Raw genomic sequence first — 71,996 nt, 5'->3', positions numbered from 1 at the left:
AGGCAAGTAGGAGGAGGAATGGAATGAGGCATTGTAGCAGAGAGGACTGAATCGGGAGGTGAGGAGGTAACAACTGGAATGTAAATTAAAAATGATCAGAGGGAAAAAATGGTAGCAGGACTAAGCTCTCTCTGCAACAAAATCTGCAGAGCCTTCGGGCGCAGCTGTCCTTCAAGCAAACATTGCAGTGCAGCAGCCTGAACCCAAATCTTGTTTCTCTCTCCTCTATGGGTGATAAGCCTGATTGTCATGAGTTACAAAATGCAAGGCTACGCTTTTGTACCTATTGTTTGTGCCTGCAGCCCAAATTTTAACCAGTTTTTTATGCTTATCCTGGTGTTCCTTCCCTATGGTTGCTAGGTCATAGCAGTTTGATAAGAAATGCTGATGTTACAGGAAACACTAAATATAAAAAAAAAATCACATAATATATCAAATTTTTGTCCTAGTATATAGTTGTCCTTATAGGCTACCTTAACCTGATGGGTTTGTTAATACAAAGAAGTCTTATAAAGTAGTGATCAAGCATTGAGGTTATAAAGACAGCTAAGTTGGGTTCAAATGCAAGCTTCATCACATTAGACCTATAACCTGGGGAGAGTGGTTTTATCTTCAGTGCCTCAGTTTCCCCATCAGCATCATCAGGCTGACAGTACAGTTCCTTCTTCCCAGTGTCTCTTTTGTGTTCAATAAGATGAAAAATCTTTACCTATCCTAAATCAGATAGGGGACTAATATCCAATATATATATAAAGAACTCAAGAAGGTGGACTCCAGAAAATCAAATAACCCCATAAAAAATGGGGCTCAGAGCTAAACAAAGAATTCTCACCTGAGGAATACTGAATGGCAGAGAAGCACCTGAAAAAATGTTCAACATCCTTAATTATCAGGGAAATGCAAATCAAAACAACCCTGAGATTCCACCTCACACCAGTCAGAATGGCTAAGATCAAAAATTCAGGTGACAGCAGATGCTGTCAAGGATGTGGAGAAAGAGGAACACTCCTCCATTGTTGGTGGGATTGCAGGCTTGTACAACCACTCTGGAAATCAGTCTGGCAGTTCCTTAGAAAATTGGACATAGTACTACCGGAGGATCCAGCAATACCTCTCCTGGGCATATATCCAGAAGATGCCCCAAGTGGTAAGAAGGACACATGCTCCACTATGTTCATAGCAGCCTTATTTATAATAGCCAGAAACTGGAAAGAATCCAGATGCCCCTCAACAGAGGAACGGATACAGAAAATGTGGTACATTTACACAATGGAGTACTACTCAGCTATTAAAAAGAATGAATTTATGAAATTCCTAGCCAAATGGACGGACCTGGAGGGCATCATCCTGAGTGAGGTAACACAATCACAAAGGAACTCACACAATATGTACTCACTGATACGTGGATATTAGCCCAAAACTTAGGATACCCAAGATATAAGATACAATTTGCTAAACACATGAAACTCAAGAAGAATGAAGACTGAAGTGTGGACACCATGCCCCTCCTTAGAATTGGGAACAAAACACCCACAGAAGGAGTTACAGAGACAAAGTTTGGAGCTGTGACGAAAGGATAGACCATCTAGAGACTGCCATATCCAAGGATCCACCCCATAATCAGCTTCCAAACGTTGACACCATTGCATACACTAGCAAGAATTTGCTGAAAGGACCCAGATATAGCTGTCTCTTGTGAGACTATGCCGGGGCCTAGCAAACACAGAAGTGGATTCTCACAGTCAGCTAGTGGATGGATCATAGGGCTCCCAATGGAGGAGCTAGAGACAGTACCCAAGGAGCTAATGGAATCTGCAACCCTATAGGTGGAACAACATTATGAACTAACCAGTACCCCAGAGCTCTTGACTCTAGCTGCATATGTATCAAAAGATGGCCTAGTCAGCCATCACTGGAAAGAGAGGTCCATTGGACTTGCAAACTTTATATGCCCCAGTACAGGGGAACGCCAGGGCCAAAAAAAAAAAAAAATGGGAACGGGTGGGTAGGGAAGTGGGGGGGAGGGTATGGGGGACTTTAAGGATAGCATTGAAAATGTAATTGAGGAAAATATGTAATGAAAAATAATATTAGATTAAAAAAATAAGATGAAAAATGTGAACTATCCAGAACACACATAGAAAATGCATTGTGAGTGTTAGCTGCTATGGCTGCGATGTAGCTATGCACTTCTAGGGTATTGCTGGGTTCGGTTGCTAAACCTGGAAGTTGGTCTACAAGGAGTGGGCAAGACAAACCACTTTGTCCATCCCAAAGGAAAATGAGTTTTGACGCATGCAATGATATTCACATGTCTATTCTTAATCAGCAGAGTCAAATATAGAACATATATTTACAGTGAGTTGATAAAACATAGCCCCTCATACATTCAAGATTTACAAGTATATCTTATCCTCAGTGTCTACTTACATGAGATCCTTCACTGGATGTTGGGGTACAGTTCTGGATTCATGGTCCTCACCATCTCTTAGGGGAGGGCAGACACATAAGCAAACTGAAAAATGAACAAATGGCCCTGATAGATTTCCAGGGCTCATAGTGTATAATTGCGGACACTAGCTTGATCATGGGCTATGCATGGGAGGGGAAGAGATACAGGGTTACACTTGATCAGGGGTTTATGCTAAAAAATAATAAGATTCTGTAAATTGCAAACAAAAAATTTTTAATTTTTATTTTACTGGAAAAAATTCCAATGTAGATATGATCTAATGGGAAGGATAAAGGAACACTATTCTTAGAAAGAGTAGATTGTACAGGTGACAGTAGAATCTAAACATTCACTAATGAATACTTGGTAAAGCTTGTGATCCAGTGTCAGTTATTAGCATTAAGTACTATCTAATTTGCTAATGAATGGCAGTTCAGTTAGTGTAAATTATCTGTGCTGAATGTGTTTTCGATATTGAGTTGCTTTGAAATCAGCCTCCTATGAGCTACAGTTGGCTTTAGTAAACCAGAAAAGATATCAATCTTGTAGGAATGATATCTACAATGATGTGGTATGAGAATCAATGTCATTATTTTGAATAAAAAATAATCTTAGATTCTGAGTGAACGGTCCCACCCACTATTGCAGATCCACAAAATCACAGACCAGTTCTTTATGCTTTTGCTGTCTATGGTCTATGATTTCCTCAACCAACCAAATACTTGCTACATAAATAAAAAAAGACTCCAGAGAAGTTCTCTAGATGACCACTCGGTACAAGCTAGTATCTGCCAGTCCAATTGAACCTTCAAAAAATACTCACCTGGTATAACCCTCCCTAAGGTCCTTGGGAGGCCCAAACCCCAGTTTCCAACCCAGCTTTTCATGGATGGATCAAAACTGGACCTCAGATTCAGGAGCAAAGAGGCACATTTTATGAAGGGTTTCAACTCACAATACTATCGAGTGTCTATCAACTGTCAAGCATTATCAACTGAAGACACTGAAGTGAATACAATTCTTAAACATGCATTGCCCATTTGATCCTGGCAGAAGATAGAGAAATAACAGAAAACAAGAGCTAAGTAAGCAGGTGGTCATGGTGACTGATGGTAAGCAGGAACCATGGAGAACAAAGCAAGAAAAGAGGAAAGGATATACAAACAGGATTGAGTTATGTCAGTGCAGTCGCTTCCCTATGTGTATCTAATCTGTAAGAGCAGAAAGAATCAATTCAGGGTTGGATGCACAGCAGGAAGCCTGGTTTTCTTCTCAGTCCAGGAATCCCTTCATTTCCCCCAGGAGGCCATGATGAAAAAAGAACTTGTATTTTTGGAACATGGGTCTCTGGCTTCTACCAGAAAATGTTGCTTGGCTAAAGATCTTTACCATCTACCTTAAGAAAAGCAGTGGTGTCCAGGAACAACGGAAAGCTTGAAGGTTATAAGATTTTCATGAACGGGTGTGGCGATTGCTCAGATTCCTTGCTTCAGGCTGTGGATCTCAAACCTGCCTACGGCTGCCACCCTTTAATATAGTTCCTCACATTTCCATGACCCAAGCATGAAATTATTTTGTTGCTACTTTATAACTATAATTTTGCTACTTCTCTGAATCTTAATGTAAATATCTGGCATGCAGGATATCTGATATGCTACCTCCAAAGAGGGTCATGGCCCACAGATTGGGAACCTCTAGCTCAGGGGATCCAGTTAATATGCCAACCATCCTCCTATGAGGAAGATTTGAATGGTTGCCCTGTCCAGAGTTGCTTTCCTGTGTAGCAAATGCCATATGCCGGGCTCTGTACTGTGCTTGGAAACTCCCTACCCATGTAATTTTATGGCTGTATTAAACCCAGGGAGAGTCACGAGAAGACAACATTTTGTGAGCAAATAATCCTGTCATGCTTCATGGTCCACTTAGTTCTTATTAGGCCTATATTCATGCACCCCAAAATCAGGAAGTTTGTTTTATGGTTTTAAATTTCTCATTTACTATCTCATGTGACAGGTTTTGTTACTCAGTTATCGACTCAGTAAGCTGTAAACTGACCATTAGTTGCTACTGGCACTGTTAAACTTCAGTTCTTTCAGAATGCTACAAGAATGTTGCAAGTTCCTTAGCTTTATAAGGTGGGCTTTGCTATCCCTGTTAATGACGTTCATCCCCTTCCTTAGCACTTTAGCCTCAGTCTCATCCCACACCGCAGGCATAGTCAACAACAAAACTTATACAAATCTTCAGGCATAGTCAGCAACAAAACTTATACCAATCTTCACACAATCCTGGGTAAACACCAGACATTGGCTTTGTCACAGTTCTGGAAACTAAGAGTCTAAGATAAATCTGTTAATATCTAGTTTCTCCCTGGGGTTTCTATCCTTGGCTTCTAGGTGGATCCCATCCTCTGAAAGGATCTGTGTCTTAATCTCTCTTCTCATATGGACCTGCACAGAATTGGCTGCATCCAAATAACATCATTTTACCTTAATTAACTCTTGAAACAGCTCTCCTATAGACATACTTACAGTTTGTGTTCCTTGGGGTTGGTAAGAATTGAGGTGGGAGAGGACTCAGCTCATAAGTACTTTGTTTCCATCACACCTCATCTTCCACAGGACAGGGACTCACTCCCCTTTCTTCATATGTTCATTTCTTTTTTCCAGATCTTTTATCTTTCACCACGGCCACCCCTACAATAAAGACCACAGTCACAGAATCCACTTAAGAAGCAGAAAGGTTGCTTGGTATAATACACATTATTTTGATAAACTGTCACATGCTCTTTAAACTCCCTGAGAAGCTGGCTCTAGCAAGGAAGTAGCCTTCTGACTTCAGTCTCAAAAATGTTTATTATGTCAGGTGTCTTTCAAAAGCCTTTGTCCAGGGACTAGCTGGCTGCTCTAATGTTATAATGGAGCAGGAAGAGAACAGAGAACAGCTCAAGAGTGAAACCTTGTGTACTTGAGGACAGTTACAGAGTGTACTATTACCACCAGAGGTTACTACTGTTATATCGTGGGATCATGATTTTAAAATCCCTATGGTAGAAACAAAAGGCCAGAAGTTCAGCCAAGGCCAGCTCCATCCATGAAGGGTATCTTAGTTAAGGTTTCATTGCTATGAAGAGACACCATGACCAAGCCAACTCTTTGTTTGTTTGTTTGTTTGTTTGTTTGTTTGTTTGTTTGTTTTTCAAGACAGGGTTTCTCTGTGTAGTCTTGGCTGTCCTAGAACTCACTTTGTAGACCAGGCTGGCTTCGAACTCAGAAATCTGCCTGCCTCTGCCTTCCAAGTGCTGGGATTAAAGGCGCCAAGCCAACTCTTATAAAGGACAATGTTTAATTGGAGCTGGCTTACAGTTCAAGAGGTTCAGTCCATTATCATCATGGAGGGAAGCATGGCAGTGTGCAGGCAGACCATGGTGCTGGAGAGGCCAAAGTTATACATCTTGATCTACAGGCAGCAGAAGAGGACTCAGTCTTGACCAGGCAGCCTGGAGGAGGCTCTCTTCCACACTGGGTGGAGCTTGAGCATCAACTTTAAAGCCCACCCCCACAGTGATGAACTTGCTCCAATAAGGCCACACCTACAAGTAGTGCCACATACTAGGCATATTCAAACCACCACAGAGAGAAAGCTGGATTAAAAACAGCTCACAATGGGGAGGGAGGGAGAGACCTAAAAAAGGAAAGTGGACAGGATGGGGGAGTGGGGAGGAAAGGGAAACCTGATTTGGTGTTGGGTGAGGGAAAAGGACTGAAGCCCTGAGGGCTAGCAGAAAGAATGGAAACAGGCAACCTTGGGAGACAGGAGGTTGGGGGCACCCTCCCTAATGTACCAGAGACCTGGGAGGTGAGAGACTCTCAGGACTCAAAGGGAGAGACCTTGGATGAAATGCCTGACAGTAAGGAGAGGGAACTTATAGAGTCCACCTCCAGCAGGAATACAGGACATCAGTGAGGGATGGGGTTGCTATCCCATAGTCACAACTCTGACCATAATTATTCCTGTCTGAAAGAATTACAGGGATGAAAATGGAAAGGAGTGTGAAGAAAAGAAGGTCCAGCGACATGCCCAAAGTGGGACCCAGCTCAAAGGGAGGCCCCAAAGGCCTGACACTATTACTGAGCCTATGGAGTGCTCACAAAAAAGGTCTATCATGACTGCCCTCCAAGGGACCCAACAAGCAGCTGAAAGAGTCAGATGCAGATATTTGCATCCAACCAATGGACAGAAACAGCTGACCCCTGTTGTTGAATTACGGAAGGCTGAAAGAAGCTGAGGAGAAGGGCAACCCTGTAGGAGGACCAGCGGTCTCAATTAATCTACCCCCCCCCCCGAGATCTCTCAAACACTGGACCACCAAACAGGCAGCATACACAGCTGATATGAGGCCCCCAACACACATACAGTGGAGGACTACCAGGTCTGTGTTCATTCAAAGATGATGCACCTAACCCTCAAGAGACTGGAGGCCCCAGGGAGTTTAGAGGTCAGGTGGGGTAGGGGTGAGGACATCCATGTGGAGACAGGGGGTGGGGAGGAGGTATGGGATATGGAACAGTTGGAGGGTGGAATAAAATATGGAGTGTAAAAAATTAATTAAAAAAGAAAAAAGAAAACAGCTGACTTCCTTAATCGCCCTCCCCACCTAAATCACCCCCCCCACACACACACCCGGTTCCTCTCTGCTGATACTATTAAGCTTCTGACTGAATGAGGGCTATCTCTTCAGGCAGCTGTAAACACCTGATTGATGATGGTTGCTCTCTATCTGCTACTAGGTATTTATTCTTTTATTTGTACTGTCTTACCAAACAGGTTTAGAGCACTGTTTTTAAAAGTCTATGTGTCACGCCTTGCTAGCAGATGAGCCTGACACCTATCCAACTGAAGTGGCTTACAGGAGATTTGTAGCTAGCTAACAGAGTTAAATCTTTGACTGCAATCTAGTAAGCCATTGCTCATCCCATTTAACATTTAGCAGTTGTTGATTTTGTCTGGCCTAGTATCTTCACCAGTCTGATTGCTGAATGATAAAGAGCAACAGAATATTACTATGTTCTAGATTTCTAATGGATGATCAATATTGGGGCTATAATTTATGTAAGGCAGAAAGTTAGAAACCATAGAGTTTTTGCTTTGATACTCTGGAACAGTATCACCAGGGGATGAGCATAAATATTAAGCATCTACAAGTCTACCCTCTGAATATATAATATAACCAGAAATAAGTTTTAAAAAACAAGCATCTGGGACCAAGGTAGAAACAACCACATCTAAGCATTTCCTACCCTGGTGCATTTCCCAACCTCCACTTAATGTTTTGCTCTGAGTCTCTGCATTTGTGTCTATCAGTTGCTGAGTGAAACCTCTCTGATGACAGTTATGCTAGGCTGTAAGTATAGCAGAATAGCATTAATAATGTCAGGAGTAGGCTCCCTCTCATGGCATGGGTCTGAAATTGGGCCAGTCATTGGTTGGCCCTTCCCTCAAATTCTGCCCCATCTGTTAACCCTCCACATCTTGTAAGGAGGACAAATTGTGAGTCTGAAGTTTTGTGAGTGAGCTGGTGTCAAGACCCTTCCATGGGAAGTCTTGTCTGGTTACAGGAGATGGCCGGTTCAGGCTCCATAGCCCCCATTGCTAGGAGTTTTACCAAGGGTCACTCTCATAGACTTCTGAGAGTTTCCACTATCCTAGGTTTCTAGCTCCTCCCAGAGAAGATGTTTCCACTCACCCTCAAGTCTGGTCAAGGACACCACAAGAAAACATACAGAATCAACTAACTTGGGCCCTTAGGGGCTCATAGAGACTTAACTGCCAACCATAGAATAGACCTGGGCCCTCTACAAATATGTAACAGTTGTGCAGCTGGGACTTCATGTGGGACTCCTATAGTGGGAGCAGAGGCTGTCTTCTGACTGCGTTGCCTGCCTTTGGATCCCTTCCCCCAAGTGGGCTGCCTTGTCTAGCCTCAAAAGGAGAAGATGCTCCTAGCATCTTATTGCCACTTAATATGATAAGGCTGATTAATGTCCATTGGAGGTCTCCCCTCTTCTGAGGAGAAGGGAGGAGGGGTGGATGAGGGAGAAGGTAAAGTGAAAGGGCGGGACTGGCTACTTAATTTAAGAAAACATACCATTAATAAAATGATAACATGTTGTGATTTAATGTAATTAGGGACTTTTAATGGTATAATTTTACTAGAGTGTTTATTATTATAATAAATTCAATGTAGATTGGACTTTTAAACTACTGTGCAGAGGAGCACAAGGGGTGGGCTTCCTTCTAGGAGGGTAACTGCAAGAAAGCAGGGACAGTCCTGATCCCAGCAGGAAGAATCCCTTAATCCAAATGTAAGTGGGTCTTGATCCTCTGTCATGAGGAAGCTGTCAATTTTAGGACTAAGCAGGTTACTGAAAGTTCTGTGTATAGATTGAGTTTATGGAAAATACATCACTATTGTGTCTGCAGATAAAACCAACAAGATGGTTTTCTGGTAACTTCCAGTTTCCTGCATAAAATTCATATACATCTGCCTGTTCATCTCATTCTTTTAGTCCATACCTGTCACTTATTAGCAAGCTGGGATATTGTTTCCTCTTAGAAACAAAATGTTCTGTGCTCTGTTAGAGTCACTTCCCAAGCTTGGTTATCTCCGGAGTTAAGATGCTGTGATCATTTATTTATCTCAACAAAAGAATAAAAGAGAATGGGAAACAGGACAATGGTATTTAATGAAGTTTCTTAAATTTAAGTGGGCTTGACTGAGGACAAACAGCTAAAAATGTGTTCAGCACAGGATTGCTGACTACTGACCATAAAACAAGTCACTCAGCAAGAACCGACTGATAAACAGGACGGCATGCCAGGTGTTGAAAATCTAAGTGAAGATATAAGACGTGACTCCTCCACTCTTCAAAAACCTATTGCCTATTTTTAGGGTTGTTTATGCAGGCTTAACAATAACTAAAGTGTTGATAATGGGTAGACTGAAAATTCAGATGTCAAAAGTTAGGTCTACTCATAAGCCTGATTCCTAGGCATGAAAAACTGGAGATAATATCACAGCTTCCATCATCAGACGCTGAGTTGCATGCTGAAACATGGTGCTTTTTGTCCTCAAATAAACAGATCAAAGAACAGCTGAATTTCTTCCAGTTCCTTCAGAAGCCAAGCCAGAAAATCAAGTTTGCAAATGTACAATGTAACAGGACTTACATAAACCATTGCACTCTGTTCCTCGAGTCACCTTGATTAATCAATAGTGAAGCACGCAATAACAGCTAGCATAGCATTTTTATTCCAACACACAGAATTTTCACCAATTCTCAACATTTTAAGGTAGTTTCAAACTACTTCATCTTTTAGGTGATAGCCTGTCTACATGGTTTTGAAACTCCTTCTGAGTCAAAAAAAAAAAATGATAAATCTCCTCCCTCTGATGGCAGCCTGGGGTTGGGAGAAATAGTAAAATGGACTAACAACTCAGTTTTATGTTTGAAACATGAAATACCATTGTCAGACAATTAGGAGTAAAACTGGAAAATAATTTGGAGAGTAGACAATTATTCACTAAACTAATATATAGAAATACACTGGTGTGTGCATGCGCATGTGCCTTACAGCAACATTAAGTCTTCATGTCTGCCTTATTGGCCAGACTCTGTGCCACATCTTATAAATCTTTTTGTTCTCAGCACCTCCTTCAGTGCTTGACACATAACATGTGTTCATGAAATATCTATTGAACTAGTAGGCCACAAATTGAATAAATCAGTTAAGGTCCATTTTCTTTCTAAACATAAAAATATAGTTAACCTATAAAGAGTTCTCAGAGACAGCAAAACTTCTTTACTAGAATACTTGGAAATCAGTAGGCATAGGTGGATTGTTTGTTGTTTTTCTTAATAACAGGCAAGCAAAGTTGTCATTAATCAACAACTATATTCCAGGATGGATAAATATCTAGAAATTCCAAGAACAGGCCAGTAAGACAAACAACTTTCGAGTCCAACTTTTCTAGTAGTGTTAATACAAAATTTAATGTTTACTTTTAATTCTACAATTATATGTGTCAGGATGAAAAGTAACTTTTTAATTGTCAGTTTGACTCTCAAGCTAACATTAGCTAAAAGGGTCCAGCTTTGCTTTCTGTTAGCCTTAAGGAATGTCCCTGGCTTCACTGTTGGGTTCCATGTGTAGAATTTAGGAACAGAGCAGCCAAGTGCTCTAATACCAGTTTCAGCTCAGATGATCTGGGAAATGGAATGGAACCCAGGAGTTTATCTTGGCCCCTACTGCCACCTTCCAATGAAGACAAGAAATCACCTTCATCACAATGAAAGCCTTCTCAATGTAGGCCCTTGCTCAGAACTGCTCTGGTGATGGCTGCCGTTCTGGTGTCAGCTCAGGAACAGTTGTGGAAGCTATAGGTGAGAACTCAAAGAGTTATAGATTCCCATTTGGTTCTTGTTTGAGGGGTAATGTTTGCAGTGTGAGAACTAATGGTCATTCCCCTTGGCAAAAGATGTTGAGTGAAGGAAGCTCACAGTCCGTGTGGTTGGATCCCAGGAAAATGCAGTATTGCTCAACAGAGTACTCTATGGTCAAAACTCAGTGATTCACAGCCAGATCTTTTCTAAACCTCATGTTCAAATTTTCACTGGTATGTTAGCTCTGGAATGAAATGCTTCCATTCCATTAGTCTTATCATCTAAGTTCTAGAACATTCTGTTTTATTTTTTTCCAGTGAGAATAGTTTTGTTCCTGTTTTATGCTCTGTTTATTTAACTGTCATTCCTTCTTGGCTCATTCATTCATTCGCATACAGGTCCCCTACTCAACAGGACAAAGCATATTGTCAACTTGGTGAATACATGCATCCAAATTGTTCTCCTTCAGCAGCACACCATTTGCCATTGCTTGGTAGGAAGAGGAAGAGTGATGCACAGCTAGTCTTCCAGTCATAGGCACGGTGCACATTTTAAAACACATTTTAACAAACTATTTTAACTGAAATGAGATGTGGACATCTCTACCTTTCCATGCAATTAATCTCCCTTTGGAAGCAAGTGCTTTCTCTAAAAGTCTGGCATGTTCAGAAATGGTTATTATTCTGCATTCAGCTAATTTTTTTAACATGACCCAACACTGCCCATATGTCCATTTTTTCTATCCATGCCAACCTTTGTATAAATTCTCTGCTCACCGTCCCGGTGCTACCTCCTATCCTGGACTGTGAGGCAGTCTATGACTATGCTCACACTGGTGGCTCTTTTGGAAAGTACATATTCAACACACTAAGTCTCAATGTTTTTCAGACATCTAAATATTTGAGTAAAACAGACAATGATATGTGCATTAGATTACTGACAGAAAACAAAGCTTGTAAAGTTACTTTTTAAAAAGGCTTTGGTTAAACACTTTCAAGTGCTTGTTTGTTTTCCACTGCTTTCTGAAGGGCTGGGCTTGGCTCTGCTGGCTTCTTGGTTCCTTATGTAGAATACTCTCCTGTGGCTATAACCACATGTCCCTATCCTGCTTTATCCAAGTGTCAGGCAGCTTTGGATGCTGACACCTATGTCTGTCTGTAGACAGAGAGGTTGACCAGTGGAAATAAAAGCTCAATGATCGTCCTGAACACTGGGTACAGCCTCCTGCCAGGTCTCTTGCCTTCTGAGCAGAGGGAGACTTCCCCTGGAGGGCTATTAGGAGGGTGAATTGTGTTGGCAAGAGGCAACAAACTCTTTCCATTGGAATTCCTTTAAAATGCAGTTGCAAGCTATAACTTTAAAGCTGCTGAAGGATGTCTCACAGAAGACCCACACCACCCTCAGTGTGATGCATCTGAATAAGACAGTTTTTCTAAATTAGCAGTGAGCCCATGACCAGATCCAACCTGCTTGTTATATCTGTGACTAGCAATCCTGGGATTTTGTTTGTTTGTTTGTTTGTTTGTTTTGGCTGGTTGGTTATTGGTTTGGGGTTTCTTTTTCATAGAACAGAAATGCCATCTTTGCTACAATCAAATTGTGATTAATATACAATAGGATTTTGAAGGACACCACGGGCTACCACAAAAGACCTACAAAAAATAAACTTTAGGATTGCACAGAAAAAAATAGAAACTAGAACCTTAGCAATCTGGAGAGTCTGCCACCACTAAAGCGAGGGCCAAAGAGTGAAACTGGAGGTTACTAACTACTGCTAACAGGAAAGCAGGTCTGAGTGGCCAGAGAGGTGGCCCACAGACCAGCACATCACAGGAGCTGGGGCATGTGCTTGCTTGCTACAGGATGGAGGATTATCCCTTTAAGATAAGCTCCTCCCTGTTCCAATGACTCTCCTGCACACACAAACATATAAGGTGCACAACATTTTCCTTTTCAGAGTCCCCAGAAGACTAGGGGTTTAAACACAGAGAAGAAAGGAAGACAAAGAAAAGGTAAAATAAAAAATCTATTGTGAAGGGCTGAGGGAGGGAAAGTCTTGTGGGTGAATGGGAAAGCAACATAGAGGAGGGCCAGGTGGATGAATGGACTTGGATGGATCTACATTTAGTGTGGCTGGAATGAACATATCATGTCATTCAGCAAATTGTCAGGTTTTTCTTTTTCCTGGGAATTATACAACATGATTCGCATCATCTAAGTCTTTCCTTTGCAGAGCTAAGGAATTTTACCTAAAAAAAAGTGTAGAAAGGTAGTGGTAAAACATAAGGATAGGAAAATATTAGGAACATACTTCTCTCTAAGAATGAGGTTGAGAATGGGTAAGAGTGGGAAGGAGTTGTTTGAAGACAATGATTTGATTTTTGTTAAAGAAGGAAAAAGAGTAGCCTTCTGAAATAGTGAGATATAGATGTTACCAGTCTTGTGTTAAATAAAATAAATATAGGTATACATATATTCTATATATGTGTGTGTTACATATATGTATGTGCATGTATATACATGTGTATACATGTGTGTGTTTTACCTATGAAGATTCAAGTACCCAAGAACCAATAGTGTAGCTAGGCCTATGAAGGCTGCATCTATATTGACTACACACAGGCTTCTTTTCTTCCCCCTCTTGATACTATTCTTTAAGTGATACAGCTAAGGAAGTATTTCTACAGAATTGATAATATTATCAATTATAAGTAATGAGTTATAAATAATGCAGAGATGAATTGAAAGATACAGGGAAATTTCATGCATTTGACAAAAATACTAGACTGTTTATAGAAGGGATTTGAATGTCTGCAGATGACCATGAAACCTACCCTCTCACACAGAGAGACCATCAAACATCTATACCTATAGTTGGGTTTGCTTTATTCACATATAAACAATTGTGTGGAGGTGCGTGTGTATATCTTAACTGTGAATGTGTGTCATGGATAAGTATTTGCATACCTTAGTTGTGAATCTCTTAATTTTGGTAGCTGACTGAAAATAGAATACTTAATACACTTTGCTTTCACCTGCCCCTGCACATGTGTGGACATGCCTCCCCCCTACACAGAGACACACACCAAAAAAACAAACTTTTTAAACATGAGTTTGTGAAAGGTAGTATTTGTAATTCAGATCACAAATCTCAAAGTTGCAGGTGACTTTGTTCAACTGCTCTTCTGCCAAGTTTCAGAAAAGTGCAAACTGTGCTTTCGTGGCTAACAGGTATTCCAAACTACTCTATAAATGTTTTCTTGCATGACGAAGTAAAACTTCTTAGTAAACCAAAAGTAAATACCAAAATAAGTTCTTACAAATGATGCTGGAAGTGATCTCTGCACCTCTCCGCAGGCACCCATGAAGAAGAAAGTGGCCATCATTGGAGCTGGTGTCAGTGGCCTGGCTGCCATCAGGAGCTGTCTGGAGGAGGGGCTGGAGCCCACATGCTTTGAGAGGAGTGATGATGTTGGGGGCCTGTGGAAATTCTCAGTGAGTGAGGCAACAGTCAGAGAATGGGCAGGACATCTGTGCAACAGGCAGGAAAGGGCTGAACAGGATGGGGCGGGGGTGGGGTGCTCAGACTTGCCTAGGTAACAGTTGTGATTCCTAGCTGGTTTGGATCCCACAAAATGCAACCGTGGAAGCAAGTCAAAAATAATGTCTTTGGAGTTAGCAGAAAATCTGATAAATCAGTTGGAGATAAAAAATTCATAGTCAAATACTAGGTAAGTCTATATAATACAGATACATGCCATCCATATTTAAAAGCTGCCAGGTAGGGCTGAGAGGTGGCTCAGTGGGTGAAGTGCTTGGTCTCATAAGCAAGAGGATCTGAGTTTGGATGCCGCCCCTCCCCCCCCCCAAAAAACACATAAAAATCAGGTGCACACCTAGGATACTATGTGGTGGGACAAGCCAGACCGATAAGTATGATTACTCTCTGGCCAAACAGTTGAGCCACTGAGCTCACGTTCCATGGGAAATTCAACCTCACAAAATAAGGTGGGAAGTGAGAAAAACATCAAGTATCAACCTCTGACCTCAACATGTCCATGAACAAGTGTACCTTTGTCACAGAAAAATAATGAGGGTTTTAAATGTGAAGATGCAAAGGGCAATGTTAGCGATTTAGACCACAAACTTCAATTTCTCAAGTGATCATGGAAAAACAGCTTTGGCGAGAATCAATTGGCTACAAATGAGTGCTTGAGTGATTTCTCGGTTCTGAATTCTATTCCACTGGTCTGTGTGTCTGTTTTTGTGCCAGTACTGTGCTGTTTTGAATTCTATAACTTTGTGCTATATTTTGAAGTCAGGTAATGTGATCACTTCCAGCTTTGGTTTTTTTGTTTGCTTCTTTAGGGCTGCTTTGGTTTGGTTTGGTTTGGTTCAAGCCTCTCATGTTTATTTTTAGTCTTCTGTACTTCTGGAAGAGTTTCAGGACTTTCCCACTCACTTTTTGAAGAATATGATTTGTCATGTTGATCAATTGAATAATGTGCATTAAATATGTAAATACTGAGGGTAGTGTGGCCAACGTAACATTAACTCTCCCTATCTGGAAACATCAGAGGCTTCTCCCTTTGTTGAAGTCTTCCTCATTACCTTTCAACAGAATTTACAATTTTTATTGAGAAGTCTTTTACTGCTTTAGTTAAATTTATTCCTTTCTAGTTCTTTGGGGGTGTTTTGTTTTTTTTTTTTTTTAATTTGTTGGTTGGTTGGTTGGCTGGTTTTTTGAAACTAGGACTCTCTACATAGGCTGAACTCACACTCATAGAGAACTGCGTGCCTCTGCCTCCCAGGTGCTGGGATTAGAAGCATACAACATGCCAAGCTCCTTTGTAGTTTTGTACTGTGAATCAGGTTCCTTTTATGATATCTTTCTCTTTAATTTCATTAGTTAGAGAGGGGAAAAAAGATAACCTCTTTGGTAAATGGCACTGAAAAAACTGGATATTTACAAATAGAAGATTAAAACTTGACCTGTCTCCTCTCTCTCTCTCTCTCTCTCTCTCTCTCTCACACACACACACACACACACACACACACACACAGAGAGAGAGAGAGAGAGAGAGAGAGAGAGAGAGAGAGAGAGAGAGAGAGAAAGCAAAAATGGATGAAAGACCTAACTTTAATAATCTAGAACTACAAAACTAGAAGAAAATAGGGAAGGCACTTCAAGACATTAATACAGGTGAAAAAGAAAATAGATATGACCCCAGCAATACAGAAGATGGTAGGTGAACATCCGTATGTGTGGTTCTCCACCTTCAAAAAACTAATATCCCATTATTTTCAGTGAAACAGATGGAAATGAAAGTCACTGGGTTAAACGAAAAATTATTCTAAAGTAATTAAATGTGTAGTAGTGATTACTAAAGGCTAGGAAAGATGAGAGATGGGGAAGACACTGGAAATTTAGATAGCAGGCACGCAAGTACACGTGGATTGAAGTAATATGATCTACACTATAGTTTATTATAACCAATTACATATTTTTGAGTAACTACAAGAGACTCACCCAAGCACTGCAAACACAATGTGATAACAAAGGACATGAAAACCCAGTTTCTCAATCTGATCAATATGTATGGTACCTATGCACTAAAGTATCACAAGTGTGCCTCAAAATATGTACACTTATTCTGAGATAACATATAATTTCTAAGCATTGTACAATACATATATGTATTTAATTTCTATATGATAGCCTACAATTCAGTACAATTAAAGTAGCAATGTTGAGAGTGTGGGAGGGCACTGTGCTCAACAAAGATATGCACTCCTGAGAAAGTGCCTTCATGCAACACAATATCATCTGCTTACAAAGACTATATACAATGAAAAATGGTAACTTTTAAAACACAAAACACATTTGATATATTAACATATGCAGAAAGTAGTTACATCTATTTTAAATTGATAACAACTTAAATCACACATAAAATCTCTCCATTCTTGTTCCTCCAACACATTTTGCATTACTAATACAATATTTAATTTTTCTATATTGTGTATACATCCACAGGTCTTGGTAGCTATTGGTTTTGTGTGCTTGTTTTAACTTATTTTTGAGATTACAATATAATTACATATTTTACCTCCCTTTCACCCCTCCCATATGCTCCTCCTTGGTCTCTTTCTTTTATCCATTAGTTGTTTATATATATATATAACCTATTCAGTCAGTATAATGCTTTTGATCTTTAAAATTTTTTATTTTCAAATACTTCTTTGGTATTTATACAAGTTTGCCATTTATTAACGACAAAAATGTTTACTAAATAATAGTAATAATACTAAGAATGTCAAAAATGAGAATCTGGGAATGTGGGTCAGTTGGTAGAGTTTATAAATTGGTACAATTCAAAGTATATTCAGAAGCCTTAGATTCAATTCCTAGCACCATAAAACTGGTCACAGTGGCTCACGCATCTAATCTCAACATTCAGGGGGTTGAAGGAAGAGGATGTGGAAGTTCAAGACAGTTCTGTTGCACAATCTCAGACCAGCCTGAGATACATGAGGTCCTGTCAAGAGGAGGAGAGAAGAGGGGAGAGGAGAGATGATAACAAAGAAGGAATGTGGAAGGAAGGGATTTTTTAAAGCAATTTGAGATTTGGATATGGAATTATTTCTTACAATACCCCAAACTAATGAGGCAGCTGCAAAGGGCAGTGGAGGACACACTTTAAAGTCCCTTGGTGGCATTTGTCACTGTCTTCTTATCCTAAGAAGCCAATCAGCAGATGTGCATGTATGTGCTCATTGCATCATTTCCTAATTCCTGGGATCTATAGAACTTACTATCTAAGGGAAAACATTTGGGGCTAAGGCTATTTAAAAAATCTTAAAATGCAGAGATTATCCTGGATTATGTGGGCTGTCTGGAAATGCTGTGTTGAGTCCCCTCCTATGAGTAAAGGGAGACATACAAGAGACAGAAGAGAAAAGGTGCTACATTTTGTTTATGATCTTGAAAATGGTTGTGGAGTCCACCAGTCAGTGAAGGCAGATACGTTTGACATTGAAAAGCTGGTGTTCACTCAAAAAGGCAAAAAGTGGGCTCTCTCCATAGCCTCTGGGGGTGATCATACTCTGCTAACTGCTTGTCAGGGCTTCCGTTGTTGGCCTACAGAACTGGAAGAGAACAAGGTCATATTTCTTTAGTTGATCACATTTGTAGCAATCTGTTATAGGAGTCACAAGAAAAATATAATTGGCTCTTCAACATTTCCAGCTCTTTTACCAACATGAGATGGGTTAAGATTGCAACCAACCAGACTCCCCCCCTCCCCAGAGCTCCCAGGGACTAAACCACCAACCAAAGAGTACACATAGAGGGATCCATGACTCCAGCTGCATATGTAGCAGAGGATGGCCTTGTCGGACATCAATGGGAGGAGAGACCCTTGGTCCTGTGAAGACTGAATGCCCCAGTGTAGGGGAATGCCAGGGCAGGAAGGTGGAAGTGGGTAGGTGGGTGGGGTAACACCCTCATAGAAGCAGCAGAAGAGGGGATAGAATAGGGAAGTTTCTGGAGGGGGTGGAAACCAGGTAAGGAGATAACATTTGAAATGTAAATAAATAAAATACCCAATGAAGAAAAAAAAAGGAAAAAAGAAAATGTAAGGCCAAAAAGAAAAAAGAAAAGAAAGGAAAAGAAAAGAAAAGAAAAGAAAAGAAAAGAAAAGAAAAGAAAAGAAAAGAAAAGAAAAGAAATATGACTTGGCATCTTACCACCACTAGTGACCAGTTTTGAAAAAAAAGAAAAAGATTTCAAATGAGGCCAGGAATAGGTGTCACTCAAGCCACTAGGAGTTGGCAGCTACAGACAAAGAGTCATTTGAGGAGCTAATAACAAGAGTATAGTAATTTTGCACTGTTGTTGCTTTTGGCTTTTAAAGTCAGAATTTTACATTCTCAACACTTGTTCACCTTTCATAGGAATCTAAGCATTACTCAAGTGTAAGAAACTATACATTCAGAAAGCTTGCTGCTTTGTAACTGTTTCGCACAATACACTCTGTGCTGGTTGGTTTCTTACTCCATCCCCAATTCAAGGCTGAAGAGATCTACTGCCTCCTACTGCTTACCCACAGACCAAATAAGCTACTAACCAGGCCACAGGTTTAACTAAAACTTCTGTTTACCAGAAGTGTGCCACAAAACAATTAATCAGTAAATTGCATTGGTTTATGAGAAGTTCTGCACACTATTTTTATTAATTTTTATGATTTGAAAAAATTTATACATGTATTCAGTGTATCTTGATGTCTCATATCCACCACCAATTTCTCACTCTAATTCTCCTCTCCCCACCCCCAGACACTTTGCCTTCTCAACTTCATGCCATATGTATATGTATATGTATATGTATATGTATATGTATATGTATATGTATATGTATATGTATATGTATATGTAGTTCCAATTAGCGCTGCCTATATGCTTATGGGTGTGGGTCATCCACTGGGGCTTGGGCAATATACCAGTAGCCACATCCCATAGCAAAAGTAGTTCTAGCCTGCATGGGTCTGCGCTAAGTCCTCTGCGTGTGTGTTATGGTGTTAGCTTGGTATTTTGTGGGGCTCCTAACAGTGGAAGTGGGTGTATCTCTGACTCTTTCACCTGCTTCTGCGACCCTTTTCCTCTTACTGAGTTGCTTTTCCAAAGCTTGATGAGAGGGTTTGCATCTAGTCTTTATATCTTCTTATGTGGTGTTCAGTTGATATCCCTAGGGAGACCTTGTCTTTTCTGAAGGGAAATGTAGGATGAGTGGATCTGAGAAAGAAGGGCAGTACAAAAGTGGAGGGGTTTTTGGCAGAATGGAGGGAAGGGAAACTGAGGTTGGGGTATAATGAAAAAGAGAGGAAGGAAGGAAGGAAGGAAGGAAGGAAGGAAGGAAGGAAGGAAGGAAGGGAGGGAGGGAGGAAGGAAAGAAGGAAGGAAAAAAGGAAGGAAGGAAGGAAGAAAGAAAGAAAGAAAGAAAGAAAGAAAGAAAGAAAGAAAGAAAGAAAGAAAGAAAGGAAGGAAGAAAGAAAGGAAGAAAGAAAGAAAGTGTGTCTGTGATGATATGGAGTCTCACCAGCAAGGACACACACACAGGACACACACGGGTTCTTCTGCAGTATAGCTTTAATGCATCTCGAGAGAAAGATGATTAGCTTCTGGGAGAAGAGGCCCAGAACACAGGAAACTCGGTCCTTAAATAGACCACAAGAGGGGTTGGAGACATATTTCACCCTGACTGGCTGCTCACTATCAGCCCAGATGACACCACGGGACAGGCAGGGCACAAGGAATGGAAAAATACTCCAGCACATACGCAGACTACTCGTTTACCAGTTAGAACAACGGATATCAGCACCATCTTGAAATGGCGATTGCAAGGGCGGCTCCTCACATCTCCCCTTTTCTTTTATTTAAAAGGCAACAGGCCACCCAGTACTGAGAGTGGAGATAGAGGTCAAATCCCCAGTGTGCAAAAATAGGGGCATTACACAAAACCTTCTCCCAGGCTCGCCACCCAGAGGGGTCTTGGTCCACTCCTGTGTCGTTTTTCCTGGGGGAAGGACACTTGGACACTCAAACTTCATACAAGATGACATGTCTCCCTAGAATAGGCTCATTTTATGCCGCAGAGCCTTTCTACTGCAGTGCTTAGCTGTGCAACTCTCTCGGGCTGCTGAAGCACACTCACTCTATCCTGTGTAATGAGACTAGCCTCGTGGGGTACAAGAGCTGAGTGGCCAGCGACCTATTGCTTAAGTATAGATAACCATATATCAGGGGAGGCACCATGTTCTAATGCTGCAAGTGCTTGGGCTATCACCATCTTGTCCCTTTTTGTTTGGGCTTTAAGTTTACAGACCATCCAGAGCAAAAGCAATGCTCCGCCGCATAGGATCATGGCAAACAAGCCTACCCCCACCCACTCCTTAAAGTAGGAAATGCAGAGGAAATCCAGGTGGAGAAGCCCTTCATCAGCGAAGGGTCAAGACGTGTAGAATTCACTTGTAGAAGAGCAACTCTCAACTCTTGAAGCATTTGCTCAAATTCTATGGTCCAATTCTGTAACATATAAGGAGACAAAGTTTTTGACAAATTTGCTGCTCTTGTAGAATTTTCAAACTGAACAGAAGTAACACAAAGGCCAGGCATCTTGTATTCACAGCCCAATTGAGCCAACTGCCAAAGAATATCCACTTGCTCTTGGACTAGGTCGATGCATTGATTTATCAACATCAACCCTCCTTGTATCTGTGAGTTGGCTATGACCTGTTTATCTAAGGCCTTTGTGACCGTCATAGAAAGCTCGTTAATAGTTTGTGTTGTTTGAACAGTAGTAGATAGAGCAAGTGCCGAGGCCGTGACAGAGGCTGCAACCGCCGCTGTGGCCACCAGTCCAACTATGATAGCAGAAATACCAAAATCTCTTTTCCCTCGAAACAAAGTCAAGCTATTAGGGGCATCTACAGGAACAGGAACAAATCTAGGCATGCGGGTAACCAAAGCAAAAGGATATTTCTTAGCATCCCAGCATAAGGCATAAAAACATTTTTCTTGTGAGCAATCTATCTCTATCTGATTCTGATTTAAGCTTGTGTTACTTACCACCCACAAAAACGGGGGCCATACACATACCGGGGTGGCGGTAAAATTTACCTCTTTCTGTTTTTTATATCTAACATTGGAGGTGGTCCATTTAAAAGAATGTGGACTCAACTTATCAGACCGACCGGTCTTCAAGGTAGCTTTCTAATCAAAGGTCAATTCTTTCTCACTAGAACCTCCTCCAATCATTGCCATGGGGGTGAGATCAGTACAGCTTCCATTCACCCCACAAAGCAACCACTGATCAAAAGGGTTAGTATTAGTTTGGAGGGGGGTCCATAGTACTAAAATTATATTCAGCAAAAGTATCGTTATACTCTCTACTAATATATGGGGAAAAGGAAAAATATTTCTCTACTGCCCAAGTATATTTTTTAGCTTGGCAACCTGTCCAAGGTAACATTACATCTTCCATGGACCCTTCCTTGGAAAAGGGTGCCATTCTTGGTTGTGAAGGCGGCTTGCTTCCAGGTTTTCGGCTAGGCCACCATCCTCTACTAACTATGGTATCAGCCTTTATATCAGCCGTTATGCCCCCAAGAGCTCTTTCTTAACCAGGCTGCTGATTGATAATGCAAGAATATACATTGGCTCTTATCTTTAACGAGGAAATTAACATAAAGCACAGGCTTCCCTGTAGGAAGAAGGTTCTATTTTCTAGTAAAGCCTGAATCTGTTCATCGAAGGGTAAATAAGCAAGTTCCAGTTCTTTATCTGTAGTGAAAAAGTGTGGAAATATTTGTGCATTATGCATAACTGGCATAGGAAGAGGAAAAGTTGACATAATTCCCCATCTTAACTCTCCAGATATACTAGGAACCAGAATCTCCAGCATGAGAAGGATGATCCATTGATGTCTTGGGATCTTATTCCTGTGACTCATTGTCCAAGAGCTGGATCCTTCGAGTGAGGCGCTCCGGAATCCAAAAGGGATTATCTTCCTCCTGTGGAAAAACACATATAGCTCCCCTGGATCTTATTAAAATAGGATCCGGGCCATATCATTTATTATCAAGGACATTCTTCCACTTGACCATTTCATTGAGCAATTGAGGCCATTGTCTGTGCCTTTCAGCTGGTGATCTCCCAGCATTATCCAATTTTAAGAAATTAAGAGTAAATATTATAAGGGATAGAGCCATCTTTGGCGTCATAGCCTCTATCCCCCCTTTTTGTTTAATTAAATAGGACTTGAGAGTGCGATGGGCACGTTCCACAATGCCTTGTCCTTGAGGATTATAAGGAAGGCCAGTCAGATGAGTCACATTCATCTGATGGCAAAACTGTCATGAATGTTTTTGACTAACAAGAACAGAACATTTGTTTCTAGGGTGGCTATTTAGCCCAGTCATATATACTATTTAGATTTACAAAATAAAGAGCTAGGACTTATCTGTTTAGTCTTTCTTGCCAGTGGCTAACTTCAGCTTAGGAATTTTTCCCTTGAATAGGAGCCAGGTAATGATGTATGTACTCTAATATGTTGAATATAAAAGGGGTGCTCACACATCAAAATACAATCTTGTATTTTCATCAAAATTTTAGATACTGAACTGTTAGTCAGTTTTAATATAACCTGAACAGTGACTAATTACCTTTCAATTGTTTCTCTTTAAGAGAGATTGTAACTAGAATGCTTGAAAAGTCATTATAGTCACTTGTGTATAATTTATTTATTTATTAATCAGAAATTAGAGAAAGTCTTTAAATTGTCTCTACAAATAACTATCTTTTAAAACCCAAATAAATATAAGAATCCTGAGTTTGTATCTTTTCAGTAGCTATCTGTAATCTTTATTAGTTAAAGCTTTATGTAAACCTCTATAACACAAAAGCAAATCCTGGGGGTCTTTTCCAGGCAACTTAGGACAATTTCTTAACTGCCCCAAAACAATTTTCTTAAAGAAACAGTATTTTTTCTTATAAGTTGCATAAGCAATTGTAAGCTCTGAGATATAATATTAACTATTAATATACAACTTAAAGTTTGATTGTTCAACATTTTTAAACACCATCTTCAGCACACAATTTAATTATCTGTGCTGAAACAGGAGGAAACTCAAAAGAATATTCATGTGATCTAATTTACATATACTTTTCTCCCATAGAAGGTTTGTTTTTAAATACAGTAAATGGGATGTAAGCATGCATGAAGATACAAAAGCATGCATGAGCAATTTTTAACTTATCTTAGGATGAGTATCAATTTTATTTAAAATGATGGTATGTAATAGGTCAAATATCAATATTCTGCAATAACCAATTGCTGTTTGGAACAAGGAATTTTTAATTCTTAATTAGCACCACAGCAGCCTTATAATAGGATGTTAAAACTTTGAGGTGAAGAAGGATGATTTTACATTAATGTTTATTTTTGCCAAAAAATAGCTGTGGACACATTTAATAAAAATAACTAGAATATGTAACTAATATTTGATTACCACTAATTACAATTGATACTAATAGATTACAGACGTTTCTTCTACTTTCTGTTAAAGCCTTTTTGGTTCTCACCAGTTAATTGGAATCTCACTTGATAGCACCTAACAAAGGCTTAGGTTCTCCTGTGGCAAGTTTAAGGTGAGGTCTTAGCCAATTAACATATCCTGTAAGCTTTTGGAAATAAAATTTTGAAGTAAATTTGTACCAATTTTCCAGTATAACTGAAACCCTAATTATTAAAAAAGATATTGCCTCTGAATCTTATGAAGCAACAACTATTCTCCAGAACTTTAAACTTCTCTTTAGAGACATTAGCTAATAAAATACTTTTTACTTAGGAAACAATATATACTGAAAGACTTAAACCTTTTGCTTCTTGTATTGAAGCCGATAATAAAAATTTCTTACATATTGTTAAGCTATGTTAGCCATACCTAGGGGCAAAAACCTTTAATGGTCACCAGTTCACTAGAAGTAAACTCTTTACAAATGGAAAAAATTAAACTTTTAAATCTATGAATTATATGAAGTAGGCAAGTTATTTTGAAATGCCTTTATAAGTTTTATAGCCTGATTGACCTTTTATAAACTTTTGAATTTAAATTTTATTTAGAACAACATCTGGCTAGGTCTGTAATAAGGCTCTAAGAAGTGCCACACAAGCCAAGCTGAAGCTTCTTCCCTCTGAGCTCTGCCTCAACCCAAATGCAAACTTTTCTCAATCTGAACACTCTGCCAGAGTCTTGGCTCAAAGATTATCTCTATGTTGAAGTATCCTTAAAGACTTGTTTTCTTGTGTTTGTTCATGTTGTTTAGAAAGACTCTAACCTTGAGTTCCCAATTTTAAGCTAACTTTCTGTTACAAGCAAAAGGCTGTCTGCCCTCTGCCCCTTTAAGAGCTCCGTTTGTAATGGGCTCTCAGCAAGGCTCTTTTAGCTATACTTGGCTCCCAGCCACCGTGCAGCTAACTTACCAGCTTGTGCTGTGTAATTTTGAAACTGCTTTTTAAACAAGTTTTAACCATTTATATTTTTCAATATGAAACACGGAACAATAATCATTCAAACAACATAACAAAAACAAATATGAATTGACAGATATATGGACAATTTGTTTTGGTGCACCAAAAACGGACAATAGACAGACAGGGAATAGAACTCGGTGTCTCAAAAGGACACAGATATTTTAACCAGAGCTAAGAAAATCTCCATAGGAGCCAGAGAGAAAACAAGATGTCTCCCATTTTTCTTCTGTTCCCAGGAGAGCTCTGAAATAGCTTATTTTCATTTTCTCTCTCTCTCTCTCTCTCTCTCTTTTTTTTTTTTTTTTTTTTTTTTTGCTAAAAGATCCCAAACAGGGGATAACTGTTTTTCTAAAACTTATTTTCTCTCTCTCATGTTCAGACTCTACTTCCTTATCTCCTTCTTCTGGGAATACTGCCAGAGAAGAGAGAGGAGGTACAGTGACCCTGAGAGCTATCTTTAAGCCTTTAATGAAGGCTGCCTCTTTAGTCAAAGTCCTCGAGAGGAGGGTAAATTGACTTAATTTTAATTTTTATCCTTTGTATCTTTATAATTTATATTATCTTTTGTATCTTTATATTTTATATTATCTTTTGTTTTTCTCTTTTTTCCTTTTTCACTCCCCCTTTTTCTTTTAACTTCCAGGGAGGTCCTTTTTCCTTAGACATGTCTTTTTCTCACGAGCTCCTAATCTCTCACTCGGTTCAGTTTCTGACATGCTGTCTCACGGTCAGCCATGACTCTCCGAACTTACCTTCCACTGCAGTTCTGGACCTGCCCCGTTTCCGAGGGACCTCCTCAATGCTGGTGATGTTGTAGAATTCCCGGGATCTCGGCACCAGATGTGTCTGTGATGATATGGAGTCTCGCCAGCGAGGACACACACACAGGACACACATGGGTTCTTCTGCAGCATAGCTTTAATGCATCTCGAGAGAAAGATGATTAGCTTCTGGGGGAGGAGGCCCAGAACACAGGAAACTCGGTCCTTAAATAGACCACAAGAGGGGTTGGAGACATATTTCACCCTGACTGGCTGCTCACTATCAGCCCAGATGACGCCACGGGACAGGCAGGGCACAAAGAATGGAAAAATACTCCAGCACATACGCAGACTACTTGTTTACCAGTTAGAACACCGGATATCAGTGCCATCTTGTAATGGTGATTGCAAGGGCAGCTCCTCACAAGAAAGAAAGAAGAGAGAGAGAGAGAGAGAGAGAGAGAGAGAGAGAGAGAGAGAGAGAGAGAGAGAAAGGGAGGGAGGGAGGGAGGAAGAAAGAAAGAAAGAAAGAAAGAAAGAAAGAAAGAAAGAAAGACAGTAATTCTTCCTCCCCCAGCAGTCATTAACTGCCAATATTTTTTCAGCTTGGAGTGAGACCACAGGAGCCCCTTCCTTAGCCCAATTTTTTTTAATTAGGTATTTTCCTCATTTACATTTTCAATGCTATCCCAAAGGTCCCCCATACCCACCCCCCCAATCCCCTACCCACCCACTCCCCCTTTTTGGCCCTGGCGGTCCCCTGTACTGGGGCATATAAAGTTTGCAAGTCCAATGGGCCTCTCTTTGCAGTGATGGCCGACTAGGCCATCTTTTGATACATATGCAGCTAAAGACAAGAGCTCCGGGGTACTGGTTAGTTCATATTGTTGCTCCACCTATAGGGTTGCAGTTCCATTTAGCTCCTTGGGTAATTTCTCTAGCTCCTCCATTGGGGGCCGTGTGACCCATCCAATAGCTGACTGTGAGAATCCACTTCTGTGTTTGCTAGGCCCCGGCATAGTCTCACAAGAGAGAGCTATATCTGGGTCCTTTCAGCAAAATCTTGCTAGTGTATGCAATGGTGTCAGCATTTGGAAGCTGATTATGGAATGGATCCCTGCATATTACAATCACTAGATGGTCCATCCTTTTGTCACAGCTCCAAATTTTGTCTCTGTAACTCCTTCCATGGGTGTTTTGTTCCCATTTCTAAGAAAGGGTAAAGTGTCCACACTTTGGTCTTCGTTCTTCTTGAATTTCATGCGTTTGGCAAGTTGTATCTTATATCTTGGGTATCTTAGCCCAATTTTTAACTGGTTGATCTTGAGCACGCCCTGAGCAAGACACCACACCTACTCTGAGTCAGTGTGTCCAGCAGCCATGTCCAGAGGATATCTTTCCACAGCACCCTTCTCCATACTCTGGCCCTTATATTCTTTCTGCCCTTTTCTTTTACAATGTTCCCTGAGTCTTGTCCCACCTACAGCTGAATTTTTCTACTTACATTTCCATGTTGGTGTTCAAAATGTTTCAGGTTTGGGGTTTCAAGTTGGGAGACTCTATGTGAATTAACTTTTCCTTAATCTCTTCCTCTTTCCTAGCGATATCATTTATATCAAGCTTCCTAAACTTGTTAGAGGCTACAAATCCCTTCACCTGCTCAAATTTTCATGTGAACTAGCCAGGTGTGTGAGTCACATGAGCAACAGAAAGCTTGGGTCACCTTTCAAGGTCACATTCTTTTTGGAAGTAAACACAATCCCTAAGCTGTCACTTGACAATAAGCAAATTTCAGTCTGGCTAGTGATACTGACTGATATGATGTAATGTTCCAGCGTTTACTAAAAGGTCATAATCCAGGTGCCCATCAGCTTTGAGTTACATGAAATCTAGTGAGAACTTTCTAATGGTCTATGTGCTTCTCTACACACTTGCAAACATCCATAAAGATCTATAATTTAATCTTTCATCATAGTTTGGGGATGTTTTGTTGATGTTGTTGTTGTTGTTTGTGGTAGTTGTGGTGGTGGTGGTGTGTGTGAGAAAGATGAGGGGTCAACTATGGCTACAGATGAGAACCCCATGTCCTGATCTGCTCTCTGCTGAGCCTTTTTCCTTCCATGGCTTCCATGTCCCGTCTTCTCTCACCATCATCTAATTCCTCCTCTACTGTTCTAAGCATGATGCTGTAACTTCTCTCTTAATTTACCGGTGCAAACGTTTTTATATTTCTAAAAGTTAAAACTCCATTACCTGCATAAATGTGGGCAGGCAATGCCCATAAATTCAATATGCTTTGTTAAAAAAAAAGGTAGTAGAAATTTTACAATTAATTTTAAAAGATTAGTTTGAAAATGCTCATTTACAAATCTTGTAAATACTGCCAACCACCTATCATGGTCTTTATAATTCAAATCGACTAGTAGTTGCTGACGCAGGTGAGTTGGTGACACAACGAAATCCTGAAGAGTTGAACTATGAAGACCTCTATCAGCATAGGTAATAGAAATAAGAGTGCTGATTGCATATGGCTAAAAAGAAACAAAGAAGAGGTTTCCCTTAGAAAACAAACCATGTTGAGTATGTGCTTCCATACCCTTAATGACCTTGATAAAGTTCTGTGGTCAGCATCAATTGTTTAGGGTACGTGAGTATTTATTTATCAGCTTATCAGAGGCAATCTGTGGACAAAGGTCAACTCATCTTACTACAGTGACTTGGAACTGAGTATTTTTACCCATCTGAAACTGTCGTTCACAGGACCATATAGAAGAGGGCAGGGCCAGCATTTACCAATCGGTCTTCACCAACTCTTCCAAAGAGATGATGTGTTTTCCAGACTTCCCCTATCCCGATGACTTTCCCAACTTCATGCATCACAGCAAGCTCCAAGAATACATCACTTCATTTGCCAAGGAAAAGAACCTCCTGAAATACATACAGTTTGAGGTAAGATATTATCAGAAAAATAGCTTCAGATATGGTGATAAGGAGGCCCGAGACTGCTGCTCTATTTACTTATCTATCTATCTGTCTGTCTGTCTGTCTGTCTGTCTGTCTGTGTGTCCTGGAACTCACTTTGTAGAACATGCTGGCCTTGAACTCACAGTAATCCACCTGTGTCTGCCTCTTGAGTGCTGGGACTAAAGGTTTGTGCCACCATGCCCAGCCCCCTTTAACTTTCTCTAACTGTAGATTTCAGAACACTATCTATTTCTCAGGAATCTGTCAGAAATAGGCAATACATGGTCACTTGCTGTTCTTATATCAAAACAGCACCAACTCAGTAACAAAGAAATAGATACAAGGTATCCATGGGTTTATAAATATATTAACTCCAATTTCTAAATAATCATGTGTCCAAAAGAAATTTAATGTAAAAATACAAACCACCTAGAACTGGATATTAGTGAGAGTTCTTGTGCAAGGTTTATAAAGCCATGCTTTTGTGAGACCATAAACTTAACCATTTGCAGTAAGCAATAAAAAATATTTTAAAACAAGATGAAAAATATACACACTATATATTAATGTATACATACATGTATACATATGTAATCTAATGTTCTCATTTCTTCCAAGGGATTTTTGAATTTCATTAAGAGGTACCTTTCTAATTAAGTAATTTTATCAAGACCAATCTAATATTAGAATATTAAAGAAGGCTTTCTCTCTGCATTCCTTAGACACCTGTAACCAGTATAAATAAATGTCCTAATTTCTCAACTACTGGCAAATGGGAAGTCACCACTGAAAAGCACGGTAAAAAAGAAACAGCTGTCTTTGATGCTACAATGATTTGTTCTGGGCATCACATATTTCCCCATGTACCAAAAGACTCCTTTCCAGGTAAGGAAATATAGGAAGCCACCTACACATCTGTCAAGAATTAACAGGCTCGTGGTGTCTATTTCAGTGTGTTCTCTGATGCTAGTAATAGAATACCTGGCAATCAAGACATTGTTGAAGAACTAAGCTTATTTTCCAAATATTTACAGACACTAGAAAGTCTAAGCAGCATGGTAGCTAGGACTGTCTTCCATCGCAACATACACACACACACACACACACACACACACACACACACACACACACACACCAGTTGCATCACAGCATGGTAAAGAAAGGGAAAAAGAATAGGTCAACTCCAGCTGGTAAGGATTACTACATGAGACAGGCAGCTAGAGAGACTCAACAGCAAAGCTTGTTCTTTTTTAGAACAATAGAGCTTACTTCTCTCTCGTGTAACTAAACTCGCCCTTTCCACGGGTGATGTCCTAAATGACCAAATCACTTCCCAGCTGTCTCCACCTCTTATATCCACACCTCAGTACCACTATGCTGGGGACCAAGCTGGCAGTACCTGTACCTCTGGGCAATAAACTTAAGCCATCCCCAAACTGTGGTAATGTCTTTTTAATTAGACTACAAGCAGTCAACTTAAAACATGTTTCTGATATATATAGACATGTGTGTGTGTGTGTGTGTGTGTGTGTGTGTGTGTGTGTGTGTGTGTGTGTTAGGATTACTAAGTTGTCTTATTTCATGACCACTAAAGTTGCTTTATTTTCCTGGAAATGAAATTGATTCACATGCTTCTCACTTCTCACTCAGGACTGAACCGTTTTAAAGGCAAATGCTTCCACAGCAGGGACTATAAGGAACCAGGAATATGGAAGGGAAAACGAGTCCTGGTGATTGGCCTGGGGAACTCAGGCTGTGACATTGCTGCAGAACTCAGCCATGTAGCTCAGAAGGTACAGTAGCCCACGTGGTCCACGGACAATCTTAAAGGGACAGAAGCCATTACTTGAAAGCTGTGCTATGGAATGGGGTGGCATGTGAACGCCAGGTGATATTTCATATGCCTCAGCATTCTAGGTGACAAGTGAGATTTGAAATGGCTTTACAGGTATCACTGGCAATGCTTCCCACCCAGCTAGCTTCTTGAGACATTTGTATACCTCGTGTGTGTCTGATCGATTTCTCTAAAGTTAACGTGAACTTGAGGTGAAAGTTATGACTGAGACTCTTAGACAAGTGGTTCTAGACTTGTGGGTTTCTGGTCTCCTCGTCAATAAAACAGATAAAAACAGAACCAATTTAGAAATAAGATTGTTATGGAGTTAAACCAGGATTCAGTCAATAAAAACAGAGAGCCCCATGTTCACTGCATGCGTGCATTCGTTCAATAGTTACTTGTTGTTCCAGGCACTGGCGTGCTGGTTTGGAGAAAGAATGTTGAGCAAAGCAAACATAACCCTCACTCTTGAACTCCAAGCTATTAGGTCAATGCTCTCAGGTGTAAATTACTACTGTGAAAAGGGCTAGCAAAGAAAATACAGCACACAATCCCTGTGATTGACGGGGGCAATCTATCCACATGTGGAGGAAAAGACCCCTGGAGATGACAGCACACACGCAGAGAACCAGCATTGAGAAAAGCACGGTTTGGGAAGAGGTGTCCAGGCAGAAGGTCTCATAGTAAGACACTTTGGTCTCTCAAAAATGGACACCAGGCCTCTGAGCTGCATGTCAGTGGGTCTGGGTAAGAAGGATATGACGGGAAGCTGAAAGGAAGATGGAGAGGGGGTGATGAAGGTCCTTTAGGGGTGTGACTTTAAACAAATGTCAATCCTCACTCTAAAAGATTCATTAAGGGTTCATAAGCACAAAGACAGGAATCCAATTCCCAGATGTTATGCCTACTGGTGTAACATAAGCCCAGTACAGGTCCCTAATAAAGTTTCCGGGCATCCCCAGCAGATGTCCAGTTTTACTCCAGGATATTGCAGTCAAGACGTACAGATACCATGTCAAGACAAATGGTATAAAAATCTATTCCTAGGCCTCTATCCATGCTACACTTGATAACCAGGATGCGTACAAAGAAATTTACCACTCAGGAGGTAGTAAAATCTAGCCAACACACCTCTTTCTCTCTCTCTCTCTCTCTCTCTCTCTCTCTCTCTCTCTCTCTCACACACACACACACACACACACACTCATTCACATACACTCATTCACACTCACTCTCACAGACACTGGCACACACAAACAAGCTCAAGAACTAAGCAGAATGCATGATAACAGTATAAGAGCTACCACTGGAATGAAGAATAAAAGGATAATTCTGTCACTAAATGACTAAAAGATTGTAGAGTCTGAGGCCATACCAAGGGGATGGACCTGAACCCATTCTTGAAAACCATACCACTGAAGTGGTGTCAATAGCTATTCTTAGAAGGGGGAAAGACAGCAAAGAAAGAAAACAGGACCCAGCACTGTGTATTAGAGGGCTTCTGACTCATCTTGATGAAATGAAAGTTCTTAATAGTAACAGCAGATATACTGCATCAGGGTACTTTGGTACTCCCCATAAGTGAGTGCTTTTAACTGTTAGTACAAAGTTTTCCCATTGGAGGGAAAAAAAAAAGAAGAAGAAGATAGCTGAAGACAGAACATCAGCAAGTTCTTAGGTGACTAAGGGGAACGTAAGCTCTGAGTGGCAGAAGACCTAAGAGAAGTAAAATTCAGAGTTTCCGATTCCAAGGGCAGAGGAGCTCAGGAACTGAGAGAGGAAAAAACACAGGAGTCCTAGTAGGTGATCTTTCCAAAGGCTTCAATGGACATTGAAGAATATAGGTTCTTCATAAGTAAAAGTTTATCGCTTAAGGCTTTGAACTAAGAGGAGTGAGATGAACCATGGTTCTGAGATAGTTACGTCTGCGTGTGTGATGAAACTGAGGAAAGAGCACAAACTTCTGATGCTCTCAAGCTTCTCAGCCTCTAGCCAGCTTCTCTTTTAATAGCATTGCATAATTAAAAAAAAAAAAAACAAAATCAGAGAAGAAACCTAAAACCTACTGTGTTAGGAAGTAACAAAAGAGGAAGGAAAGTAAATTGACATTTACTAACCACATATTAGATTTGATGTCAGCCATATTGCCCAGGTTAGCATCCTCAACTGACCCTCATGCAAATCTGAATTTGTAGATGCCAATTCCTTCTGTTTTGGGAGAAGAGAGACAAGATTATTGTTAAAGCAATCTTCCCCCATTTCCTGTCATCTAGAGATCAGAGGGCCAAGATTTTTGGCTGTAGTGTCCTAGTTATAACTTGCTTTCCTTATTTTACACCAATGCCTATTTTGAGATAATAATTAGGAGAGCACTGAGATAAATAGAATGGGAATTCATATTGGTGGTCAGCTGTGCTGAGGATTGAAATAAGTCGGTTCCAGTCTGCAGAAGCAGATTGGAGATGAGGAGGTTTGTATGAAATGCTCTTAGAGTCAGTGTCTCCCAGGAAGGAAAACTAGCTTCCTTTTGCCTTATGCAACAATTTAGAAGGATCGAGAGCCAAGGGATTTCTACTTCCTCCTGGCAAAAACAAAACAAAACAAAAACAAAAACAAAAACACCCAACAGCAACCAAACCCTCAAGAGCAACAGTAACAAGTTTATCCCTAGAGATGCAGAAGGCACCCTACAATGAGCACTACACTCATTACATTTAGCATTTGTGGACCTTTTTGTTTGTTTATTCAGGTCACCATCAGCTCTAGAAGTGGTTCTTGGGTGATGAGTCGAGTCTGGGACGATGGCTACCCTTGGGACATGGTGGTGCTCACACGGTTTCAAACTTTCCTCAAAAACAACTTACCCACCGCCATCTCTGACTGGTGGTACACAAGGCAGATGAATGCCAGATTCAAGCACGAAAACTATGGTTTGGTGCCTTTAAACAGGTAACAGGGACTAAAACGTGATGGGCCTGCCAAATTTGATCTCTATGTCAGCAACCCTTGATGTGTGTTGTAATCACAAAACAAATCAAAAATATTCATGAAATAATCACACCTCATGTATCAAAGGATAAAGAACTGCAAATATTGGGACTGATTTCCACACATGTTCCTTACCAGATTTGTACATCTGGGAAGTTAGGTAATACTGAAGCAAGCAGTTCCCACAGTAACAGTAATAAAAATAAATATGTTTTATAACTTCATATGTTACCAGAGTCTTAGCTAGTCAACCTTTAAGCTCTGGCATATATTATGACATGTACCCTGACAAGCATGAAGAGGGCTCTGTTTGTTCTCCTGCATTTCAAAAAAGAAAACTGAAGTACAACAGAATTAATAATCTAACCAAGGTCCCACATCCAGGGAGTAAAAAACAACCTTCAGTACAAACTCAGATCTGCATTGTTCTTTATCCATTGACCTCATGCTTAATGTCAAAGCTGATGCTAACAAAATAACTTTGTTGTGTTGCACTCTCTTCTCAGCCCCCCAAAGAATGCTCTCACTGAGCAAAGCCCACCACAAACGAGTCCAGCATCCCCAGTTCCCACCTTAATCTTTTTTTCTACAACTCTGTTAAGCCTGCTACATAAGAAATGGCTCCAACACTGAATACAAATCTCAAGGTCCCTACAAATTAATTGACTCAGCTAATACAAATGAAATATTTACTATGGCAGATCCTAAGTTAAGTCTTTGTGGATACATGGGTATCTAGAACAAACAGAATCCCACCCTACTGGAATACACTCCTCTTAGCTGTAAAAAGACAATATGCTTAGCAGAAGGCTGTATGTTGATGGAAGCAAGGATGAAGGAAGATGCCATTAGCATAGTTTTCAATGGGGTCCTTGAATTAGGTCTCAGAGGAAAGAGGACTTTTTAAAGCAAAACCCTAAAGGAAATATGTGGAAGAACTGCAGGACTATCTAGGAAAGAGTGTTACAGAGGATACAGTTGGGGCCTCTCTTCAGGGTAGGGCTGGCATAATCAACAAACAGGGTGAGCCCCTTTTACAGGAGAGAAGAGGTGAGCATGGAAAAGAAACCAGAGATATGGAAATATCTAATTGGCATTGCATCTTATTGACCTTGTGAGAGCCTGGTTTTTACTCTAAAGGCAACAGGAAGCCGAACATCCAAAAAATATTAGGGACAATATCTAAGTTAATGCTGGGGATACTTTAGCTACACTAGTCACTGTCATTCAGTGAGAGGCAGAGCATGGTCAGTGTGACCGGTTCACATGCTTTTGTCAGAACTGGGGTAGAGTGCATACCTAGCGTGTAGGAGGCCATCAATTCAATCCTAACTACCAAAACAATGTGTCCCAAAAGTAGCTGTCAAAAACAGTATGACAGAGATTGGTGTCTAGGAGGAGGACCCATTATCAGTGTTCGTTGAAAGGAAACATACCTAGGATTTTCTTATCTTTTTTTTCCTTTTTTTTATTGGATTTTTTTAATCTACATTTCAAATGATATCCCCTTCCCCAGTTCTCCCCACCCCAGAAACCGCCTATCCCATCCCGCCCCCTGCTTCTATGAAGGTGTTCCTCCACCCGCCCAGCCGCTCCCACCTCCCCGCCCTCGATTCCCCTACACTGGGGCATCTATCCAGTCTTCACTGGACCAAGGACCCCCATTAATGCATGACAAGGCCATCATCTGCTACATATGCAGCTGGAACCATGTATATTCCTTGGTTTCTGGCTTACTCCCTGAGAGCTCTGGGGGGTCTGATTGGTTGATATTGTTGTTCTTCCTATGGGGTTGCAAACCCCTTCAGCTCCTTCGGTCCTTTCTCTAACTCCTCTATTGGGGACCCCACACTCAGTCTAATGGTTGGCTGAGAGCATCTGCCTCTGTATTTGTCAGGCTCTGGCAGGGTCTCTCAGGAGACAGCCATATCAGGCTACTGTCAGCATGTACTTCTTGACATCCACAATAGTGTTTGGGTTTAGTAACTGTATGTGGGATGAATCCCCAGGCAGAACAGTCTCTGGGTGACCTTTCCTTTGGTCTCTGCTCTACACTTTATCTCCGTATTTGCTCCTATATTTTGTATTCCTTCTAAGAAGAATCGAAGCACCCACACTTTGGTCTTCCTTCTTCTTGAGCTTCATGTGGTCTGTGAATTGTATCTTGAGTATTTGGAGCTTTGGGGCTAATATCCACTTATCATTGAATGCATACCATGTATGTTCTTTTGTGATTGGGTTACTTCACTCAGGGTGATATTTTCTAGTTCCATCCATTTGCCTAAGAATTTCATGAATTCGTTGTTATTAATAGCTGAGTAGTGCTCCATTGTGTAAATTTACCACATTTTCTGTATCCATTCCTCTGTTGAGGGGCATCTGGGTTCTTTTCAGCTTCTGGCTACTATAAATAAGACTGCTATAAACATAGTGGAGCACGTGTCCTTGTTACATGTTGGAGCATCTTCTGGGTTTATACCCAGGAGTGGTATTGCTGGGTCTTCAGGTAGTACTATGTCCAGTTTTCTGAGGAACCGCCAGACAGATTTCCAGAGTAGTTGTACCAGCTTGCAATTCCACCAGCAATGAAGGAGTGTTCCTCTTTCTCCACATCCTCGCCAGCATCTGCTGCCACCTGAGTTTTTTATTTTAGCCATTCTAATTTGTGTGAGGTGGAATCTCAGGGTTGTTTTGATTTTCATTTCACTGAAAACGAAGGATGTTGAATATTTCATTAGGTGCTTCTCGGCCATTCAGTATTCCTCAGTTGAGAATTCTTGTTTAGTTCTGTAACTTATTTTTTAATAGGGTTATTTGTTTCTCTGAAGTCTAACTTCTTGAGTTCTTTGTATATATTGGATATTAGCTCTCTATTGGATGTAGGATTGGTAAAGATCTTTTCCTAATCTGTTAGTTGCCATTTTGTCCTATTAACAGTGTCCTTTGCCTTATAGAAGCTTTGCAATTTTATGAGGTCCCATTTGTTGATTCTTGATCTTAGAGCATAAGCCATTGGTGTTCTGTTCAGGAATTTTTCCCCTGTGCCCCTGTGTTTGAGGCTCTTCCCCAACTTTCTCCTCTATAAGTTTCAGTCTATCTGGTTTTATGTAGAGGTCCTTGATCCACTTGGACTTAGCTTTGTACAAGGAAATTAGAATGGGTCAATTTTCATTTTTTGACAAGCTGACCCCAGTTGGACCAGCAGCATTTGTTTAAAATGCTGTCTTTTTTCCACTGAATGGTTTTTAGCTCCTTTGTCAAATGTCAAGTGACCATACGTGTGTGGGTTCATTTCTGGGTCTTCAGTTCTATTCCATTGATCTTCCTGCCTGTCTCTGTACCAATACCATGCAGTTTTTATCACTATTGCTTTGTAATACAGCTTAAGGTCAAGGATGGTGATTCCCCCAAAAGTTCTTTTATTGTTGAGAATAGTTTTCACTATCCTGGGTTTTTTGTTGTTGTTGTTTCAAATGAATTTGAAAATTGTTCTTTCTAACTCTGTAAAGAATTGATTTGGAATTTTGATGGGGATTACATTTAATCTGTAGATTGCTTTTGGCAAGATGGCCATTTTCTGTTACATATGATAAAGAATGTGATAGCGAGAAGAGCTTGAAAAATATCTTTAAAACTTTTGATCTGAGAGAGGACATAGCTGGTGTTTACTGAGATATAGAAGACTCTGGAAAGAACAGACCTTGAGCTTTAGCTGCATCAAGACTAAGATGCCATGATGCAGAAAAACATGTTGAATGGCTATGGAATACACAAAAGAGAGGTCCAAATTCTTACACCCTCTCGAAGGATGAATGGTGGAGTAGGGGGCAAAAAGACTGAGGGTGGAGTTCTGGGGTATAAACTATTTGCTCAGTAGTCTGGTTGGAAATGGAATATCAGCAACAGAGAGAGAGGAGGAGGAGAGACAGACAGACAGACAGACAGACAGACAGACAGAGGCAGAGACACCAAGTAGTCATATTAGGAAAGGAACTAAGAAACATGATGATCTTTGATGATCTTTTGAAATGTATTGTGGGAGGGAAGATAAGATTAATTAAGTCAATAGTTACTAATATAATAATAAGTTCAGCAAGATAAGTGAAATGGACCACTGGACCTATCAGCTCTATTCTGATGGCCTTGACAAAGTCAGTCTCAGTGAAGTTGGAATGATTGACGACTGGTGTTTAATGAGTTTAATACAAGTGTCAGGAAAGAAATACAGTTGAGTCCTTTCCACCAAGAGTTCCAACCGATCTTCCTGTCTCTGTTTCTTCTCCAGAGAAATCCTCCTCAAGTTTCTTCTCGTAACTGTCTTAGCTATATCATAACAAAGCCCTTTCCTTCCATGTCATTCAAGTTCAGAATGCTCTGCATGCATGAGGATTTTACTGTTCAAAAATAAGGATCTCTTTTCAGATCCCCAGTGCTTCAAACTCTTCCCCCTTCTTCTAGCCTTATCTGAGTTCCCAGGGGTGCCTGACTTGGCTAAAGGTGTACAATTACTTCATGTGGCTCCCATTTCACCAGCCTATGGAAGCCCTGGTGTAGCTTCCTTCCTTCCTTCCTTCCTTCCTTCCTTCCTTCCTTCCTTCCTTCCTTTCTTTCTTTCTTTCTTTCTTTCTTTCTTCCTTCCTTCCTTCCTTCCTTTCTTCCTTCCTTCCTTCCTTCCTTCCTTTCTTCCTTTCTTTCTTTCTTTCTTTTTTCTTTCACTCACCCAAGTTTATCTTACCATGGCCAGTTTGAAAAAGTAAGACTAAAGGTTAATGCTGTTAGCACTTTATCTGTGCTACAGTCAACAACATTCTTCATATTATTTAGATATCCCTGTGACCTAAGATACCTGATATTGACATTCCAGAAGAGGGAAAAAAAATGAGGCACAGGGAATTTCAGAGGACTTCATCCTCACAATGTCATGGGTAGTAAGAAGTAATGGGAAGACTTTAGGAACCAGGTACCTTACTTTCAAACTTTCCTTAACAAACGCTTTGCTAGTTGCTGGGGATGGTTGTCCATTCTGAGATTCAGAACAAGCCATATGGATGAGAAGGAGCATGCCAAAAACAATTTCTCTTACTTCCTACATGCCACGTGTCCATTTTATTCCTCTAATGCATTAATGATATTCCATACCTTGGGGAAAACTCTTTGTTTTGTTCCTTTTTTTTAACAACTTGTATAGAGACTAAGGCAGCATGCAAACATTACTGTTACAATGGCCTCATCTCTGCTGTCCTTGCAGAACACTCAGGAAAGAGCCCGTGTTCAATGATGAGCTCCCAGCCCGCATCCTGTGTGGCATGGTGACCATCAAGCCTAATGTAAAGGAGTTCACAGAGACGTCCGCTGTGTTTGAGGATGGGACCATGTTTGAGGCCATTGACTGTGTCATCTTTGCCACAGGCTATGGTTATGCCTACCCCTTCCTGGATGACTCTATTATCAAAAGCAGAAATAATGAGGTCACTTTGTACAAAGGTGTCTTCCCTCCTCAACTAGAGAAACCAACCATGGCAGTGATTGGCCTGGTCCAGTCCCTGGGTGCCACCATCCCCATAACTGACCTGCAGGCACGCTGGGCAGCACAAGTAATAAAAGGTAAGTGGCTCAAAAAATATTCACTAATGGAGTCTAATGAGAGTATTTTTCAGAGTCTAAGCAATAATCCCAATTACAGGAACCTATCAAGCTTTGAGAATCTGTAACTCTATTTCCATTGGTGCTTTATTCTATAAACAATTTAGGTTATTATATGCAATAGTAAGGAATTATTACGAGATTTTTGCTACTTGCAATTCCTGGAAACTGACTATTACCTGAGTCCCTTCATTAGACAAGAACTCCAAGAGTTCTTGGTCCTAACTGCATGACAACTTTGTTTAATTGTGATTTCAAACTGAATAGAATTACATGGCTTGAAATGGGGATAGGAAAAGATAGTTCCAGGCCAGTATCCAGCCAACCTCAGATATCTACAGCAGTGGAAGCACACTTTCTGGGAAGATGGTCGCTTTCCTGTACTCTTCTTTTCTTCTCTGCAGTGTGTTCTGTTAGTTAAGGATAAGCAGGGGTTGATTACATACAGGAAGTACTGGGTGTGAGAAATGTACAATCCCTAAGATTTGAGGGAACATGTTATTCACATTTTCAAAAAGAAAACCAAACAACATACTTGTTTGAGGTCAGACAAGGAAGGCAGCCAGCATCCTCTCATAACAGAGCTGGGATCAGAGCCATGGTAAAGTATGAAGGACATAGCTGTGGGCAACCACAGATCATAAGGCTGAGGAGAGCCATAATAATAAAAAAAAAGACAGATGTCAAAATATATTGAGCAAAGTTCAATTGAACCTTAAATTATAAAACTTCGTGATGAGGGAGTTTTAGCAAAGGGAATTCCTTTTGAAGCCATAGCTAAGGTTTCTAGTAGTACTGTGACTTGCAGGATTTACACACTCCCTGTGATGTCAAAGCCTAGAATATGCCACTGTACACCCAGCTGGGCTATCAGGCTGCCTTCCCATATTAGTGTGTTCCTACTCAGTAGTGACCCCACTGAATCTCCTCTGCCTGCTCAGACAGAGATTGGAGGTGGTCTCAGGGGTAAAAGTTGTTCCAGCAAAGCAGGAGCAGCCACTCAGACATCAGATACCATCCCCAGGAGACTGGAGCTAAGGTAAGGTCACTAATCCTCTGTAAGCACAGTAGTTGTAACTTGAGCTCTGAGAAAAGAAAATAAGGAAAAAAGCGGAAGTTGAAGGTGGTAAAATGGCTCAGTTGACATGGGTGTTTGATGCCAAGACTGATATACCTGGGATCCACGGGGTAGAAGGAAAACACTGATTCCCACAAGTTGTCCTCTGGCTGCCACACACACACACACACACACACACACACACACACACCATGATACATGCATGTATACACAGATAGAAAACAAATAATAAATAAGTAAATTTGTAAGAATAACCTTGAAGGAGAAAGCTCAAAGTGGGCATTTGACAGGAAACTGATTGACTTACAAGAGATAGGCTATTGAGAAAGCAACTTATTTGGGGAGAATCTGAGCAATGGTTAAGAATTTGGGATTTAGTTCAGTGGTGAGCACCTACCTGAGGAGCCCAGTGCCCTGGATTTGACCCCCAGCCCCTAGGAAAAAAATCAGAACCCCAAGACAAAGGGACCAGTTACAAGCAACCTGATGGTAGAAGTGACACGGTTCCCAGCTCCTAGTCTCTTCACCTGCATCTGGACAAGACAGAGGCCAAGGGCTATAATGAATTCATATTGACAAGAGATGCTAACTGCAAGGGGAGAGCAACCCCCCCTCTTATAGATAAAATTTAATCTCATTTAAAAGTAATTCAAATTGCATCTCATCACCTGGCAACCCCCTTATCCTTGGTGCATTTGGATAGTCCATTATCTCAGTCGCACTCAACAACTCTTTTTTCCCCCACCAAGAGATTTGGGGGCTCATTAAATTCTTAGAGAAAAATTTTCTCTTGAATCTTGAAAAACAATCAGACCTGAGAGATGGCTCAGTCAGTAAGCACTTATCACAAAGGCAGGACAGCCTGAGTTCAGAGCCTTAGCAGCCGTGTAAAAATCCCAGGTATGTCAGATCATGCCTTTAACTGTAGTACGAAGGACAGTGGGTAGACACAGGAGGGCTCCTAGCACTTGCCCACCTGATTGTCTAGCCAGTTGGTGAGTTCCCTGTCAAAATCAGACACTATCTCAAAAACTGAGTCAGAGAACTATAGAGGACACTTGAGCTCTGACCTCTCCTCATTCTCTGTTTCCTTCTTTCTATGTTTCTTATCTCTTGTCTATCTCTGTCTGTCTCTGCCCCTATCTATCTATCCATCTATATACCTCTATCTATCTATCTATCTATCTATCTATCTATCATCTATCTCTTCTCTCTTACACAACACACACACACACACACACACACACGTGTGCAAACAGGTACACACACATACTTCACACACACACACACAAAGAATCCTGAAAATAATTGCAATTCACTTGCAGTAGACTACAATTTGTAGAAAATATTCCTTAAAATATGATTGAAAGTTTAGAGTATAACTTTTTAATTGTCATTAAACATCTGGTATTTTTAAGAACCAAGGTACAAAGATGACTACATAATAGACTTTCATTATGCTGACAAGGATGGCTTCTGGGAAGAGTAGGACATCCACATCAGTCTAAAAATAGTCACCTATTCATTTGCTTAAGGTTTTGTTTTGCTGAACAGTAAAAGGCCAAAATGAAAACAGCCTCAGTAAGATGTCTCGGTGGCTAAGAGCGCTCGCCGCAAAAGCTAGAGTTAAGCTCCCAGGACTCAGTGGAAAGAGAGAAGTGACTCCTGAAAGTTGTCCTATGACCCCCCCTCACACCTATGACATGGCTTGCATACATCACACACATGTACATACACACACACACACACACACACACACGTACACAAATAATAAACACTTTTTAAGATGAAAATGTGTTGTGATTCCGTAATCCACTGAGAAGAAAAAAATGCCAGGCCCTTCCTTGTTTTTTCAGGAACTTGCACTTTGCCTTCTGTAAACGACATGATGGATGACATTGATGAGAAAATGGGGGAAAAGTTCAAATGGTAAGATTACTCAGGATAACGTAGCTATCAGGAGTCACATCAAGAAATCAGAATCTGTCAATATTCAAAACTGATTTGGTCTTAGATGACCCTTAATGATATCAACAGAGCCAAAGCTATGAGACACATTCTGACATCCAAGAATCATTAGCTGAGGTTTTCTCACTTGCCACTGCATTGTGTCCTACTAAGTGCAAAGTGCACTCATTACATCCTCACCCTTATCCCTGTCTTCTGCAGTATGTCTCAGAAAAGAGTGCAAATGGGATGAACCCAAAGTAATTAGGGCAATGTAGTAAAGCAGAATTCTGTTCTCTAGCCCAGAAATCTTTCATGGCATAGATGCTTTAAATGAAAATGACTACTCAGAGCAGGAGAATGAAACTAGAACCCTGGGCTCCATCCCTGGTCCTGTCACTAATCAGCTCAAGGACTATGAATGAATAACTACTTGAGCAATAGACAATTTTCCATTTGCTAATAGGGGCAAAAGTGTTCTCCACTGCTCTGTAGTATTGGGGAATTTCCAAATAAGATATGAAATATTCTTCAATAACACAAGAGAATATCAACTGGCTCTGGTGGGAAGACCTGGGTTGCTTTCCCTGTTCTTGTTCCTGCAAAGCCTGGTTGTCACAGACTGTCTCTCCTCTCCCATCTCTAGGTATGGCAATAGCACCACCATCCAGACAGATTACATTGTTTATATGGATGAACTGGCCTCCTTCATTGGTGCAAAGCCCAATCTCCTATGGCTGTTTCTCAAGGATCCCAGGTTGGCTGTAGAAGTGTTCTTTGGCCCTTGCAGCCCCTACCAGTTCCGGCTGGTAGGCCCAGGAAAGTGGTCAGGAGCCCGGAACGCCATCCTAACACAGTGGGACCGATCACTGAAGCCTATGAAGACGCGTGTCGTCAGTAAAGTTCAGAAGTCTTGCTCTCACTTCTATTCCCGTTTGCTCAGGCTCCTGGCTGTTCCCGTTCTGCTCATTGCTTTGTTCCTTGTGTTGATCTGATCGTGAGTCCCTCTAGAATTTCTGAGAGTCACTGACAACAACCAGACAAGAACTTTGCTATTTAAAAATTAAGATTTTTCACACCTCTCCCTTTCCTGTTCAAGATCTTTTGCCAGAACTCTAGACGTTAATTAGTAAGCAAGACAATGTTTTGTTCTGGCTTTGTAACTAAGCCCCTTTCAGAATCATGTTGATCTGCAGTGGGCATAAGTCCCTTTCTCTTTAAGTTCCACCAACAATTTGTAAGGAGAATGGTATTTTTATGGACAACTTGTATCATCTCTTGGAACAGTTGGACATGATTCCTTTTCTCTTTTAAACAATGCTTGAAAGATATACTTCAGATTCAGACAGTGAATAAAATAGAGTATTTAGAATATGATCTTCTTGGACTGCATCTATAAACTGTTTGTGAGGTTGAGCAGAGAATTTGACTATTACATTCTTTTTTTATTTTATTTATAATGCTCCAGCCATTGTCCCTTGCTCCCTAGCAACACAGTATACAAATCTGACTCACATTGCAAGTTAGCACAAATTGGCTCATTTCACTGATAAGAAAATCAGTAAAACAAGAAAAGAAACTCTCCGACACAGAGCAAGTAAATAATCACAGTGATGAGTAACATTTGTGCCTTTGAGTTGCTACAGAAGGCATTTTAGAAAGTGGAATTTCTTAGTGCTGGGACTTGAATCTGATAACTGTTCTCTAGGGGGGGCCCAGGGTGTACTATTGGAGATGATAATACCTTCCAGAGGTGGGGTCCAGCTGGAAATCCACAGAGCATTCGATGGAGCAAGCCCTTGGTTTCTTCTCTCTGGTCCTGGCTTGGTATGCAATGGCATTTGCTAGATTACCCTGTGCTCCCACTGCTCTGTCTACCACACAAAGGTACACAAGGAGATCAGCCAGTACCAGTGACTCACACTCTCCAACTGTGAAGTGCCTCAGGCCTTTCACCACAGCAACAAAAATCTAAGACAATTATTTTTCAGGAATCATGAGGCCAACAGATCAGGAAATGACTGTCATTCAAAGGTCAGAGGAAATGACTGCCATTCAAAAGCCAGCTTGTTGTACACGTAGATCCCCCTGGGAAAGTCTTAGAAGCTCAGAAAGATGAGGTATTCAACAGCGTGCTGCAAAAATAAATCACTGATATATCACAGAAAAAAAGAAAAGAAATAAAAGTTATCTTGACACAAACAAAGTGTATGCAATGTAACACAAGCAGTCTAGGGGTAGAAATTTATCATGCTAAATGTCTGTGTAGGATCAAGAGAGGATGATCAAAAGAATTGAAGCTCAGAACAGCAACTCATGTCTATAATCCTAGCATGGGGGGGGGGGAAGGATATGGCGGCAGTTGAGGCTAAAGGTTTTCAATTTTGACCCTGACTCAGAAACAGCAAAAATCTATGTCATACCTAAAGGAAGTAGGGAAAGGACTAAGCTTAAGGCTGTCCTGGAGGAACTAAAGGTCAGAGAAAATGCATGATAATCAGAGCAGAAAAAAATCAACAAACCAAGACTTGGTGTTTTAAAGGGATAACTCAAGCTGGGTCTGACCTTTCAGCTAGACAAACTGGGATGAAAAGGAGAGTAAGGAAACAATACGTTTAAATAAGATCAAAACTGAGAGACAATATTAAAGGTAATAGCATGCTTTTAAGAACGCTAAGAGACTACCGTGAATAATTACAGATCAACAGATGGGAGAATCTAAAAGAAATGGATAAATTCCACAGAAACATTTTTTTCTCCCATGAATAAATAGAAAGAAAATAAAAAGCACAGCAAATAACAAATAAAGAAATTAAACCAGTAATGAAAGAAAGCCCTGGACCAAAGGGAACTCATTGCTGAATTCTCCCAGATATTTGAGGAATTAATACCAACTTTTCTCGGGCTTTTCTAGAAACATCAAAGTAAAAGAAATGTTTCCAAACTGGTTTTACTGGGAGAGGAGTGTACTGGCAACAATGTTGGGCAAGACATACAAGTAAAGAAAGAAAGAAAAAAAAACTAAAACAACAAAAACACCCACAAACAATGTCACTGGCAAACACAGGTGCAAAATTTCTCAACAAAATATTAACAAACTCTGAATTCAAGAACACATTAAATAACTAAGGAGAGTGGTGAATGTCTTTAATCCCAGTTCTCTGAAGGCTGAAACAAGAATACTGAGAGCCTGTCTTAGTCAGGGTTTCTATTCCTACACAAACATCATGACCAAGAAGCAAGTTGGGGAGGAAGGGGTTTATTCGGCTTACATTTCCATACTGCTGTTGATCACCAAAGAATGCAGGACTGGAACTCAAGCAGGTCAGAAAGCAGGAGCTGACGCAGAGGCCATGGAGGGATGTTCTTTACTGGCTTGCTTCACCTGGCTTGCTCAGCCTGCTCTCTTATAAAACCCAAGACTACCAGCCCAGAGATGGTCCCACCCACAAGGGGCCTTTCCCCCTTGATCACTAATTGAGAAAATGCCTTACAGTTGGATCTCATGGAGGCATTTCCTCAACTGAAGCTCCTTTCTCTGTGATAACTCCAGCTGTATCAAGTTGACACAAAACTAGCCAGTACAATTGACCCCTTGTCAACTTGACACACAAAAACATCACTAGTAAGCCTCAACCCTTACAATCTTATTCATCCCCAAGATCTAAATAACTTTAAAAGTCCCACAGCCTTTACATATTCTTAAATTTTCAATTTCTTTAAAATATCCATCTTTTTAAAATCCAAAGTCTTTTTACAATTAAAAGTCTCTTAACTGTGGGCTCCACTAAAACAGTTTCTTCCTTCAAGAGGGAAAATATCAGGGCATAGTCACAATCAAAAGCAAAAGTCAATCTCCAACTGTCCAATGTCTGGGATCCAACTCACGATCTTCTGGGCTCCTCCAAGGGCTTGGGTCACTTATCCAGCCATGCCCTTTGTAGCACACGCATCATCCTCTAGGCTCCAGATGCCTGTACCCCACTGCTGCTGCTGCTCTTGGTGGTCATCTCATGGTACTGGCATCTCCAAAACACTGCATGACCCCTTCAGTCCTGGGCCTTCAATTGCAACTGAGGCTGCACCTTCACCAATGGCCTTCCATGGCCTCTCACAGTGCCGAGCCTCAGCTGCTTTGCATGACCCCTTCATCCCTTCAAAACCAGTACCACCTGGGTGACCCTTACATATTACCAAGTCCCACTGCAGCAGGAGTACAACCTTGGCCATCTCTGGAACACAGCCTCTTTGTGCTTTCAGAAAACACTTCCCAGAAGATGTCACCTCAATGATGCTGGTCTCTTCTTAATCACCGCTAATTTCTTAGCTCCAGCTAACCAGCATCAATAGTCCCAGTAATGCAAAGTTTTTGCTTTGGTAGTTCTGGTATCTTGTTAATCACAGCTGATTCTTCAGCCCCAGCTAATCAGAACTACAGAATCTTCACAATCAAAACATCAATGGCCCTGAAAAGAATCTAATTTTCCCTCTGAAATTTCACAAACCAGACCTCCATCTTCTGCAGTGTTCTCAACATTATCTTCCAAGCTCCTACACAACATCCGACAGAGCTCTTAACAACGGATGGATCTTCAAGCCCAAAGTTCCAAAGTCCTTCCACAGTCCTCCCCAAAACATGGTCAGATTGTCACAGGAATACCCCACTCTGCTGATACCAATTTGTCTTAGTCAGGGTTTCTATTCCTGCACAAACATCATGACCAAGAAGCAAGTTGGGGAGGAAGGGGTTTATTCGGCTTACATTTCCATACTGCTGTTGATCACCAAAGAATGCAGGACTGGAACTCAAGCAGGTCAGAAAGCAGGAGCTGACGCAGAGGCCATGGAGGGATGTTCTTTACTGGCTTGCTTCACCTGGCTTGCTCAGCCTGCTCTCTTATAAAACCCAAGACTACCAGCCCAGAGATGGTCCCACCCACAAGGGGCCTTTCCCCCTTGATCACTAATTGAGAAAATGCCTTACAGTTGGATCTCATGGAGGCATTTCCTCAACTGAAGCTCCTTTCTCTGTGATAACTCCAGCTGTGTCAAGTTGACACAAAACTAGCCAGTACAGAGCCCAAGGCTTGCCTGGACCACAGAGCCAGACCCTGGTTTTGCTGTTGCTGTTGCTATTGCTGTTTCTGCTCCTGTTGCTGTTGTTGTTTGAAGACTAGAGTTATGGGGATAAAGAGATGACTCAGCAATTAAAAGCATTTCCTATTCTTGAAGAGGACCTAAGTTCAGTTCCTAGAACATACATGGTAGCTCACAACAGAATTTCCAGGGTATCTTCTTGCCTCTGCACATATGTGGTGCACATACAAACATACAGGCAAAACAATCATATACACAAAATATAAACAAACAAAAATAAATATTTTAAAAAGAAGAATAGCGTTTATGGGCCGGTGAGATGTCTCTGTGGATAAGGGTGCCAAGTCTGGTGGCCGAAGTTCAATCACTGGATTCCAGATGATAGAAGGAAAGAATCCATTCTCTGGCCTTCACATGCATTCCACAGTACTATGAATGTGCACATACATACATACACCCAAAACAAATGCATGCAAAAATAATAAATTTAAAGTAAAAGCATAAGATTTATCCCTGTAATGCAGGGAATGTTCAGCATTTGCAAATCAATAAATATGATACATCACATTGGCAGGTTGTCATATAAAAACCATGCAACCATGTCAGATAGAAAAATACATTTGACAACATTCAATGTCTTTTCTCAATAAAAGCCTCAATATATTATGAAGGGGAAATGTACCTCAGTACAATGAAAATCACAGGTGACAAGCCCACAACTACCACACACAATGATGGGGCATAAGCCTTCCTCACATGTCAGGGGCAAGGATGGCTGCATTCAGTGCTTTTCAACATGCTAGTGTGTGTCAAAGCTGCAGCCACTAGGCAAGGAAGTGAACAGGCATGCTAACAGGGTAGGAAGACATGCAATTGTCTCTGTTTTTGCACCACATGATCTTATACATATAAAACCCTGAAGGCTCTACCAAAATAAACAGTAAGAAGTAATAAATTCAGTAAAATTGCAAAATATAAAAAGAACATATGAAAATCAGTATTATGTCTTTATTCTAACAAAGTGTTCATAAAAGAAATTAAGTGCTTTGGGGTATCAAACCAAGAAACTTTTGCAAAACAAAAGAAACTATTACAGTTATAGTCAACCTGAAGAACAGGAATAAAACCTGCGATCCACGCATCCAATAAAAAAAATAGTATCATGTGTAAAATTATAATCATAGCTTCTCCCAGCATTTAGTAAATGTTAATGTTGTGACTTGATGAAAAATTATGTTATATTACTATCCTCTTCCATATCAATATCAATATCAATATCAATAAATCAGGTAATAAATGGGAAAAAATAGTATCCAAACTCCATAAAGAACACAACTCAACAGCAAGAAAGCAAATGGCCCATTTAAAGATGGAGAGAGTCTTGCACAGACATTTCTCAAGATAAGTAAGATATTTAAATGCCCAATGATGGTGACACATAAGTGGAAGGTAATAAGAATCCCAGCATCACTGGTCATAAAGAAAAAATGTAAATATTGTGTCACCTTACACCTGTTTCAAAAAAAAAAAAGTACAATAATGTTTTGGAGAAGATGCAGTGAAATGGGAGCTGTTATCCACTGATGGGTAAAATAAGAGATTAAATTTGAAACGGCTCACAACAAAATGTGCATAAATGCAGTGATGTGCCGTTAAGTTTGATCATGTTACATTACATATGTGTGGCCAGCCATATACAGCCATACTTGGACCTACAAATGTAGACAGACAATTATGATTGATAGGTAGGAAGGGAGAGAGGGAGCAAACGAAGGAGAGAAATAAAAAGATATGCTTAATGAAACAACCAGATTTGCCACCTACGGAATGGGGCCGGAGTGGAGAAGCTGGAGTCAGATTGTGCGAGAGAAGCCGAAAGGCAAGAATCAAAGTGAGGCAGCAGAGCTCCTTGGGACCCAACCTCAGGTGGAGGCTGCCAGGCAGCAACCGCAGCTGCATGTGCAGACTCCAGGGAACATGCCAGTGCCAGATTCTTAGTTCAAATTGGCCTGACCTTAAATACAATACAATTACTTATTCTGCCCTTTCACACATGTGTAATGCTTGCACTGAGTCCATGAAGACTTACATGTTTTATTCATAAAAGTAATTTTCATCTCTGTGAATACTGTGTGTGTGTGTGTGCGTGTGTGTGTGTGTGTGTAAAACTTCTTCTAAATATTTTCAAACGTATCATTTATTTCTCACTAATTTTGTCTACTGTAAAGTGTCTTTAGCAACAAAATGTTGGGAATAGTCCAGATAGTTAAAACAAGAAATTAAAAATATTCTCTGTATCCCACTCCCCACCCCACACCCTACATCAGCTCCAGAGTATCATCCTCTGCCTGATTTTGGTTTTGCAACACTTGCTTCCTGGGCCAGAAGGAAGCCCCTGGGGGTCACACTGTGCACTTTAAATGTAATGAGAGTGCTTTTAATGCATGTATGAGACACATTTGTGAAGCTTTTTCTGAACTGAACCTTGAACTAGATGAAGGACACTTTCTGCATTTCTCCAGCTGGCCACCAGGAAGGTGAGGCCAGGCATTCAGGAGTCTGCCACTCCAATCACCTTTTTGAATGGCCCACACCTCTGGGTGATATATATTTATTTTTAATGATTATTTTATCCCTCCTCACAGATCTCTTCTGTTGGAGCCTCTGCTCCTGGGCATTATGCAAGGCTGTGAGCTTATTTTATTACAGTGCTATACCCTGGAATCTTAATGAGACGTGACACTTTTAAGTCTGTGCGCTGTTGTTCTCAGCAATATAGAACAGATGGCCAGTGGTCTGAACTTTCAGCTCCCCACTGACAGTCCCCTTAGGTTGCCCCAACAGTAACAGAGGAAATGCTGAGCACTCACTCTAATTCTGAGCTATCCCTTCAGTAGTCAAACTGTTTGTTGTAGACTGCTGTAGCAACCGTGTCTGCAGCTCCATTTCACAGGGTGAGTTGCCAGGTTTTCCTATGAATGAGGACATGTGGGGAAAGGTAAGTTGATCAGGTATTTAATCACCTGTGACTTTGGAAAGAACTAAGCTGTACTACTACTTCCTCCATGGAAATGAATAGCCTCCTGTTTGTTATGTAATCACATGGGTATTTGGTAGAGAAAGGTTTCCGTTCTGTATTGAACCTATGGCACAGGTATGTAGAGAGTCCAAAGTTCTCCCTGACACTTGCAAGTTACTACTTGCCCTTCTGGCTGGTGAAATCTTTAGAATAGTTTGCTGTCAGTGAATCTCCACTTACACTTATATCCTCTTTGCTTTCACACTAAACAAAGGATCTATAATTTATTGCCACTAATAATTACTTGTAAGAGTGAAAGTGCTTCTGTCCCTAAAGAGAACTGCTTTCAACATCTCATGAAGGTGATTAGTGCTCTAACTTTTGAGGACATATAACATTTTTGCTGGTTCCAAGGCTGATACTCCATACAGATGGCCAGTTGAACTCATAGCCATTATCAAAAAGGAAGACATGCTGGTGGAGGATAAGGCTGTAAAGTGTCTAGGTCACAGAATTCTAGACTTAAATAGCCTAAAGAAAAGTTCTAGCACCTGAGCGCAGAGACAGAAACACTGCTAAGGACCAGACATGGTCCCAGAGAACTGGAGTCTCACTAGAGTGGCTTAAGCATCAGGATGGGGCTCAAGCTCTGATAGGAAAGACCAAGGAAGCACAAGTCAAGTCAGAGAGAATAAGCTTATTCTAAGAACAGAATCCTCCAGGAAACATGCTGAGATACACTACACTACTGCTTTACTGGGAAGAAATCTGTCAATAAACGTGAGCTCGGGATGCCAGGGAGAGCTGACAGTCAGGTAGAAGAAGCCAGTCTGATACCAAATGAAAAACAAAGTGGCAAGAAACATCCTAGACTACCAAGCAATCTATGAAAGATTTGACAAAGCTGTAGAAGGAACCCTCAATCCAAAACTAGATACTAGAGAAGTCCTGGGGTACAAGGAATAGATTGGCTTACAACCCCTAACAAACCCAGCCATTGTCCAGCTGAACCCAGGACAAATGTGGCCTCAGTTCAGAAGCTTCAGGAACCTTGGGTCCTTGGCTGATTATATTTACTTTTATCAAATAGCTGTACATTCTCAAGGTCACCAGAATGGGCCAATCCATTCTGCCAGAACCTTAATAAAGGTACAGATGCAAGGTTTGCATCAAACACCAAATTAACAAAGGAGGAGGCCTTCTGGACCCTGCCTCTGCTGAGTACACACCTTCCACTTTTGAAGTATACTTGATTAGTACTTTAAGAGTAGTAAAGGTAAAAAATAAACTAAAATTACTCTGAATGAAGGTATGACTGGTGATAATAGTCATGTACTCTCAAGCTTGAGTAAACTATGGAGAGTCTCTGAACTAGAAGTAGCAGGCCCAGGTGTCCCTTCAACCTTTTCTTCATCAGCCTTTATCCTCTTCAACATTATATAGACAACTTGGTGACTTGATCTGCTTATTTCCCAGACTCTATTCTGCAGCTACACATACCTCTGTGATACCAGCTCCTAACTCCAAAATTATCACATTTCCAATTCTAAAAACTCTTGTAAAAAACAATGTTATAGAAGTCATAATTTGCACTAAGTCTTTGAGTTCATATTGTGGACCAGGACCTATTCTAGGACTAGGGAACATGGAGTGAATAAGGTAGAAATTATTCCAACTCTACAGTTATATATTCTGTTGGAGGAAAACATCATTAGGCAAACACAAGTTAATAGAGAAGAAAATATCATGTCTACGTCACAGAATTTTAAAAGGAAGATGTTAGATCTAGCTATCACTATTTATTAAATGATCATCTAACTGGCCAGCTAGACTTCAGATCCCCAGCCACAACCTAACCTGTATGGAGAGGACACATGATCCTTATGCACAGATTAACACTGAAGAAATCGGAAATGTTAACCATGCAGGAGCAGCTCCTCGATGGAGGGATAAATGCCCATTTTCCACCCAGAAAGCTGGGAATGGATATTGTTAATGACTTGGTGACTTTAGCTATCTGTAGAGCAAGACCTCACCCAAATCCCCCAGAGTCTTTATCCTAGACTCTCCCTCCCTAGACATTTATCATTAGCTCTCAGTCAATAGAACCCATCCTTAGGGAAGATGTTACATGTTCTTTATAGCCTGATGACCACTATGCTTTCCCAGTCAAACATCACACCCGATCCTAAACCCTTAAACCATAGAACCCATCTTCATGGTCACATGTACTTTGAGTTGAGTTTTGATGTAATTACACCTCCTTTTGCACCAGGGATTGTATCACACTAGGGAAGTTTTTTTTTCTCTCTCTCTCTCTCTCTCCAAAATTGTGTTTAAATATGCTTACAATAAACCATTTGGTGTCAGACTCTAGAAGTTTAAGCCAGCACTGACTAAATCTGGCTGTGATAAGTTTTCCTTCTTGCCTCTGGAGGTTCACTTCTCTGCCTGTGTTGCTTGCATGGACCCTCGCACATTTGCCTTTCTGAATTGAACCTTTAGACACATCACTCCTGCTCAGAATCATTCTCTGCTACTTATTATTACTTATTAAACCATATGTGAGGTGCCACCCAATACAGTTTAACCTGCTTTTCCAGTCTCTCTTGTAACCATGTTCCAGATCAACAGTATGGCCTACAGATTGGCTCAAGAATAAACTCGTCTCCATGTATGTGTTTATGTTTACTTGCTTGCCTTGAATCCAGGCCTCTTTGAAACCTGCTTTATAGCTACATTTCCTCCTAGATCAGAATTGAGCTTGTTCCTCGGGAGCAGGCTGAGCTCTCTTTTTGTGGTTGAGTCTCCCTTCCATCGAAGTGACTGAAGTCATCCTCAAAGAGAATCACTGTCCCTTTGAAACCAATGTCCCAGGGTGGTGGTGATGGGGGGCGGGTGCTAGCACAGAGTTATCAGACACTCGTTAGCAAGAGAAGCTCAAATTGACTGACCCAAAGGCTCAAGAGTCAAGGCTACCAAAACACTTGAGGGAGCTGGGTGTTTTCGTTGTCTTGTAATTCTGAAGACTGACAAAGTTAAAAAGTATTCTGACCTTGAGCAAACTTTGTCATGAAGCGACAGGAAATAAATTCCCTAGGTCTGACATGTGAGTGCTGTACTCTAAATGCCTACAACGTGAGCCACGTGGTCAGCTTTGCTTAAGTGAGTACTTCACAATCAAGAACAGATGGTGACCCTAAATGAGTGTCTGTTCCTGAGTTCACAATGCTTAAGGAACTCAGTACTGAATACAAGACACAGGATATGACCAAGCACTTCCCCATATGTCACGTACTAAATCTATTTTCTCGGACAACTCCTAGCACCAACCTCAGAATTATGATCCTGTCAGAAAAGAGAATTTCATTATAACAATGTCCTATGGAAAGTACTGACAGGGCATCAGAGAATCAGAGAAAACATGCCCAGAGTATCACAGAGCTGTGAACCACACTACCACTCCCAGGACAAAGAAGACAAAGAGAGCAGGTTCTGGGTTGAACAGATAATTGAGTTGGTAAAGCTTAACTCCCAGAAACTACACAAAAGTGCCAGGAATGGCAGAGTATGCTTGTAATCCCTGCTCTAGAAAAGCAAAAACAAGCAGACTCCTCAAACTCCTGAGAGGTGTTATCCAGCCAGCCTTGGATGACGTAGTGAATTCTAAGATGAAGACATCTGTCAGGCAGAGCACCTGAAGATGGGGGGAGTGGGAAAGAGACTCACATTAACAAGGGCACAGATTAGAAAGACTGAAAACTAAAGGGCTTAGAGGGAACTTGCAGAGCTGGTGCCCAGATTCTGAGGAGAGCGCCAGGTGTTTTTGGCTAGTGTCTCTGAGGCAACATGAAGAGACAGGTTCTATGGGTTGGGTACAACTGTGACTATAACTTAACTATAACTAAAGCATCAGCAAGATAGTAAAGATGACTATATTTATGGCAGAAATGTTAATAGAACCTGGAAGGAGTAGCTTCCTTCGCTTCCAGCCTTTGAGATGTCCCCAGACAAGGAGCAAGCTGGCAAATAAAAATAAGTATCTGCCATGTGGATACCAGAAACACAACTTGGGTCATGAGGCTAGGTGACAAGAGCTGCTGATACACACAGGCACAAAAGATCTCAGAAAGGTGCTAGAAAACTGCTCTATTCACAATAGCCTGATATTAAACTAAACTACTTGTCAATAGATGTAACATAATTGCAAGGGAGAAAAAATAACAAGTTATATTATACATGGAAGCTGAAAAACTTGGTAGCAAAGTGTCAAGCAATTCAAAACTGGGCATACATACCTGGATCATAAAACATGGAGAAACCCGTTGGTATCCAACTGGAAACTTTATCTCTAACTATCTAGTTTTCACTGTACTGACAGGTGCTAACAGTACCCTAAAAAATAGCTAGATAAATAAATAAATAAATAAATAACTGATCATCAATATCACTCTGTTAAATTGCCTTCTAAATGTTTCTCTTTATACCTATTGACCTGGACTGCCCTCATCTTTGCTCAGAAAATGTTTGTTTGTTTGTTCTAGTTTTGTTGTTTGCAATGGACAGCAGTCATTGGAGAGATGCATAACAGATGATTCAAAGAACTGAAAATAAGAGACTGAATGATCAGCTCAAAACAGGATATCTATATTGATACCCACTACCGCTACCGCCATCACCACCATCACCAAGGCTCAAAAAGCATCCCAGAAGAGGAGACAGAGTAAGAGACATATAATATGGAGGGGTGAGTACTGTGAAATGCTGTCTTCTGGACATTACATAGTTATCAAAATTATAATCTCTTAGCAACTGTGGTTACCTATATAAGACCCACACAAGAGCAAGCCAGGAAAATTCCATCATAGATGGGAAGATGATCTCTAGGCCCCTCCAATTTATAGTGACATTACTGGAAGTGAATAGTTGCTAAGGAGGGACAATCATTCTTTTATCCATTATTTAATGTATTTATTCATTTTACATTCTGATTACAGCCCCCCTTTTCTCCCAGTCCCCACTTCACACAGCCCATCCTCTCTCCCCTTCTCCTCTGACAAGGAGGAGACTCCCCTGGGTACCAACCCACCCTGGCACATCAAGTCACTGCAGGACAAGGTACATCCTCTCCCATTGTGGCCAGACAAAACAGCCCAGTTAGGGGAACAGGATCCACAGGCAAGCAACAGAGTCAGGGATAGCCCTTGCACCCACTCCAGTTGTTGAGGGACCAAGTTGCACATCTGCTACATATATGGAAGGGCCTAGGTCTAGCACATGTATGGCCTTTGGTTAGTGGTTCAGTCTCTGGGAGCCCCGCAAAGGGTCTGGGTTAGTTGACTCCGTTGGTCTTCTTGTTGTCGTGGATAGCTCTGGGTCTATAATTATTATATTTGATATTAATTCCATTCTCCTGTGAGTGGCTTCCAACAAGGAATGAGTCAGCACTCAGGTGATTTCCTGTAAACCTGCTTCCCACCTTAATTTGTAAATAAAGGAGAGCTGATGATTGGGCAGATAAAGGGAAGGTGGAGCAGAAGGTGGGCGGGAGAAGGAGAAAATGGAAAAGGGAGAGGACACAGAGGAGGAGGAAGAAGGAGAAAAGTGGAGCAGAAGCACATGGCCTGGAGAAACTGCAAGTTCTAAGGGGTCTCAAAAGCTGTGGAAGATGGTAGTGTAACAGTAGATCTGCCCAATCTAGGCACACAGTATGTATTCATATGAACTGTGTTTCACTGCCAAGACATATTTGGGAGGAGATTTATCCCATCCAGGTCCCTCAATCCTTCTCCCAACTCTTCCACAAGACTCTGTAAGCTCCATCTGATGCTTGGCTGTGGGTCTCTTCATCTGTTTTGGTCAGCTGCCTGGTGGAGCCTCTCAGAGGACAGTTATGCTAGGCTCCTGTCTGCAAAGCAGAGTATCATTAATAGTGTCAGGGATTGGTTCTTCCCCATGGGATGGAGAGATTGCTCAGATGTTAAAGGCTAGGCTCACAACCAAAAATACAAGAGCATCTTTCTTTTTTGAGTGTATGACAGTTGACAGATTTTCTGCACTCCAGTAGGTGGCCCCACACTCATGTGGCCCCCGACTGGACTTAGTGGGTTATAAAGAAAAAGACATGAAGTTGGGAGGGAGCATGATGGGAGAGAGTGGGGAGTATTGCATGGAGAGTTGGAGGTTAGACATGATCATAATTCATTGTATACATGTATGAATTCTCAAAAATAAAGGAAAATTAAGTTTAATAATCATGCTAATCATCAGAAAACAAATCAAAACCAAATGTAATGCTACCTCATCTCTGTTACCATTGCTGCTTCCAAATGACAAAATAAATCACAAGACTTGGGAATGTTGTGGAAGGAAAAAGAGAAACCCTGATACATTGTCCAGTGAAATGCAAAGCCGTTATGGAATGAATGAATATTCCTCAAAGAAATTAAGAATCTAACACATTGATCCCACTTATGGGTATATACCCAAATGAACTGAAATGAAACACTGCAGAGATATCTGCATTGTTATAGTCATTACTGCTTCGTTCACAACAGCCAGGATACACAATCAGCCAAAATATCCATCAAGAAAATGTGGGGTGTGTCTGCAACGGGATATTGTCGACCACATTGCACAGATGAATCAGAAGCACCTTACTGTCTGTAAAATCAACCAAGAGCAGATGGACAAATACTCCTGGCCCTCATATTATGTGAAATTTGAATCCCAGCAGCAGCAAACAGCAGGAGGGTGGTTGCTAGGACCTTGGAAGAGGGAAAGCAGAGATGATGTTGATCACAGGGAAAGTCTCAGGTAGGAGCAGAAACGGGCTGGAACATGTAATGTATAGCATGCTAACTGTAATTAACTATTACACACTTAAATTTTCTAAGGCAAGAGATGTTAAACATTCTCAACTATAGGAAAACAAGCATTGTCATGTGAAGTGATAAATGTGTTGATTAGCCTTCCTGTTTCTATTTCATGTTTCATTTTATAGCAAAAGATCATGTTATATATCTTAAAATACATATTTTATTTATCACTTATATCTCAGTAAGAAATTTGATAATATAATTGATTGATATATGTACACTATTTGATATATTTAACTTATGTGTATAATTGATATGATATATATTTGATATACATACTATAATATATAATGCCTCAAAAAAACAAAAGCCTTAATTCTTGCATCCATCTATTTAATAACAAAAAAACCTCTTTACAAAAATCTAAACAAAACATTTTAAAAGCACTGTCAAGTTAAATCAATATTTATCTATTGAGCCTCCACTGAATATTCAAACTCTCAACTTGGTGCTAAGGAAGATTTAAAAAAGAGCAAACACGTTGGTGTCTGACCAGCAATAGAAAATCTACCCACCAGGATCATAACTACACCTATGAGCCAATTAACAAAACTTTCTGAAAATATACAGCCATTAGGTAGTGTGAGACACAACATTTGGTCTATGGAAATTTAGGAATGAAACAAGTAAATGCTAAGAAACTTTCTATTGAAGAGTGAACTTTGTACATCTTAAATGAATATGAGAGAGTCCCCCCCAAGAGCCACTTTAGAGGCCTGTGTCAGGAGGGAGCCTGATCTCTTGTGAGGAGATGAGAAAGAATGTGGTTGATGACAGGTAGTACTGAATATCATGGTAGAGGGGTACATGCCAAGAAGTGGGGAGATGAGGAAGCAGGGAAGATTGTGTGTATGCTCTAATCTCTAAGGAGGAACACCATAAAATTTATCATTTAAGAAAATTAATTTCCTGAAGCCATTGGAGCTTCCAAATGATACATAGATCCTGAGGACTGAAAGATGGAAATTTACTGCCAGAGACAAAGCAGCTCCATAGAAATCGCAGAGTTGAGCCAAAGTTCATCTGCCGGGGTAGGGCGGTGCCAAGACTCCAGGGTGGAAGAAAGGAAAGAGGATTCTACTGTTCTGCCCTTCTCTTCCTGATGGGGCTGTTTGGTCCAGCATCTCCTCTCCCCTAAGTGAAGGTGTCACTAAAAGGCAAGATATTAGGTGTCTGCTAACTGAAGGGAACTTCCAAGAAAGATAAGGCTAGATTGTCTTCCCTGCCTCTCCTCTATGCCTGAGCTAAAACAGAGGCAGCCAGGCACAGCCCCATCAAGGGAGGAGGCCTATGGAGTGTGAGCAGTCCAAGAGACAGGGAGTGAAGCCCAGAGACATGAAGTCACAATAAATCAAGGCCTCTAGCTATGGTTCCCTTAGGCCTATCAAAATACAAAAATAAGAAAGAATTACATAATGTAAAACCATCCGGAGACTCTCCCCAAACTCTCACAAATTCTACAATAATCAGCTTGTCTGGCAAACACCAGCTCTTTCCACACTTTAATTCCATGGACTCCCTAAAAAGTCCTAATCCACTGGCCAGAGAACAGATTGTTCACACAGTCCAGCTCTATTTGACCATCACACTGCAAGCCACCTCTGGAGCTTGAAAAGTGGAGATGGAAAAATCTATTTTAAAACCCGGAGACCCACCAGGTAGTTTCTGCGGTCTCACTTCCCATGCGAACTTGAACTCCTAATCACCTCCCCAGAGGAAGCTTGGGAGATTTTACAGTTCTCTAACATCCTAATAAAAGCTGGAGCTCAGTAATTTCAAAGTACTATAAAAATCCCTAAATTCCTAAACAGCTACTTAAATTAAAATGTACTTTCTGAATCCCTGCCATTTGCTTAGCTAGCTCCAGGCAGAAGAAATTCGAGATTGAGTGTGAAGGGGTCTGTGAGATGAAGAAGCCCTCACTCTGGGTGTTGAGATGAGGCCAATTAAACAGGGATGGAGAACACAGTGAAACACATTAGTACAGTTAGCACTTGAGTAAGCAAAGGGCAGGCAGGCTAATTGCTTCCACTCTGGACTCACTCCTGCATCTTAAAGATGAGAACAGGAGCAGGGGCTGGAGGTGGGGGAGGCAGGGAAGTAGGGGAGGGTCAGAGCGCAGACTCCTAGATCCACAGTCTGCTCTTTACACTGGTCAGTTTCACAAACTACAAAAATTAGATCAACAACCCAAATCTAGCTGTCTAAAGTCTTGAGAAGTTTAAGCTTTTTTTTTTTTTTTCTTACCCACTGTTGGCCCAACAAACTCTTTTCTTATAGTCCAGGTGCTTAGGTTTTGTTTACATTTTCTGTAATTTCAAAGCAAGGACAAAGGAAAGAATTATTGGTCATTTAATCTCCCAGAGTTTCACTTTACAACCCAATGATCATATCAGTCACTATTGAATTTTTTTTTTAGAGCCCCGTTCAAGTCCTTTCTCCACCCCTTTCTTACTTGTTCCCTCATGCCCTCTTGTCCTTCTCTTATTCCCACCACAAGCAATTTTTCTCTTCCAGGTTTTAGCGGAGCTCAACACAATGAAAAGTACAAAGGAAAGGGAATTTTTGCTTTAAGAAAAATAGCCCCGCCCCCTTTCTCCATTTTTACATCAAAAGACATTAAAAGCCATTCTCTTCTACATTTGGAAAACTGTTGGTTCTCTGGGAAGGGGAACAAAGGTGGGTAGTTACGAGGTAACATCCCTGAGCATCAGGCACTCAGCGTTCACAGAAGAGATTTGATGCAAGGGGGTCCACGTAGGGAGGGGCTTTTGAAATTTTTGAGCATCGATCCTGTGATTTTTAGGGTGCTGCCTGAAGTGGTGGTCCCCGACTTGGTCATTTCTTAGAGAATGAAGTAATCAAAAAAGGTCAAGTTTAGTGTCTTATTATGCCAGAATTGTACATAATAAACACAAACTGTTAATGTGTGCCTGTCTCTTCTTGTGTTTAGGTGAGGATCCTGACGCATAAAACTCGGTTAATAATTTCAACTGAAAAACCCTTAGCGTCAAAGGACATTCTTTTGAAGACTTTTTTCGTACCACCTATCATGGGCAAGAAAGTGGCCATCGTGGGAGCTGGAGTAAGTGGCTTGGCCGCAATACGGTGCTGTCTGGAGGAAGGGCTGGACCCCATCTGCTTTGAAAGGAGCATCGATGTTGGAGGGCTATGGAAATTCTCGGTAAGTGATACATCTCTAGGACAAGAGAGGTAGAAAGACAGTTTCTATTGCAAATCACACCAGATCGGTTCTCTTTCACACCTGAAAGCCATATTGCAAAAGCCCCAGGTATGGAAAGGTAAGTCTTATTTCTCCTATCACACTATCATTTTATTAATATTACTAACACACAATATTGATTCACTCAATACTACTTTATACCAACAGGGCTGAACTTAGTGAACCTTAAAGGATGTCCTCAAAGAAAGCCAATAAATTTGTGATGTGGTCCTAGTCTCTAGCCCATCAACCATACCATGACCTATCTGGTAGAGTCCTATTCTCCAAGCTGATGGAGAGCTAATGTCAGTAATTAGCTAAAAATAATACACAGACACCTTCTTGCAAAGATGCTTGCAGAGACTCTATCCTTTATTCCTCTTAAATACCAACAAAACCATTTTAACATACCTGAACTAGAATTGAATTCTGAGGTCAGTTTCCAACTCAGGTTTTCTAGGCAGATAGATCTCAGGCAGCTGACTACCACACTCGAGCTCAAGAACTCATCTGTCAAATAGGGAGATTGAAAATTAGGTTGCCTCTAATGTGCCTTGCAATGCAGAAGGGTATAATTTAATGACTAACTTTGTCTCTCTGGGCAGTTATAAGTTATTATAAATCATCTAATAACAATGTGTGGTTTTTAGATTGTCAATTCTAAATCTGAAGAGAAAAATATAATCTTTGCTATCAAGCTTTAAGAAACACTATAGTCACGAAATGTTTGTTATAAATATAACACTTAAGTTTCCAAAGCCAGTTCCAGCTTCCCTGTCTTGAATTTTCCAATCAATGTGATTCCATGTAAATGTATCCGTGACACTCATCAGATAACTATCATCCTCTATCTTGGTCTCAGTTTTTGCCCACCTGAAAAAAAAAATTTCCCTGATAGGGAATTTAGTACTAATTTAGGATAGCTCTGTATTCATCTCATGAGATTCTTCTGTAGTTTTTGGTCCCGTTAAATGAAATATATAGTCATAGATTTTTATCTTCAACTCTAGAAATGAGTTTTTAAAGAATTCCATTTTCTTTATATTTCCCCGGACAAGTGTTACCAGCTTAAATTAAATCATAATATAACTGCCTACAATCTCATCAATAAGAGTTGAATGCTACGTGAACATTGAATGTGTCTGGTTTTTGCTAGCGAGTAGGATGACATAATCATTACATGCTAGTGGCTTCTAGTCTACTGATGAAGGGTGTCATAACTTAAGTCCACAATCCCTTGGTATCAAATAAGCAAGAACTCATTTGGTACCAAAACCTTTCATGAGGTAATGATGAGAGTAGTCTGACCATGATAAAACCAGTCTGGAGAAACTGAATATATTCTAAAAGACACTTTATCTATCAGACTATTAAAACAGTGAAACTGAGATTTCTGCAGGATCTCAAGTTGAGAGAAGAAATGCCTGGGCCATTCAGGGAGAAAGCTCTTCTCTAGAAGAAAGAGATTTACATACAGCCTTACAAAGATGATGCATCAGTGATGGGTGGGACCATGCCTTGACCTGGACTCCTTAAATGTGTGTATCCTCAGGCCTCTATTTAAACATCATTCTCATTTTAGGACCCTGGAAATGAACTGGAGTGGAAGGGAAACTAGATCTCTTTGTTCATTTTTCCAATGGTCACATTGAATAAATTCTCCTTTTATGGCTGTTGCTGTTAATTTGTCTGTCCTAAGTGACTTACTAAGGATCAATAAACAAACCTGGCTTCTTGGAACACAAACTGTGACCTGAAGTCTAGTAACAGTGAAATCAAAAACATAAGCCAAATTGTCCTATGGCTAACCCCCACTTTTGTTCTATCCTGAAGAAATTTTTATCTTGTTTAATTATATGTAGCTACCCCAGACCTCACTAGGAGACTATGGGTCATAACTCAATACTGTAGATATTTATAAACTATGCAGCCCTAAGTATCTCAGACTAAAAGCTGTTAATAAGATAGCCTTTGATTCATGTCAACTCAGTGGATAAAAGCTACTGAAATCTTCATAAGTCAAGAGAAAATCCTGCAGGATGTCCTCAAAGGAAGTAGATCTTTATGTAATGCAATTCCAGAGTACTGTTTGCTTCATGGTCTGTGAATGGTGCCCAGTATCATGTAGGCACCCTGGCAGTGAGCCAATGCCAGCATCATAAGAACAATCAGAAATCCACAAAAGGTCCACAGGAGGTACTGGGTCTTCTGCATCCAAGAAAGAATTGGTGCGTTAGCCATTATTGCCTCCTCAGGAAGTTTATGTAAGAAGCAAAACGTGATAGACTCTGGTTATCCATGAGAAAGAATGTCCCTTTTCCCTCAGGTTATGTATATAAGCAAAATTCTATCCAGAATGCCGGGGGCGGAAGGGGGGGTGGGGGAGGATAACACATTCAGATATGTGAAACTTTAGCTTCCTCCACCCATCCCCAATCCTTCTATCTTTTCTAAGAAAAGTTGATTTTGCATGATGTATGCTCAGACAGGAATTTTGGAAAATTGTGTTATATAAGATTTCATCTGTGAGTCCCTGCTGGGCAGAAGGTGTGGCAGAAGACAGAAACCTGATCACTCTGAACTTTTCACTGTGTGCATTTTCTAAGAAATGGAAACCAAATGGGACTTAAAGACTAGCAGAGTAAATGTGAGTGGGCTTCGAGTTTCACACACTCACGCAGGACATCACATCCTCAAAAGATTTGGTTAATTTGACGATAAGAAATTTCTCTCATCTAAGTACTAACCAGGCTTGACCCTTGAACTTCGGTGCATTCAGGGTGGTACAGCTACATCTGGCCTGGTGAAGATGAAGATGTTCTATAGAGAGACTTGTATCCTCAGTCTATCAGACTATAGACAATAGATATCCAAAATGGAAGTTTCTCCCAGAAATCTCATGCTTTGAGAAGGAAAATACTGGAAGATTTTGTCTCTCTAAAAAGAGAATTAATAGTACTGACTGCTTCTAACACTTGCTAGGCCCCTTACATGATGAAACTGAGGCCTAGACAATGATGAGTCATTGGTGGACAGCCCCACTTTATCCTGGACTGTTTAGATTTGCATATCCTTGGTCCTTTATTTAAACTTTAATCTCTCTTCAGGACTTGTAAGATGGACTAGAGGAGGTCACTGGCTCTCATTGTCCTTCTTCCCAATGGCCACATTGACTAAATCTCCTTTTTTTCACCTTTTACTATGAATGTGACTGCTTCAGTTGACTTCTTGAGATCAAGTGGCTGAACTTGACTTTTGAGGGTGCAAATTATAGCCCCATGTTTGGTAACATGGTCATACACAGCAATACAATTTTCTCAACAAACAAGCAGTAGATTAGCATCATTCTTGGCTGAAAAAAAAAGAAAACAAAAAATGTCAGAATAATCTAATCTTATTTTTTTTACTCACTCATCTGCTCAACAGAAATTTCCTGTGTGTATAGAGTACTGTGTTAGGCACAGTGACAACTAATAAGTACACTAGGAAAACAGTGTTTTAATTTTTTTCTTTATTTTTAAGACTTCCATACTTGTATACAACATAATATGATCATATCTACTCCCATTTCCCTCCTCCAGCACCCCTGCGTCCCCTTCCCAGTTCATGCCTTTTTAGAAAAGTAACCCACTAAGCCATTAGCACAGCCCATACTGTTGGTGGGGGATTCACCAGAAAAGACCGCTCACACATGGGTTAAGGCAATAGAATGTCAGCCAGCCAGTCTTCAACTACACTGGGAGTCTGAGATGCCAGTGTAGCCCTGAGCCTTTCTCAGGATGAGCTTTTAAGAATAAAAACCAAGTTTTGGGTTGACATACTTCAGTTAACAAAAAAAAACAAAAAAACAAAACAAAACAAAACAAAAAAAAACAGTTAGACAGAAGCAGAACTACAGAAGCCAAAATATAAGGTTAGGACCTTTTGAGACATTTCCAGATCTATATGAATTTTAGTGGATTTGGTCTTTGTTTTAGTTTTGACAGATGGCGCTGTCTACTTGCTAAGTTTTACAATCTGAATGATTCTTCCATCATGGAGTCAGTTTCGCTGAAGTCTTGGGACCTACTAAGGTCTGGGGCCCTGTTAGAACATGCACAATAGTGTGAGGCCATTCTCTGAAACGTGAGAAACCTACCAGTGGCCATAGAAATAAAATAACTATGATGCAAGCAACTGCATACTGAGCGCAATAAGGACAACAGAAGTTGTGGATTCAAGGGTGACAGTTGGTGAGAGGAAGAAAAAGAAAGCAAGTTTAGGGAGCAATTTTGGAACTGGAGTTGAAGAATTGATTTACACCAACAGACATTCAAAGATAAGCAAAGATGAAATACGGGAGGCAATAAAGGCAGACTAATAGAAACACGGAGAACATTCTGGAATGTGCCTCTGGCCTTGTCCTTAAAACACTTATGATCTAAAGCAAAAGAGGGGAGAAGTTGGAGCTCTAGATAGGACAGCAATGTGCTGATAATGCACCCACAGCCCTTGGACCCTAGTTCTAGGGAATTATCCCTCACACTGAGGCAGAGTTGGATCCTAATTCCCTCCTGACGGCTTCAAACCACCTCCCATATTGAAATAATGAAAAGGCAAGCTTTTGGAAGCAGCTGTCCCTTGTTATATATTTCCCCTTATTTGAAGAACAGAGTCTGAAGACAATTCCATGTTTTCATGTTTGAGTAAGCTAGAATCAAGAAGTGGGCACCGGAGAACACATGGACTTATTCAATCTGAAAATAATCCCAGGCCATATCACCGCCTTTTCCAGAGCAGGGTCTTACATTTTTAAGCAGGCCCTGGTCCACAACTAAGCCCTTCCTCCCCTCAATGGGCAGCTGAGAAACCTCCTTCCCTCCTCGCCTCACAGTTGGCAGCACTCTGAGTGAACAGCAGGGGCTTGGACCCCAGAGCCTGTCAGACAGGAACCTTGACCCTTTCTCTGTCCTCCACAAATATTTACAAGCAAATCTTTTAAAAGACTTTAAAATTTTCAAACCTCTAAAGTTATGAGAACTGTGGCAACCGTGGGTAAAGAAAAGGAACGTTCTCAACTTGAAAGGAGACACTGAGGCCTCAGGCTGAATGTCCCTACCAGAGATACAGAACTCAAGATTCTTTCTAGATCTTTCCATCTTTGTCTTCCAGAGGCTAGCCAGGGTGAGAGAGAGAAGGGTGGGTATCTTAAATCCAGCAACATGACACTGTGTCCCTCTCCTCTGTTACATAAGAATTCCTTCCATACAGGCTGCCAGCTTTGAAATCTGTTTTCAAGGCAGCATCCTGTGCACACTTTTATCCTGTCCACACAAGAGAGGAAATGTTTATTTTCAATTTAGCTTCCGACTGTTTCTCATCCAAGAAGTCACTTTTCAGTTACAACGTGGCTTTAAAATTGAATGCCAAGAAGTGATACATGTTCTAAGTCCTTCGGTTTTCCTGTGTGTGGGGTTGGGGGTGAGGGAGTGAGTGGTGTGTGTGGTGTGTTTGTGTGTGTGTGTTTGTGTGTGTGTGTGTGTGTGTGTGTGTGTGTGTGTGTGGATGTGTGTGTGTGTGATGTGTGGTGGGTGTGTGTGTGATATGTGTGTGGTATGTTTGTATGTGTGTGTGTGTGTGTGTGTATACGTTGCTTGTGTGTGTGATGTGTGTTTGTGTTTGTGGTGTGTGTGGTATTGTGTGTGTGTGTGTGTGTGTGTGTGTGTGTGTGTGTGTGATGTGTGGAAGTGATATGTGTGTGGTATATTTGTGTATGTGTCTGTGGTGCTTGTATGTGTGATGTGTGTTTGTGTAGTGTGTGTGTAGAGTGAATCCCACAGTTGATGAGTTAAAGGCCCCTCAAGCACATATTTCATTTACAGCAGAGCAGAGTTTCCCAAACTGAAATCAGCCACACTAGATCCCTGTGCAAATTCTTAGAAATGCAAATTCTTAGACCATGCACCCAAGGCAGGAATCCACGATTTTGGAAATGAACTGAATTCTCCAGTTTAGGGGGTGGGGGAAGGGATTTCTGGTGATCCCGATTGTTTCAAAGTGGATAAACTACTTTGGATAAGAGTGTGGGCTTTATCCCCAGTGGAAAGGGTGCTGACATCCATGTAGGAGCCAGATGAGAGAAAAGCCACACACTGCTTGGACTTTCAAATCCTTGTTGGCTTTTTAAGGTGAGCATGATAGCCAAACCAGTGACAACACAAGAAAAAAAAAAAGAGAGAGAGACTACTGAGAGACTACAGAAGAGCTAATGCTAGGTTAACAGGGTGAGGATGGTTACTGTAGAAATGGATCAGCTCTATGCAGTCCTATGTAAAGGGCTTCCTATTCTATATCTGAAAACAAGACTATGCTCTTCATACATTTTTTATTGAAAAAAATGAGGCAGTACATTCTATTATGGTTTCCTCCCCCCCCCCAACTCCTCTCAAATCCTTTGCAACCTCTTTCTTTCTTTCTTCCTTCCTTGCTTTCTTTCTTTTGTTCTTTTGTTCTTTCTTTCTCTTTAAAAAGAAAACTGGCAAAAAAAAATATCAGGTTAAAAAAAGAAGCAGCAAACACATAAACACAAACAAAATGCATAAAAACACAAAATTAGAAACCATAGTAAAAGCAAAAGACAGGAAAAGTAGGTAGACAGAGAGACAGACGAATTGATTCATCTACCAAAAAAAAAAAAATTGAGTTTTTTATGTTGGCTATCTACTAGTTGGCATGAGGAATGCTAATATTATGGTTAGTATACCAATGAGATGCCATTGAAGAAAAGTAATAAATAAGAACCCTTAATTTTTAATACTAAAAGAGTTTTGATCAACCAAGATTTGAATATTCTCAGAAAAGAGCACCATTCTTGGCTTGTTTTCACAGTTTTGTTATCCTTCCTAGAGCCACGCAGAGGAAGGAAGGGCCAGCATTTACCAGTCGGTCTTCACCAACTCTTCCAAAGAGATGATGTGTTTTCCAGACTTCCCCTATCCTGATGATTTCCCGAACTACATGCACCACAGCAAACTCCAGGAATACATCACGTCGTTCGCTCAGAAGAAGGGTCTTCTGAGATACATACAGTTTGAGGTAAGACCTGCACCCAGAACCACTAGTATTATATGAGTGTCAGAGAAGATGGAAGGATAGAACACCAAGCAGGGTGTACCACGTGTTTTGAGCCTCACCAGTCAGTAGTTCTGTTAGGCTATAAAGCATTTATGCACTCACAGCACCACCCCCTGCAATTCTCTGAAATCTCTGAAATACATTAGATCCTAAGGTTCTTAGCTGCATTGGTTCTCAACCTTCCTAATGCTGTGACCCTTTAATATAGTTCTTCATGTTGTGGTGATCCCCAGTCATAAAAGTATGTTTATTGCTACTTCATAACTGTAATTTTGCTACTGGTATGAATCATAATGTAAATATCTGACTTGCAGGATATCTGATATGTGATTCTCGTATGATATGTGGTTCTCAACCTCCCGGAGGTATAGCTCTACCTCCCTTATGCACCCCAATCCCTCCCGCCCTACAACACTAGGTAGGTGAGACAGAAGGTTAGAGGGGAAAGGGGAAGCAGATCCCTTTAGTCTACTTCCTGATGATTAGGAGCATTGAGTTCCTTGGGGCAAGTCCAATCTTCTTGGTCAGGATATCCAATTTATTCTCCCCCCTCTCTTTGCATATGACCTTTTGACAAATTGCAACAACAGCAACCAGGGGCAGCAAGGGGAGCAGCCAGGGAAATAGCAGCCTCCCCAGGTTCTCTCAGGGATCTCACATTTATACACTGTCCTTGTAAACTATCTCCAGTTGGCAAAAAATCACACCCCTCCTAGAGCACAAGACAATCATAGTCAGCAGCTGTAGACCATCAGAAGCAGCGCCATCTCCCATCCCACACCTGGGATTAAAACAAAAACATATGCACATAACATAACTGGGTTTTTTTAAGAAACCAAAATTCTCACTACAGTAAGAAATTATGACATTATGAAAAAAAGTAACATCTTACATGACCCCTGTCCTTTACCCACTTAAACCTTTATATTGCTTCTTAGTGAGTCTTAGAAGTTTTATGAAATACAGTCATTATTTCTGTAACTGGCAGTAATGTTCTATATTTGATAACCCTGTCTTAGTTAGTATTAAGTAAAAGGTTCACACATGCATATAGTGAAGGAAACATTCAATAAAATTATGACTTAAGGCTGTATTTGCATAATTATTTTCCTTCGAGTAGTTCCAAATATATAGTTAAAATTACATTTTCCAGCTAACATTCTTGAAACTTTTTAATGGGAAAATGAGCAAGGTTTATTGGGAAGCACAGAAACAGCTTCCTGAAGCTGGAGAGGACTCACAACAGAGTTGCCCCAGATGTTCTTTTATTATTACATTTATCTACTCAGTCCATTCATTCATTCATTCATTCATTTGTGGAACTACAAATGCCATAGACTGGCTTTGATTTATGGCGATACCTACCAACATTAATCAAGCTCCTGATACATGCTTATATCATGCTATTGTATATGGAAAGGAAGGAAAGAAGAGGAGAGGGAGGGAAGGAGGGAAAGAGGAAGGAAGGAAGGAAGGAAGGAAGGAAGGAAGGAAGGAAGGAAAAAAGGAAGGGGAAGGGAAGGAAGGGAAGGAGGGATGGAGGGAGGGAAGGAAGGAAAGAGAGAGGGAAATAGGAAGGGTCTGGAGGGATAGCCCAGTACTCTTATAGAAGACCTCAGTTCTATTTCCACCGCTGCATCAATCAGCTTAAAACCATCCTTAATTCCAGTGCCTCTGAGCTCCACAGACACCCACACATACCCCAACCATACAGAGGGCAGGGCAGAAGACTAGAGGGATGGAGAGAGGGAGGGAGAGTGGAAGAGAACTAGCTGTAAAATAAATCTTTTTACACAGGAAAAAATAATAATCTTAATATCTTCAAGAAGCCTATAATTTAAATGAAGATCAAAATTAATATTCAGAGAATAACAAACATAACAGTCACATAGAATGTAAATAAAAAGGAAGACTTTTTAAAACTGTCAATCATGTTTTAATATTATATATCATAAAAAATATCAGAAAAAATAATACTATGAAAGTTGTAGGGCAAGTCAATATGTTGAGAAAGGAGGAGAGGAAACTGTATTTGGAAAATGTTTTAGATAAGGGGATGGCATGAAGACAGCTAAGAGAAAGCCGCTCTGCTTCCCTGGAGGACACTTGACAGAGCTGACAGAGAAGGACATATGCCTGTTATGACTAGGGTGAACCACGGAGATCCATATTCTGTAGCTTTAAAAATTGAGGATTATTTACAGCCGTATAAATAATGACTGAGGTGTGTGCAAATGGAGCAGGTCTGATGGTGCTAAATGACAGTCATAAAAGACAGCTTCATGCTTCTTACACCATCAAGGTCACCTCTCAATTCAGAGCAGTTGCTAGAACTTCTAGGCAAGAGAAAAATGAGAAAGAATGGGAACCAAAGCACGTTCTCCCTGCTGCATCAGCTCCCTTTCACAACTCTGGTGAAAAGCCTATGGGACGATATCTGCTTCTATCTCATAGGCCCCTGTTGTTACATGAGGGCCTAAAAGTGGGTCCCATTGCTAGGTACATAGTCGCTCCAAACAAAATCAGGTGCTGTTAATAAGAAAGAAATAGATGGACACCGGAAAAAAATTAACAGTCGCTGTCCCAGGGGAGTCTGTAGAAACAGCAGAAGGTAAAAACAAACAAGGGCATAATTACTCAAGACTTTCGATCATAGGCTTAGATATAAGGAATTATATGGGCGTCCTCCGTGGTAGAGTGTGTACCTAGCACATGTGAGCCCTATGCTCAATCACCATAAATGAGACTGTGATGTATCAGAAATAACTTTGAGGCAGAAACACAGAATCAATGCAGTCCTGTCAGAAGAGTACTCCTATAAGCAGAATGAAGCATTCCAAGTAGCAAGTGGGTATAAACTCTTGAAGCCATCTTCATGGTTTTATAAGACTTTGAAGCAATGCAGCATTTGAGGTCATGGAATGAATAAAAGCAATACTGTATCTCTGAGATCAATGTTTATGTAGACATGAAGCTTAGGTAACAGGGTGGTTAGTTTCATTATTCTAAGAAGTGGGAAAATCAAATATAGGTAGGGAGAAAATGGAGGTAGGTCAGTTATTAATATGCTTCAATAGAGGCAGCACTATGGTTTTGCAGTTGGAAAGCTAGACTAGCTAGCAGAGGATGAACAGGCTCAAAATATGTATAGGCATATGTGCTGTGGAAGTTGCTTGTATTTCTGGAGAGAATCTGTACAGAGAACAGAAGAGACCTGGGGTCAAACCTTGAGACACAGCTGTATTTACTGAGTGGGTAGAAGATGAGGTCAGCAGAGGAGAAAGTGGAGTCACTGTCGAGCAGCTGTAAGCAAATGACATGTTTGCTATACTCATAAAAATGCCCGAGCATTATTTATTCCACATCAACTTACCAGATGTTCAATACTAAGTAAACCCTCAGAAGTAGTTTTCTGTGCAAGATTTGAAGATTCACTAAGGATGTGCTCTGACCCTCATATTGGTGCCTTTTTATATATTTTTCAATGACTGGGTCATCTTATATCATTATTTCCTCCATAGGAAAATACTGCAAGACAGAAAGGAAGAATTCCACAAATAGAAGGAATTCTGTTTTTCTCATTTTCTTCCAGACCCTGGTTTCTAGTATAAAGAAATGTTCTAGCTTCTTGACCACTGGCCAGTGGGTGGTTGTTACTGAAAAGGAAGGCAAGCAAGAATCTGTGCTCTTTGATGCTGTGATGATCTGTTCAGGACATCACGTGTACCCCAACATGCCAACTGACTCTTTTCCCGGTAAGCTTGAGATATATAATAATTGGGGGATTTATGGGCAAATATCTAGTGTTGAAGCATATCTTTGCACAATAATTATGTTTGAATTACCAGAAAAACCAAAAGAAAATATGTTTATATATGATGATATAAAAAATACAATAACTTATTCCCTAATCCCTGAAGTTCAAAGACTTTACACAGTTCTTATGTCACTGGGTCATGCAAACATAAGTCCTAACACACATGGGGTCTCTGAACACTCATATCCGAAAATGTGGGATTCTGCCAGACAAATAAAGTAAGATTCTTATTTCATCTTCACTTACAATTTACAAGTGAATTTTAAGAATCTCAGTGTTGTGTGTGAGTACATGAAAGAATGTATGTACATGAATGTGTATTGTGTGCATGAGTGTGAGTGTGTGTGTGTGTGTTTGTGTGTGTGTGTGTGTGTGTGTGTGTGTGTGAATAGTAATTGTTGTAGTGTTTGTGATTGTGGTTATAACAGCAGCAGCAGCACATTCAGTTGCTGACTTAGTTCAATTTTCTATTGCTATGATACAACATTGACCAAAACCACCTCAAGAAGTAAATGGTTTACTTCAGTATGCAGTTTATAGTCCTCTGTGGAGTGAGATGAAGGCAGAAACTCAAGGCAGGAACCTGGAGGCAGGAACTAAAACAGAGGTCATGGAGGAGTACTGTTTATTGGCTTGCTCCTCA

The 71,996-nt window shown here is 40.6% G+C and overlaps 2 protein-coding genes and 1 long non-coding RNA gene across 4 annotated transcripts in view; 2 read left to right on the top strand and 1 right to left on the bottom strand.

Moving 5' to 3' along the window:
* The first annotated feature begins 12,850 nt into the window (after nucleotides 1-12,850).
* Nucleotides 12,851-43,580, top strand: Fmo3 (flavin containing monooxygenase 3). The gene is made up of 9 exons (NM_008030.2): nucleotides 12,851-12,908; nucleotides 14,254-14,391; nucleotides 28,510-28,698; nucleotides 29,436-29,598; nucleotides 30,364-30,506; nucleotides 33,300-33,499; nucleotides 38,787-39,142; nucleotides 42,116-42,188; nucleotides 42,853-43,580. Exons 2-9 carry the CDS (start codon nucleotides 14,260-14,262, stop codon nucleotides 43,199-43,201), a joined length of 1,605 nt encoding a protein of 534 aa, NP_032056.1. The 5' UTR covers nucleotides 12,851-12,908; nucleotides 14,254-14,259; the 3' UTR covers nucleotides 43,202-43,580.
* A 16,232-nt stretch (nucleotides 43,581-59,812) lies between these two features.
* The window catches only part of Fmo6 (flavin containing monooxygenase 6), a 21,016-nt gene continuing 8,832 nt past the window's right edge, over nucleotides 59,813-71,996 (top strand). The window contains exons 1-4 of one of the 2 annotated variants that reach the window (XM_006496778.1): nucleotides 59,813-59,879; nucleotides 60,154-60,384; nucleotides 67,309-67,497; nucleotides 71,129-71,291. In XM_006496778.1, coding sequence (XP_006496841.1) covers nucleotides 60,253-60,384; nucleotides 67,309-67,497; nucleotides 71,129-71,291 — 484 coding nt within the window. In that variant the 5' untranslated portion in view covers nucleotides 59,813-59,879; nucleotides 60,154-60,252. Of the gene's footprint in view, nucleotides 59,880-60,153; nucleotides 60,385-67,308; nucleotides 67,498-71,128; nucleotides 71,292-71,996 lie in introns of those variants that run through there. The other variant, NM_001178038.1, reaches the window with a different exon arrangement.
* Nucleotides 60,227-63,761, bottom strand: Gm32279. Its single transcript, XR_373657.3, has 3 exons — nucleotides 63,617-63,761; nucleotides 60,835-60,933; nucleotides 60,227-60,399 (listed from the first exon to the last, which is right to left on the bottom strand). It is a non-coding gene; the product is annotated as a predicted gene, 32279 (long non-coding RNA).

Source organism: Mus musculus, chromosome 1, assembly GCF_000001635.26.
Source record: "Mus musculus strain C57BL/6J chromosome 1, GRCm38.p6 C57BL/6J".
In the NCBI taxonomy this organism is placed as follows: Eukaryota; Metazoa; Chordata; class Mammalia; order Rodentia; family Muridae; genus Mus; species Mus musculus.
This window is presented reverse-complemented; position numbering and strand designations above follow the sequence as displayed.

Excerpts from the sequence above, each read along its gene's own strand:
- Fmo3 (NM_008030.2), top strand. The coding sequence starts at position 14,260 with ATGAAGAAGAAAGTGGCCATCATTGGAGCTGGTGTCAGTGGCCTGGCT. Across the intron at positions 14,392-28,509 it reads GGGGCCTGTGGAAATTCTCA|GACCATATAGAAGAGGGCAG; the intron begins GTGAGTGAGGCA and ends TGTCGTTCACAG. Across the intron at positions 39,143-42,115 it reads GGCAGCACAAGTAATAAAAG|GAACTTGCACTTTGCCTTCT; the intron begins GTAAGTGGCTCA and ends TTGTTTTTTCAG.